At 41.4% G+C, this 72,089-nt stretch overlaps 2 protein-coding genes across 3 annotated transcripts; both read left to right on the top strand.

Annotated features, from left to right (window-relative positions):
- Window positions 1–16,053: 16,053 nt before the first annotated feature.
- Window positions 16,054–17,466, top strand: LOC131234657 (uncharacterized). The gene is made up of 2 exons (XM_058231579.1): window positions 16,054–16,368; window positions 17,152–17,466. The coding sequence occupies exons 1-2, from the start codon at window positions 16,054–16,056 to the stop codon at window positions 17,464–17,466; spliced, it is 630 nt and encodes a 209-aa protein (XP_058087562.1).
- Window positions 17,467–49,529: 32,063 nt separating this feature from the next.
- Window positions 49,530–59,042, top strand: LOC131234489 (BEL1-like homeodomain protein 1). Of its 2 annotated transcripts, XM_058231410.1 has the most exons (7): window positions 49,530–49,754; window positions 49,987–50,033; window positions 50,158–50,222; window positions 50,507–51,529; window positions 54,034–54,407; window positions 56,177–56,237; window positions 57,606–59,042. In XM_058231410.1, exons 4-7 carry the CDS (start codon window positions 50,639–50,641, stop codon window positions 58,527–58,529), a joined length of 2,250 nt encoding a protein of 749 aa, XP_058087393.1. In that variant the 5' UTR covers window positions 49,530–49,754; window positions 49,987–50,033; window positions 50,158–50,222; window positions 50,507–50,638; the 3' UTR covers window positions 58,530–59,042. The 2 variants fall into 2 exon arrangements, with proteins under 2 accessions (XP_058087393.1, XP_058087394.1); XM_058231411.1 differs by lacking the exon at window positions 49,987–50,033.
- The last annotated feature ends 13,047 nt before the right edge of the window (window positions 59,043–72,089 follow it).

Raw genomic sequence — 72,089 nt, 5'->3', positions numbered from 1 at the left:
TGTAGATCTAAAAAAAATATCTAAATCTCTACTATATATAACACAGATAAGCTTTGGGCATTTTTACCCTAGTTAATTTTCCGGTACATGCGTACTTAAATATTTTAAGTGTATAGTAAGATATTTTAATTAAAATTAATAATATTTTATGAATTTGAAAATGTAATTGAATATTGATTGGGAGAGATTCACTCGCAAAAACCATTGAGTGGTTTATATTTTACTGCAATTGTGAACTTTTTACCCTAAATTAAAGCTGATTTTCATTCCCTTTCTCTTTTCCTTTCTCCCCACGTGAGTTGCATGTGCCACACCAATTTGTACTTTTAAGTGTGATGATGAGCTAGACACATCTTCATCTTAAATTACCTAAATGCCCTTAAAACCCGCTTTTAATGTCATTGCACGTAGCATTTTTTTCTACCGTCTCTGTAAATTATATCAAATGGGCAGCAGTTTTGGAGAAATGTGTAGTAAGATAAAATTATCTACCAGAGGAGTTATATGATACTCTGGCGCACACTTGATAGGCAGGCATTAAGAAATTGTACTAAAATTATCTGCGTGCAATTCTATACGTGTGTGCAATGAAGCTCCTGTTCACTCCACACATGTGCCGGCATAGAATGATAGGTCCAAGATCCAATCCAGGCCATTAGATCATCATCACTATATTGATGCCCTAGCCCAGGCGTCAGGCTGACCAAAGTGGACCAGATTCTGTACAGATCTGAAACACTTGGGCTGAAGTTTTCTAAACCATCCACCTATTTCTAGTATTGGGTCCCACCACATTCTGATTTGGATCAGATTTTATTTTTGGAAAAAACATGTACAAGGTATGGATGGATTAGATCTCGCATGTATGCATCATCCTAGCACATGTGTGACGTTTACATGAGCTTTATTGCACAAGCTTCACCGGACTGATGCTGTACCGGAAGTGGGACGCAAGGGGTTGTATCTGTCTATTCACTGATCAGGAACATGGTACCTGTACACTTTCTCCAATGTGGGGAAATGATTTAAGGTGCATGAAATCCACATCGTCCATCATGTACACTAACACCTGTTTGACCTTGATACCAAAAATAGGCTGATTCAAAAGTCAGGTGGGCCACCTAGTGTAAAATTATATATAAAAACTTCTAAATTCACGTGTGCCCACTTGATTTTTGAAACATTGTGATTTTTGGCAAATTGTTTCGTCCAACTGAGGCGTATCAGATGAATAGATTGGATGGCATGTAAAAGCCATTCGGGTCCCTATGCAAAAATAGCGGTGGTTGTAGCCATACTAACTTTTTCCCACGGTGTGGCCCACTTTGACTTTTGCATCATCTTGATGGTTTTGTTCCATGGTGAAGATGGGGCAGCGTAGTATTGTCCTTTTATTTTTCAATTTTGAACCACAATTGAATGTGTGGCTTAATTTAAATCGAACAACTATAACCTAAGCACTAATATACTTAGATACGATGAAATAAACTATATGTGACCAAGATTGAATGAGATCGATCACTTACTCAACCACCGGCACAACATTCTTTAAGATTAGCTGGTTATTACCAGATGGTGGGGTTCGTCCTTTAAAAATGGGTTTCACTTCTGCCTTCCATAGAAAAGGATTTCTTCGATGCAGATGAAACAAAAAGGAAATTCTTAAAGTCTGCGTAGAAAGCAACTATAGAGTACATTTCTTAATACTATAGAGTACATTTCTTAATAGAGAACTTGCTTAATTCTTGAACTGAGCCCAATGTCTGAGTGACTGAGTGTAGACCCAAATTATGATGAAGATTAAAAGCTACTTGATTACAGATGCATACTGCATTAGGAAATGTAAACAATATATAATGTTAAGAAGCACAAAGTAAAAAAAATGATAAAATTGATTTGGTTCGGTTGGTACGAGACACCTTCTAGTGAATTTCCTTACTATGTATGGCCTTAAACCGTATGAAACTCATTCTTCTGCTGAATTTCCTTGTTATTTATAGCCTTAAATTGGCTATATAAATGATTCTCATGTTCTGAGAGTTGCTATAACTGTTTCAGCATTACATGGCCTTCTGAAGACTTATTTTTAAACTTGTTACATGTCCTAATAACCGCTCCAGGCTCCCTTACGGACTTAACCATGTTCCACTCGACCACTCTTGCTTTGTGGATGATGTGGCAACGCTCCATAGACACCTGATGTATACTAGCAAAATTCTCTTCGGATATCTCTATAGATCTTGGATACACCATACAACTCTCAAGAAATTATACGCATCCCTTTCTGATTGGCTCTTATATGAACGGACATAAATAGGATAAAACAATAGTAGTCGAAAAGTCTTTCTAGATTCTTCTCTTTTTTAGATCTTTCTTTTAGTATGTTTGTTCTTCTTGACTGTTCCTCTTATCTTGATCAAGCACTTTTTTTGTCGTTAATCGGTTATTGGATGCATCTCGTTTGTTAGTTACTCACCCGCACTCTACTCGACTACTCTCTGCATCTTTCCGTTTTGGCTGTTCAGTCAAGCTTCTCACCCGTATTCCATTTCATAGCTTCCCTCGGTTGTTGGTCTGCTTCTGGACACCTACCGGCCGCTTTTTCCACTTCTGTACGGCTATCGACCGCATACTTAGTCGACCAAGGTTTTGTATTGGTTGCTATCTTGATCGACCTCATGGATGCATCCTAACCACTTGGTTTGCTTTTGAATTCTTTCAACTACTCAATGTCTTGTTATTCTGTCAGTTGTGATTTCGTAAAAAGTACTCCAAGTATCTTTAAAAATCATCAGCATGCTATATCTTACCCTTACTATAACGCGTGTTCTTTTCAATTAGGTTTTTCAAAAACAGTGAGAAATAGAGTACAACATTGTCCCTCACATCACTTCACCTTTGATACAAAGTGAATGCCATATTAATTCATTGTTTGATGTAATAAATATGATTGCTCAGCCACACAAAAACATCAATTTCAACCATCTTGGTCGAACTTAACCATCTTGATGGAAAAACATCAAAGTTGGCCAACTTTGCCAATATCAGCCATCTTGGTCGAAAAACAGCAAATTCGACATCATTGGTCAAATTTGGCATCTTGGTCGAAAAATAGTAAATTCAACCATTTTGGACTTGGACGAAAATTGACAAATTCAACCGTCTTGGTCAAATTCAGCCATCTTGATCAAGAAAACAGAAAATTCGGCTATCTTGGTCGAACTTGGCCATCATGATCGAAAAACAAAAAAATCATTTGTGACAATGGAGACTGTTAGTTAATCCATTCCAAATAGGGCTTATAGTTGATCGGGGTAACAATATGACAAGAACTTGGCCTGATATTTCCTGAACCATTTGAATAATTTGGTCACGATTCAAACAACATGATTTGGCTATTGGAGGTGGTTCAGGACCTATTTAGTTTTACCTCTCCTAGCAATTAGGTTCATAGGCAAATGCTAGAAAGGTTGTCCTCCTAGTATGCCCTGATTCCGAACTTCAAGGATACATTTTCTGATCTCTCGGTCTGGTCGCCTAATATCGAGGAATAGTGGAGCATTCCACCCATCCTGAATTGGAACATGAAGCATGCTCCGCTGTAGGGGAGATATCAATGGTGGTTGAACCATATTACCAACATAACTTACTTCAACATTATGATGCATTGCCGTAGGTAATCTTTCAGTAATGATCGTCATCAACTGATCTATGGCCTCGGTCTATTTAGCCATCATTTGTTAACATTCTTAGTAGAGCTGGGCATTGGACCGAGTCGAATCGGATTGGGTCCAACTCGACTTAGTTCGAGTTCTGCATGGCCTGACCCGAACTCGGTCCGATCCGAGACCGAGTCCGGGTCATCTGACTCGAAACGATCCTAACCCATGCTGGCCTAAACCGATCCGAGTTTGACTCGGTTAGGAAAACTGAGTCGGATCGAATTGGGCTAGGTTCGGATTGGTCCATTTAGGGTTTGGCGGGTAGAGGGGGTCCAAAACCTTGGAAAGAAGAAGTGGATATCAGAACTCAAAACTCATTGATTCATTCAATGGAAGAAAACAAGAAGAGACTTGAGAGATTCAAAAAATGCAAGTCTCCAAACACTTCTTCTTTTTTCATTTTAGGAATAGAAATGGTACTTTTCTGTATGAAAAATCAAAGGAGATGGGTTACAAATATAAGATTTCTTCTCTTTACCTGTCGGAAGCTATCTTGGAGAGGAAGAGACATGGAGGAAGGGTAGCCACCAACAAAGACGAAGAAAAACAACCGCGAGGTAGAGAGGGGTTTGGGGAATTTAGGGTTCGGCCGGTAGAGAGGGGTAAAATAGGTGAGGGGTAAAAACCTTTAAAAAAGGTAAAATTATATATACATATAATATATATATATATATATATATATATATATATATATATATAGGTAATACGATCAGTCCCGTCCAAATCGGATCGGATCGGTTCCAATCGGATCAGATTTCGGATTGGTGCGGTCCAAATTAACATTGACCCGAACCTAACCGAATTAACAGTTGAATCTGCCTGATCCTGCTCAAACCTGACTAATCCAGGCCATCGGTTCAGCTCGAATCGGGTCGAACCTGGTCAGATCCACCGAATCGGCTCGAATCAGCCTGATCCTGCTCGAACATGTTGGATACTCTCCAACCATTAACTTTTCAAGAGAAATGGTCTGAGAGGTCAATGCCCCTTCCTGGTTAACGGGACTAAGTATCAAATTAGTGTTTAAATTTAATAATTCAAGAGTCGTTTGAATCGGCATGTCCTTGATCGGAGGTGGTGCGGTTGGTGTTAAGGGTTCAGCCCCAGCAATTTGATTGATCCTTCTATTCATATCTTTGACCGATAAGTTCGCAATGTCACACTAGTAAATAAACTAAAAAAAGGGTCTCATCGGGCGTGCCAAAATTATGTTGTCCTTTTTCTTTTCTTTTCAATTTTAATCTCGTGATTTGTGCAAATGTTCCAGAATTGAATGTGTGGCTCAATTCAAATCGAATAATTATGACCCTCAAGCACCAAGATAGGTAGATATGTCGAAATCGACTATATTTGACCAAGATCAAATGAGATTGGTTGCCTATTTAGACATTTGCATAACGTTATTTAAGATTATCATTCGATTATCAGAGGGTGGGGTTCGTTCTCTGAAAATGGGTTACACCTCTACCTTCTGTACGAAAGGACTTCTTCAATACAGATGAAATAAAAAGCAAATTCTTACAGTTGACTGCGAAGAGAAAATATAGAGCACATTTCTAAATAGAGAACTTACTTATTACTCGAACTAAGCCCAGCACGTGAGTGCGTGAAAGTAGACTCGAATTACAGCTAAGATGAACAACTTCTTGACTAGTGTTTTGGATTACATTAAGGAATGTAAATAATGGATAATGCTAAGAAGCACAAAGTAAATAAATGATAGATTCGATTTAGTTTGGTTGGTATGAGACACCTTCTTCTACTGAATTTTCTTGTTATTTATAGCCTTAAATTGACCATCTAGATGATTTTTACGTTTTGACGATTACTACAACCATTTCAATACTACGTGGCCTTTTGAAAACTTCTATACTCGCCACCTGTCCTAATAACCTCTCTAATCTTCTTTACCGATTCAAACATGTTCCATTTAACTACTCTTGTTTTTGCGAATGAGGTGGCACTGCTCAATAGATACCAGCTGTATACCGACAAAATCCTCTTCGAGTATCTCCACAGATCTTGGATGCACCACGTAACTCTTGCAAAATTACACATGCCCTTTTTTAATGGGCTCTTGTTTGAATGGATAAAAATAGGGTAGAACAACAATAGTTGAAAAGCATTTCTAAATTCTTTTCTTTTTTATATTCTTCTTTTAGTACGTTTCTTCTTTTTGACTATTCCTCTTCTCTTGACTAAGCTATATTTTTTTATCTCTAATCGATCATCGGCCACATCTCTTTCGTCGGTTGTTCGCCTGCACTCTACTTGGTTGCTCTTCGTATCTTTCCGTTTTGACCTCTGGACGAAGCTTCTCGATCATATTTCATTTCCTATATTCCCTCGACCGCTTGGTCTACTTTTGGATACATCTCATTTGCTCGATTTTTCTTCTGGACACCTATCAACCACTTTTTTTTTTTCTTTTGTACTGCTATCAACAACTTACTTTATCGACTAAGATTTTATTTTAGTTGTCCTCTCGTTGATTTCCTAGATGCCTTTAGAACACTTGGTTTGCTTTTGAATTCTTTTTAAGTGCTCGTTATTTTGTCCTTCCAGTTTACTATTAAACTCCTTTCAAGTGATCCCATTTTGTCATTTTATCCGTTATGATTTCATAATTTCATTTAGGGTATTATATTTTTACCTTGTTATAGTGCTTGTACTTTCCAATTGAGTTTAATAAAAATGGTTAGAAATATAATACAATACCTGCTGTTGAAACGAGGTATCTCCACACCAAGACCTCAAGTGTTGAAACGAGGTATCTCCACTCAGTCTGCCAGTTGAGCTATGGATCTGGGTGTCATGGGTGCCCACCCACACTTCCCACCTGGTCGACCATCTGAACGTCCACGCCTGGTGTCCTGCCGCAGAATACGGACGTTCTAGCTGCCTGTCAAAGTTATTTCCTTGCATTTTTAATGCTTATACATGTGTGGGGCCCACCGGGTCGTATGAATTTCATCCAACCCGCAGCATTAAGTGACCACACCATCATGATGGGATGGACCAGAAATCAGGCCTAGCAGATCATTAAGAAAGGAGCTCCACCGTTGAAAACAATCCACAACCATCCAAAAACCTTATATTCAAGTGGTGGCCTAGATCATGGTTACATCAGTTTTCAACCATCAAAATTTCACGGTCGTCCTTCCATCAGGGACGGATTGGCCCACGGTGCATTATTTCATTTTATTTTATTCTTTTTCTGTAATGAAAATTATCTTTAATGGCATGCCCCAGCATTTTGACCACTTGAACGTTCCAAAAGTAGATCTGGACCCCACCTTCTGGTAATTTATGTTTGTTGTTACGGTGGGCCATGCACTGAGATGTCTAAACTTGAATAACTTGCCCGTTAGATATATCATTAGACGGAAATGGACAATTGCAACCGACGATCCAAATCTAACAAGATTCAATTAGATGATTAGGATAATTTGATTGAGATCCCTTATTTTGGGTTTCTCCTATCTGCCTTGGCCCACCATATCAATGATTCAAGTCAGAAAAACGTGGACCCACAAGAACCATTGGTACTGAATATTGTGGAAACGGATTGGCTAGTGGTCGGTGCTCTGTGGGCTCTATCATGATGTATATATTTCATCCATGCCGTACATCTATTTTTCTAGATAATTTCATGATACGAGGCCAAAAATGAGGTATATCCAAATCTCAAGTGGATCACATTACAGGAAACAATGTTGATTGAACGTCGACCATTAAAAGCTTTTTGGGGGCTATAAAAGTTTTGGATCAATCTGATCTTTGTTTTTTTCCATTCATCTAGGTCTGTATGACCTAACCAACAGATTGGATGTCAAATGAACAGTACAATGGGCCTTAGGAGGATTTTAATGGTGGATATCCAATCACTATTGTTTTCCTGTGGTGTGGTCCACCTGAGATTTATATCCATCTCATTTTTGGGATCTACCCCTAAAATGATCTTTAAAAATGGATTAACGGCATGGATGAAAAAAATACATTATGATGGGGCCCACGGAGCACCTACCACTAGCCACCGGATTAATGGCAGGGGGAGTAGCCAATCCGTTTCCGAATATCGTATATTCCTCTTGGACATCACGTGCGGTAATCCAAATTCAACACAAGCCGTCATTTGGCCGGTCATGTAAATTTTTCAAAAAGTGTGATTAGATGGTCGGCATCGCCATCCAACGGTCCACGTCATCAACACACACACATGGCACATCATGAGTAATTCCGTGGGGACGCAGCTTCGGTGGATCCAGGGAACCAACCAGCTGCGTGGTTCCGTGACTGCGGGGCCCACTATGATGTATATGTTTTTAATCCACGCTGTCCATCCGTTATGACAGCTCGTTGTAGGGCATGATACGAAAAATGAAATAAATCCAAATCTCGGTTGGAACACACCACAGGAAACAGACGTGATACAAAGCCCACCATTAAAAACTTCCTATGGCCCACTGTAATATTTATTTTCCATCCAACCTTCTGATAAGGTCACAGAGACTTAGATGAAGAGAAACATAAATATCAGTTTGATCTAAAGCTTCTGTGAACCCTGAGAAGTTTTTAACAGTGGCCATTCAATCACCACTCTTTCATTCTGATAATAGTGGTCTACACGATAATTGGATACGCTTGTTTTTTGCGTTGATGTCCTTAAAATAAGTTGGAGAAACGAATAAACGGCATGCATTTAAAAAATGTACATAACAGTCGGTCGTACGGTCATGGATCCACCGACCTGATGGCTCTCCGATCCACCGAATCCGAAGTCCCTTCCGTAGGGATGCAGTGGGCTTTGCTTTCGCTGATGCTCACAGAACGACTTCACATGGCCGTCAGTCAGGTGTGCCACTTGTTTTTGTACATACCCCGAAAATTACAGCTTCAACACCACTGGCAACGGGATCAATTCCTGACATTGATAATAATTATGCTTTTTTGAATTCCGTTGTCAGGAATTGTCCCTCATTGCCATGGGATAAGATTAATGTCATGATTTGTTTGTAATACAGTAGTACATTGAATAAATATCCCTAATATCATTTGAAATTAATGTAAATAGTACACATGTGTTATATTTAAATTGTTCATTTGTTTTGTAATCTTAATTTATGTCATGGGCCAAAAGATGAAGTATCCAAAACTTATGTAGCCTCAAAAAAGTTTTCAACTGTAAGTATTTAATCCACGTTGCTTTCTATGGTAGGGTCCATTTGAGCTTTAGATTTACCTGTTTTTTTGGCCCATGCTTTAAAATAATCTCAAAAAATGAGTGGACAATGTAGATATAGCCCACATATCATGGTGGAACCTACACAACTTGCTAACATTGTGTGAAATTTGCATGAGACCCAATGCAATTTCAATAAATTCTAATTCCAAGCTTTTCCATTCTTCCCAAACATCGAGTGAAATTGGCACCGAACCAGATGATTCTCATCCCACCTAATCCTTTCTAATCCCACCGCCCAAACACGCCCTAAGTCCCGTGTTGTCTACACCACTTGAATTTTGAGTATTTGGAGTGATCTTAAGGAGTCCGATGCAGTGTGAGTAGAGCTGCACAAGAATTGAACCAAGTCGAGGTTGACACACTTTGGATCAGCTTAACCATTAGGTAACCTCAGATCACACTTGGCTCGCCATGGTCCTCGAATTTGATTGGCAAGCTCGAATCGATTAGGTTAGTAGTTCAACCCAATCAAGTCAAATTCAAATCTTTGATATTTTCTCAAGTATATAAAGCGCATTTTCAATTTTTTACAAAATGTAAAAATAATGACAATACCTTCTAAGTATTTTCTTAAATACATCCATAAGTAGCATCAAAATCAAAATATTAGAATAATATTATAATGTAAAGGTTTGTTTTTGTTTCTTTATGATTTTTTAAAAATTTGTTTCTTATTCATTCCTTCCTCACCACCAACCCATCCTGGGGAGAGGATCCTTACTCCTGATCCAGCCGTAGACTCTCAGGAGTTTCAACACCCAGGGTTCTAGTATCCATATGTGGTGAAATCCCACTACGACGTGAGTATGCGGGGGTGTGTGTGTGTGAGTGAAAAAAAAAAACCTTACTGGGAAGAATGTATGCACCCGTACAATACTTCATTGAGTCATTTTATCCAATACACAACAAGCGACATCAATATCATAACATCTGAGTCACTGAGCCAATTTGAAGCGAGATTCCATCTAAGTAGAGCTGGGCTCAAACAAGCTCTGAAAACTGAACTTATTTATATAAAATTTCGTGTCGAGTTGGGTTGGAGTTAAGCTTTTCAGAGTGAGTTGAGCATCCTGACGGGGGCTAACTCATCTCATGTACACCTATTGGTGTGGCCCCATATGTCTTGGAATGGACTTATTTTTAGATAAAGGATGAAAAATGAGGTGGGATACCTGATTGACGTTATGGATTGACCCTCAGTTTATGAAGGTTGTCCAAATGGCCTGATCAAATTTGGATCCACCCTCGAGTGAAATAGATTAAGAAGGGGCCTCACGGCATCCATGGGAACATGGCACTCGTGTGCGAAACTGGGACCATTCATCAGTTCGATCAATGGTTATTTTATCCAGTACTTAAAATTAGTCTGGCCAATTCATCAGGTGGTCTTGATATTGACCATTGGCAATTATCTCTCTCATTATTATAAATTTGTGAGCCATATAATTTGTAAAAATGAATAAATTTTGTGTTAGAGAATTTCTGTAGAGGACTCAACTTGATGAATGGCTGTGATCTAATACAAAGATGCCACGTATTCCAATACAATCCGAGGCTTCTTCTCATTCTTACTCGCGCGAGGCGGATAGTAGAAATTCGTTTCCAAATGTCGTACGAGTCTCCCAGAGATTTACTTTCGGGAGTTGTATTTACTCAGTCAGCGTATGGCGCTTGATACGCATGCACACAGAAAATCTACATGTGAATACATTAACTCAAGTTTTAAAAAAAAAAGTTGTAGGACCCAATTTCCCATGTCACCATCACAACAAAAAAAAAAAAAAAAAAAAAATAGCAATCTTAGCCTCTGGTCCGTGGATAAATGTTCCTTGAAATACGACCATTGGATATATTTCATTCCTAGCCGTCCAAAACATTGTCCACCAATCCGATTTTCAGTTAACCAAAATTTGAATTAAATTTTGTTTAATAATACATATAAACTTATAGACATAAATTGGACAGTTTAATTATATCCCGAGTGCATAATTTCTAAGTGAAAGTGTATAATTTATCAAGGTCCGGCAGAGTATGAATGTTTTTCTCTTCACTTTTACCAACAGCAGCCAACAGCAGCGATTCCCGTATGAGCGTCTATCACAGAAGAGTACAGCTATCCGTACTTCAAGTGCACTTACGAAAGAAAAAGCTTTGATACTCTGTCAGAAGATAGCGGACGATACGCAGGCACTTAAGAAATTGTTTGCGTGGAATGTCAATAAGTCAAATTAAACTTTCTAAATTAGGATTCCGAATTTTGATGTATCATGAACGAATGTTTGACCTTATTTGATTATTTTACTGTCGGAATGGTGAACATTTATCGAGGAAACGGATTGGCTACTCCCCCTGACACCAGCCAATGGCTGGTGGTCGGTGCTATGTGGGCCCCACCATGATGTATTTGTTTCATCCATGGCGTCTATATATTTTTAAAGATCATTTTAAGTTATGAGAAAAAAGATGAGTATATCTCAATCTCAAGTGGACCACATTACAGGAAACAGTTTTGAATGACTATCGACCATTAAAAACATTTTGGGGCCCATAAAAGTTTTGGATCAATCTAATTTTTGCTTTTTCCCTTAATCTGGGCCTTTATGACCTAATCAACAGATTGGATGTCAAATTAAACAATACAGTAGGCCTTGGGAGAATTTTAATGGTGGATATCCAATAACTATTGTTTTCATGTGGTGTGGTCCAAACGAGATTATATCTCTCTCATTTTTGGGGTCAGGTACTAAAATGATATTTTAAAATGGATGAACGGAATGGATGAAACAAATATATCATGGCGGGGCCCATAGAGCACCGACCATCAGCCAAGGGGCTGATGGCAGGGGGAGTACAGAGTAGGTAATCCATTTCCATTTATCGGACGGTCCAAAACAAAAAGATTCAATGGTACTATTTAAGAAAAAAAGTGTTCATGAATAACTGTATAAGATTATTCAAACAATCATATTTCGGATGGTAGTCGGTTTGATTTAAATTATTGCATGCCACATGTCCAATTTTTGAGTGCCTGCGTATCAAGCATGCACTGCCCGAGTATCATGTAGCTACCCCTTATCTTTGCGCCAGCACATGTGCCAACGTGGCAGACAAATTCAAGATCCAAGCCGTCCATGACCGTGCAAATCTTCTCCCCATAACAAGCCGTTCAAATCAAGAGGTGGACCACGATGCTAGAAAAGATAGGTGGCCAAGATGTTTCATCCTTACGTTTATTTCTGAGATTGTGGCCCACTCCATCAGTTGAAACATCTGCTTCTTCGACCATTCCATCATCACTGCGGGACCATCGTGATAGATGGTCCTGATATCGTACTCATATGCCATCTGGGCACATGTGGTCGCGTGTACATGATCTGCGATGTTTATACACGCATGTAACCTTATCTTAATAGAAAAATAAAAATAAAAATGAACCGTTGTCACGTCTCTTTTCTTAACCGTCTATTCTGTGGCCCACTTTACTCAAGAGTGAGGGGTCCACCACACCAAATGGTTTGAATTATAGAACCATGGGCCCACTTGCACTGACTATAATGAACAAAATTCTGAGGCTGCTGTTGAAACTCTTGAACTGTCCATACCTTTTCTCGTGAAAATGGTAGCTGCACTTCATCTGTCATTTTCTTCTGAGAAAACGATAGATTCTACAAAAGGATAGGAGGTGTCAGGCTTCGATCCCAATACGCAGATATTTGTGCAGTAAAATGATATCGGTGGGCCCCACCAAAGTATATAAAGATCACGTTGCGCTCAAGAAGGTTTCAATAGCGAGCGTTTTCATTCCCATCGTTTCATGGGGTGTGGGCACTTGAGTTTTGGATCTCCCTGGCTTTGGGCTCATGTCCTAAAAGGAGCTGATGGATGGACGGAGTGGATATAACCCAAACATTAATGTGGGGCATTAGCTTGGGGTTATAGGGCGTTAGTTGGACACCAATTGCCTCCCCATTTTTAGAACACAGATTGGGGATTGGGTGTGCTTGCACCCCAGTCAGCATTGGCAACCGCAGGCCATTGCTGAAGATAAGACTCGTGTGAAAAACATGTTTGAAAGTTGTTTAGTTGAATATAATCAGAATTCACCGTATCAGTAAAGACAATATCCAATCTGTATCGCTTTCTACAGGCAGAAGCTATGCTAGGCTCACTACTTGGGACATTTACCCAGTGATATAGCATGGACTGAAAAATAAGATCGATCCAAAAAACTGAAGTAGGCCACAACGCATGAAAGAAATAGTGATGATTGAATATCCACGGTTGAGGCCTTCAAAAGGCTAGATTAGTTTTCTATGAAGCTAATATTTGTGTTACAAGCTTATCCTAATTGGAATAATCTTATAAATAATTTGGATGGCACATAACCATGAAGGTGGATTTAAAGAAGGTTGATATGGTTAGAGTTTCCGTTCTTATTGTTTCTTGTCATCCAGCTTACTTGAGTTTTGGATCTACCTTATTTTTGGCATTGTATCCTATCATGAGCTAGAATTGATGGATGGAGTGGATTTTTCCCAAACACTATGACCCCCATGGAGCTTTCGCCTTAAGGAGGGACAATCCTTATGGTTACAAGTGGCCGGTTCCTCTATAAGCGCTTGCAAAATGGAAAGAATCCTCATAGTCATCAGTTTTATATGTGGGTCCACCACATATAAATTCCTAGCATGGTTGGACCAAAAGAAGATAAATTGTAAATTGGCCATAACTTTTGATTTGGGTATCACTATGGGACACACAACATATAAATCTTTATTGTAATGGGCCATCTGGGGTGAACCGACGCTTCTGCCAGTTTTGTCAAACGCACATTTTCAGCTCAAAAACGAAAAATTACTTTGTATAGTGATTCCAATTTTTGTAATATTTCTTTGCTTTTAAAGTTTTAGATTTTTTTTTTCTTTTTCAGAAATAACTTATAATCATGCCAGGACTCTTCTAGCAAAAGTTTATTGGAAATTTTTATTTTTAGAAATTAGGCTTTAGAAGATTTTTACTAGAACTATGATTTTTATTAGAGTTAGAATTTTGCTATTTTTGGTAATTACGAATTATAGTTTTATTTTGTTTTTATTTATTAATGGTATAACAGGGACATATATACATTTGACAATTATCATTCAATTTATTTCAAATTTATTAGAAATTATTTCTACTTTTATTCCTCATGGATTCAAGGAAGCTTTATGAGGAGTCTAGAGCATTCCCTGGATACAGAGTAGATATCCCCTAAGGAAGACGGTAATCGACCTCATCACATCCCTCCCTGCATTAGCATGCCACCATCTTGTAAATGTAAAATAGACTCCCTTAATCAGGTTATATCTAATCAGATATATCATAACTTAGATGGCCCAAAATGCATGAAACAATAGGGGATGGAAGGTACAAAATTAGCCTAAAAGTTCAGATGCACCACATCGTGTCCAATTACCGTATTTGGGAGCAATTTTACATTGTTCTTGTTGAGGTTAAAATCTAGACCACCCTCCACTCAATGTTGCGAACCTTGAACGATCCCTAGTCCTGCATAGAAAGGTGATCAAAGGAGACCCTGGCTTATACAGGGGACCCTCTGATGCCAAAGTCAGACTAGGAAATCTGGGTCTAAGTTGCGTAATGTAGAGAGAGGGTGTGAGATCTTGCATACTTGTTGCAATGGGGTACCCTAGTATTTATACTTGTGGGTCGGGCGGATCGTGTCCGTCAATCTTGGCATGATCTACTTAATCAAGTGGATATTGCAATCGTGGAGATACTCCACAATCTTTGGATCGTGTAGCGCATTGTGTCTTAATCCTGCATATCTCTAGGCGTGATCCTCGACCACGTCCACATTAGGACTGGTTTCCCAGCTTGAACCACGTCCTATCTGAGTCTGAGGCTATGTACTTGTGGTCGAAATTCATAGTCGAGTCGTCGGTGTCGGAGTCTGTTAGGCGTGTTTATTCAGGACTTAGCCCTCGGCCTCTAGGTCGAGGATAAGTCGGTCGATCCAGGACTATAGCTTTTTGGATGAAGACGAGGATGAGGATGAGAGCTCGGCTCAACTAACTTTTTTTAGAAGAGGACGAGGACGGGGATGAGAGCTCGGCTCAACCAACTTTCTTTGGATGAGGACGAGGATGAGGATAAGACCTTAGCTTGGCCAACCTTCTTCGGATGAAGATGAGGACGAGGATGAGACCTTCGCTCGGCTAACCTTCTTTGGATGAAGATGAGGATGAGGACGAGGACGAGGACGAGCCCTCGGCTCAGCCAACCTTCTTCGGATGAAGACTCATAGTCCAAAAGTCCGTTTGAGCCAGACATGATGTTCTCCTTCCGAGGCCCTGTCAATTGGGTTGGATGGCTTGGGGCCAACCCTGTCCAAATTTCCCCATAACAGAAGCCTCCTACTCTCTTAATCCGAGCTCGGACTTAGAGAGTAAATGCCTGGGGAAACGGGGTGACGCCTTCACGTCTCTGCTCATGATGACGACTGGAATGATTGAAATGCAATCACTGTGACGATTGCCCTTCGGGTTACGCATGCAGTACAGCGGCTACGACTCTTCTAATTACGGCCTCTGAACGAAGGACACGTGGCGACGGATACGATTCGTAATCAGCGGAGCAGAGGAAACGATGTCACGAGGTCATAGAGAGGCGAGAGGCCGCCTGTGCCATAAATAGCTTTTAATGTTGATGAGACTCAAACCTGGGAACGTGGACTCAAGCGTATCAATTCCCTCCACGTGTCCCCTGGTGATAGTACCGAGTTGCCTCAGCTTTGGGGACAGCTATCTGTAATGATGACACTGAGCGATGAGAGGGTTACATAAACCCCTCTCGCTATCATTCATATTCTCCTTCTCCTACCTTCTAGCTCTCTCGCTTCCTATTCCCTTGGTCTTTTTTAATCGCCTCTACCGAAAAGTAGCCTTTTCTCACCGGATAAAGGGCTTTCGATAGTCAGAGAAAGGATTTCGCTCAGAGGAAGCTGCCGGAGTAGAGAAATTTTCTGCCGGAGCGAATCGCCTTCAGCATATTGAGTCTTCTAACATTTAGACTTTTTCTTTTACAATGTCAAGCAACTCTGATGAAGTTGAGGAGGTCCAAGGAGCGAAGGTCGACTCCGAACCGGGGACCACCGACTCAGGGCCCGGGGACTCTGAAGGTCCCTTTGAGGCTATACCGCTTAACCCCTCGACCCAGAGAACTGTGGGTCCAAGGACTGAAAGTCGAGGCAGGAGACTGAAGAGGGCAGTTAGAGATCCTGCAGGACAGTCGAAGACAAGTCCATCGGGAGGCAGACCAAAGCCATTGGTCCCTGGGGGCTCGGTTCTGGTCGAGTCCGAGATGGCTCAGATTCGCGAAGACTACCAAATCCCAGACTCGGTGCACATCCGAGCTCTTTCTCTCCCTAATTAAGCTAGTCTTCCTATTGAGGGGGAGATTGTTATATTCACTAGCGCCCTTCAGTGCGGGCTCCAACTTGCCATCCACCCGTTTGTGCGTGAGCTAACTGCACAACTGAAAGTGGCCTGGGGCCAACTGGTCCTGAATGCCTGGCGAATCTTAGTCTCCATATTTCTCATTTGACACCGAGTGAAGAATCAGAGGTTGATGTCGGACAAGTTCTTATACTTGTACATGGCTAAGTACGACAGGAACGAGCCATCCTGGTATTACTTCTCTGTCAGACCCCCATGTATCCCGGGTTTGGTAACCCGATTCCCTACTTCCAATAAAGATTGGAAGAAGAGGTGGTTTTGGGCCTCGAGAGAGTGGGAGGCCCCGATCTCTAAGATGGAAAGACTGCAGGCCCAGGTCCCCTACCAAGTTCACTAACCCAGGTCGAGCACTTTTCATTTTGTCATACTCTATATGTCTAACTTGTCTTTTTTTATGTTCTAACTGGTGCTATGCTTCTACCTGTAGTCTAACCGAAAGGGGCTCCTTATCTCAACCCTCTCGAGCAGAACCAAGTAGTTAGGCCAGGGTACTTGCCAAAGAGCAATGCCCTTAGTTCGAACTCATCAATGGGGAGAACCTAGTGTCGTCTAGTTTTTGCAAACTCCAGCCTTCTCCCTTCACTCTGGGTAAACAGGCTAAGGGTCCTCAGAGACTGTCCGTTGTTCTTTTGTAGATTTCGCTTAGGTTGATTTTATTTCTTTTCAGGTAGGAATGGAAGCAGGCGGCTCGAAAAGAAAGAGGCTGGTGGTACCGTGCCCTTCGATGAGCATGGTCCTCGCTAATGAGCCAAGGACCAAGATGACAGGGAAGAAGAGAAAGGCTTCTGAAGCCGGGCCTGCCTCGGCAGAAGCTGCATCTGCCCCAGCCGAAGCTGTGCCCACTCCAGCCCTAACCCCTGCCCTTGAAGCGCAATCCCCAAAGGCCCCCGTCGGAGCCGAGCTTATCATCATCTCGACTCCGACTCCGGAGGGGCAAGCCTCCGAGGTTCCACCCACACTCCCTGCTGGCCCCCTTGGATAGGGGGAGAAGTCATCGGGGAGACTCCTAATGCTGATGCCTCTGCCCGTTTAGCAGCCTGCCTCACTACTGCCAAGGTCAACTTCTTGGGTGGTAGAATCGACACCCTGGTCGGATACACTACCACGCCCAAAGTTGCGGCTCAAGCCTTTAAGGCTAGTAGAGTTGGACGAGCTGTCGAGCCCACTCCTCTGAAGATCTTCCCTCCTAGCATGGCTTTGCTGAATGGTTGGGCGGCCAAGCATGTGCCATAGTCGAGCATAGCCGACACCCTCTTCCGCAACTACATTAAGTTCATAAACGAATAGGCAATGGTCTGCTACCAATCACTGCCAATGATGGTAGAGGTTAAGGAAAGGTTGAAGGAGATGGACTGACTCGAGGCGAAGAAGGTCGAGCTCGAGGCAGAGAAGGCTGAGCTCGGAAGGCTTCTGAAGGCTTCAGCTACTGAACAGGAGGAGTTGAAGAGGGTTACGACTAAGGGCCAGGCGAGGGAGCTAATGCTCCAGGGTGAGGTTAACCAACTCCAAGCTCACTTGGATGTGGCCGACCCCGAAGTCGTGCACCTGTGAGAGGTTGTCGAGCCCCTGGAGGCCTCCTTTGAACGCATGGAGGGGGAGAGCCCACAACTTGCGGATGACCTCAAGAGGGAGAAGTGTAAGGCTGCCGATGGGCTGAATCAGCAAAGGATAGTCCTGGAGGCTTGGGCTGTTGTGGAGTTAAAGAAGCAGTGAGGGGCACTTAAAACTCAAGCGACCTCACAAGCTGCCGAGGCAGTGGAAGCTTACAAGGAGTCGTCGGAGAGTTGGACAAACTATATCTCTTTGGCCACAACACTGGCTTCGACACCTGCCTTTCTGAGGTCCGAAAGCTCCACCCGGGCATTGACCTCGACCCTCTTGCTGCGGACGAGGCCGAGGACGCTGAACCAGCTGTAGTTGAGGAGCCCGAGGACGCTGAACCAGCTGTAGTTGAGGAGCCCGAGAATGCCCCCTCTGTCATCGAAGCCACCCCTGACGCTCAGCCCCCCATCCCAACGGCCGATCTCTCCGCTCAGAGGGAGTGAGAAACTTTACATTTTTTTTATCTTACCTAGGATGTTTATGGATGATAATTTTTTAGGTGAATGATGATTTTGTGGATGATCTTTTAACCCTTGGTTGAGGGCATAATTTTATATATTGATTATTGCATGATTTGTTAATGTTGAGAGCCGACCCCTTGAGGGGTCAACTCTCCACGAATGGCATGCGACACTTAGTCATTTTATAGATTTTTAACATATGATAAGAAGACCCCTCCTTTAAGGGATTGGTTCACCTGTGGGTTTCATCTCTGCACATGAGAGGTGACCCTTCTATAGTTTTTCGTGGATTAACGAGTCGACCCCTTCTTTAAGGGATCGGTCTGTTAAGTTCACCTCTACTTATGAGAAGTGACTCTTTCATTGTAGATAAACTGAATGGGCAGACCATGCAGAAGGAAAGATGCTTTTATTCAGAACCTTAATAGGCTAGTAGCTCCGAGCCGTACATTTATTAAGAGCCTTAAATGGGCAGTAGTTTTTCATGGATAGTAGATCTTTAAGTGCTCGGCATTCCAGGGGTAAGGGAGCTGACGCCCCTCGAGATCTTACAGGTGGTAGTAGCCTAGCTTCATTGATTTGAACATACGATAAGGCCCTTCCCAATTTGGTCTGAGTGTCTCAGTCCCCGATTCTGCTGTATTTTGGAAGTGCGGTGGAGAACCAGGTCCCCTGGCCGAAATCGCCTCGTTTTGACCATAAAATTGTAGAATCGTGCCACTTGCTGATGTTGAGCTGCGACTTGGAGTCTGGTGACGTCTCTGACCTCGTCGAGCAAGTCAAGGCTTACTGCAATTTTCTCGGCATTTTGGCCCTCCTAGTAGTTTCTGATCCGAGCTGTGGTGAGGCCGATCTCGATTGGGATGATTGTCTCCTAGCCGTAAGATAATGAAAATGGGGTCTTCCTAATAAATGACTGAGCTATAGTCTTGTAGGCCCCAAGGACAAACGGGAGCTCCTCGGCCCAGTTACTTTGACTTTTTCTAACTTTGTTTTAAGGTAGTGCTTGATGACCTTATTCGTGGCTTTTACCTGCCCATTGGACTGTGGGTGATGAGGCAAGGAGTATACATTTGAAATGTCGAGCCCCCTACACATACCTCGGAATCTATCATTATTGAACTGCTTCCCGTTGTCAGAGACAATGGTGTGTGGGACTCCGAACTGACAGATAATATTTCTCCAAATGAAGTCGGTCACCTTTTGCTCTATAATCTTCGCCACAGGCTCAGCCTCGTCCCACTTGGTGAAGTAGTCAACCGCCACGATGGCGAATTTGACCTGTCCCTTTCAAGTGGGCAAAGGCTCGATAATGTCGTCCCCCATTGAGCAAATGGCCAGGCCCGCTCATAGGGGTCATTTCCTCCGCAGGCTGCCTCGACACAGCAGCGAACCTCTGAACTTTGTCCGAACATAGTTCTTGAAGTCTTCTCGAATGGTAGGCCAGAAGTACGCCTGACAGAGTATCTTCAGATCTAAAGCACGACCACCAGAGTGATTTTCGCAGATTTCCTCATGAGTCTCTTGGATCACGTAGTCTACTTCATTGGGTCGGAGACACCTGAAGTAAGGCCGTGAATGCCCCTTCTTGTATAGGATCCCGTCCAAGACTATGTATCGCGCAACTCCGACCTTTAGACATTGGGCCTCTAGTCTGTCTTGGGGGACCTCACCAGATGTGAGGTATTCGTAGATCGGGTCCATTCAACTTGGAGTGGTCTCCACTGGATTGACCGTTTCCTTATTAGCCCGGTCGATGATCGGAGTATCCAAAAATTCCACAGAAATGATTATGGGAATCTTTCCTTCCACGGTTGAGGTTAGCTTTGCAAGGGCGTTGGCCCAAGAGTTCTCTGTCCTTGAGATCTGATTGATGATGCAACTCCAGAACTTTTTTATCAGCTTTCGTGCCTCAGTAAGATAAGCCACCATTCTAGTCTCCTTGGCCTCGTACTCGATGGAAATGTGGTTCACAATGAGTTGAGAATTGCATCGTACCTCGAGAGACTGAACGCCCAGACTAGCTGTCAATCTGAGTCCGGTCAGCAAGGCCTCATACTCTGCTTCGTTATTAGAAGCTTTGAAGCTAAGCCTGATGGCGTATTGGATGGAGGTTAAAACGGGTACGACCAGGACAATCCATGCCCCAACGCGCTTGGAATTGGATGACCCGTCCACATAAAGAATCCATTTGTGCTCTCCGTTTGATTCCACGTCTTGGATAAGCTGGAGAGCTGACGGGGCCATGGGAACTACCTCCACGCCCGCATCTGTTGTCTCTACATTCGGAGTAGTGAACTCTATTATGAAATCGGCCACGACCTAGCCCTTGATTGTAGTTCTCGGATGATATTGGATGTCGAACTCTCTAAGTTCTATCGCCCACTTGGTCAGTCATCCTGACACCTCGGGCTTCTTAATGACTTGCCTGAGGGGGGGAGTCAGTTAAGACAACAATAGTATGTGCCTAGAGTTATGAACGCAGCCTCCGTGCTGAAAAGACTAAGCTGAGTGTTACTTCTCCATACTTGGGTACCTGGTCTCAGCAGGTACCATTGCATTGCTAACATGGTAGACGGGGTGTTGTCTACCCCTTACTTCCTTGATAAGTGCAGAGTTGACGGCTGAGGTAGAGACCGGCAGGTATAGGAATAGGGACTCACCCTCTTACGGCTTGGATAATAGGGGAGGTGAGCCTAGGTACTGTTTCAGTTGATGGAACACTTGTTTGTACTCCAGGGTCCACTCGCCCTTCTTATGACCCTTCAACTGTTGGAAGAAGGGGTAACACTTATCCGTGACTTGGGATTAAACCTACTGAGTGCCACCACCCGACCGGTGAGGCATTGGATTTCCTTTATGGTCCGAGGTGAGCTCATGTCAAGCAGCTCCTTGATCCTTTCGGGATTTGCCTTGATGCCCCTCTGGCTAACTTGAAACCTAAGGAATTTACCAGAGCCGACTCCAAAGGCACACTTAGTGAGGTTCAACTTCATACGGTACTTCTGAAGAATCGAAAAAGTTTCGTCAAGGTCCGCAAAGTGATCAGACACCCTGACGCTCTTCACCAACATGTCATCAACATAAACCTTCATAGCGCGACCGATTTGTTTGGCGAACATCTAGTTCATGAGCCTCTAATATGTTGATCCAGCATTTTTCAGGCCAAAGGGCATGACCCGGTAATAGTAAAGACCTTTATCCGTGACGAAGGTCATCTTCTGTCTGTCTGGAGGATGCATTGCGATCTGATTGTACCCAGAGCACGCATCCAGGAAGGATAGCAGTTCATGTCCGATTGTGCTATCCACCAGCTGATTGATTCGAGGAAGGGGAAACTGTCCTTGGGGTAGAATTTATTCAGGTCTAAGTAGTCTACACAAACCCGCCACTTCCCGTTAGCTTTCTTCATAAGGACCACGTTTGTGATCCAGTCTGGATAATGCACTTCCTCAATGAATCCGATGTTGAGGAGATTTGACACTTCATATGTTATGGCCGAGTACCTTTCGGGATCGAACGTCCTCCTCTTCCGCTTCACCGGTTTGTGATCTAGGTCCACATTCAGCCTGTGGACCATAACCTTGGGAGAGATGCCCAGCAAGTCCTCGTGTGACTAGGTAAAGATGTCTTTGTGCTGCTGTAAAAAGGCCAATATCTGAAACCGCTTCTCAGGATTCAGTGATGATCCGATCTAAACAGTTCTGCTCGAGTCAGCTTCTTTGAGTGGGATGATCACTAAGTCCTCCATGGAGGAGTCTTTTGCAGGAGGTCTAGGGTCGAGGACATTTACGGTGAGGGCCTGCTTCACCGAACCCTTTCTGACTGCCATAGAACAACATCTTCGAGCTTCACGCTGGTCCCCCCAGAGGCACTCGACCCCTCCCTCTACAGGGAACTTCATCATGAGGTGATAAGTGGACATGATTGCCCTCATTACATTAAGGGAAGGTCAGCCCAATATAACATTGTGCACTGACGGCACGTTCACAACGAGGAAGTCGACCAGCAGTGTGACTTGAAGATGCCCTTCCCCTACTATTACGAGGAGGGAGATGGCTCCCTTGGAGATCACCTTATCTCTGGAAAAGCCTGGTAGAGGGTCTTCACAGGTTAGAGGCATGACCTCTCGATCCCCATTCTCTCAAAGACCTCGGAGTAAATGATATCGGCCGAGCTGCCAGTGTCGACCAATATGCGGTAGACTTTGTGGTTATTTATAGTCATCGCCACCACCAGGGCATCATCGTGCGGATGCTGAATTCTGTGTGCATCATCCTCCATGAAAGTCAGGATGCAAGGGCTCACTCGGAGTTCTTTCCTTGACTTTTTGGTCAGATGGACATAATGTTCGGGGTCTAAGCTCCGAGAGTAGACTATGCGAGCCCTATTTGAGTCACCTCCACCAAATGAACTGCCATAGATGGTGCGGATCTTAATAGGCTCTTCCGTAGTCTTGTTTAGCTGCTCTTCTCTCTAAGCTGACTTCTCTTCCTTGGTGTATCATCGCAGATGGCCCTTACAGATGAGGGCCTCAATCTCGTCCTTGAGATCTACACAGCCGCTCGTGTTGTGACCGTGGTTACGATGGAAGCGGCAGTACTTGCGCTTGTCTCGATGTCCTGCATTGGCCTTCATACAAACTAGCCACTGCAGGAGTTTCTGATCCCTGATGTCTAACAGGATCTATTCCAAAGATGTGTTGAGGGGGGTGTAAGAGCAGAACTTGCTTTCAGGCCTCTTGCTCAGTCGGCGATCGCGAGAGGCTCGATCATCTGGCTTCTTGCTGGATGACTGAGGCTCTTCGTTCCTCGGTCTCTTCTCTTTAGATGACTGCTCGGTAACTTAGACATTCTTACGGGAGTTAGAGAACTCCTCGGCATTGGTGTATTTCTTAGCTCGGCGGATGAGCTCAGCCAAAGTAGTCGGTAGATTCTTCCCAATGGGAAGAAGAACTTCCCCTCTCTAAGTCCGCTGAACATGGCAGAAAGTGTCATCTTGTCGTGGTAGTCATCCACTAACAGCGCCTCTTCATTGAAGCAAGCAATGAAGTCCTTCAATGACTCCTTGTTCCCCTGCTTGAGGGTGAACAAATGAGTAGTCAGCTTCTGACTCTACTTACCAAAGTTGAACTGGGTAAGGAATAATCTGCTGAGCTTCGCAAAGGAGCCGATCGAGTTTGGCTTAAGCTACCGATACCAACTCCGAGCAAACCCGGAGAGGGTTATCGAGAAATCCATGCACATCAATGCGTCCGTGGCCGACTGGATCTGCATCCACGAACAATAGGACTCCACATGTTCTGACGGGTCTCCAGACCCAGAGTATTAGATGACTGAAGGCATCTTGAACCTCTGTGGCATCACCTCATCCATGATTTCCTAGGTGAAGGGAGGCTCGGTCTCTTCCATCATCATCTGGAATGCAATCGGGATGGACGCGGACTGCTGATTTTTTTGCATCTTGATTTGGTCGCGGAGTTCCTTAAGTTGAGCCTCCCAAGGATTCTGATTCTCACCTACTGTCTCTTGGGGGATCTCTGCCACTTCAGGCGCTCTACCCTATCTTCTCCTCTCCTGCCGATTGCGGAGGTTAGTGGGGGCTAGAGCCGAAGTTGCGAACACATAGGATGACTCCACATCCCGAGCAGGTTTTGGGATTTGGGTAAACCGGTTCTGGGACACTGCATTCTGCATAGGGTTGGGAGCTCATGCGGACTGTGCCTGGGACCCTCGACCTGGGAACCGACTTGCTGCGGTCGTTCCTCGGGTGGAGGGGTTGCTTCCACCATGTTAAGAGGTGCCTACTGGTTTTGTTGCGCTTTCAATCGGTTGATTTCATTCCTCAGCATCTGGACTTCATTTTGTAACATCTTGTACTTTTCTCCTCGGCTCTTAGTTCATTGGGACGGCCTTATCGAAGCCGATTTGATATGTAACAGTGAAGAAGACTGATGTTGTCCGCAAAGTTCGGGCTCCACTGCTGTAACCTTCTTCTTTCCTCTCACCATTTCTGATAAAACCTTCTAGTTTTTTGTCAGAGTTCCCACAAACGGCGTCAAAAATGTTGAGGTCAAAATCTGGACCACCCTCCACTCAATGCTGCGAACCTTGAACGGTCCCTGGTCCTACACAGAAAGGTGAGCAAAGGAGACCCTGGCTTATACAAGGGACCCTCCGATGCCAAAGTCAGGCTAGGGAATCTGGGTCTAAGTTGTGTAATGTAGAGAGAGGGTACGAGATCTTGCGTACTTGTTGCAATGGGGTCCCCTGGTATTTATACTTGTGGGTCGGCAAATCGTGTCAGTTAATCTCGGCATGATCTACTCAATCAAGCGGATATTGTAATCGTGGAGATACTCTACAATCTTTGGATCGTGTAGCGCATCATGTCTTAATGAAGCGTATCTCCAGGCGTGATCTTCGACCACGTCCACATTAAGACCGGTTTCCCAGCTCGGACCATGTCCTATCTAAGTTCGAGGCTATGTACTTGTGGTCGAAATTCATAGTCGAGTCATCGATGTCAGAGTCTGTTAGGCGTGTTTATTCAGGACTTACCCCTTGGCCTCTAGGTCGAGGATGAGTTGGTCGATCTAGGACCATAGCTTTTTAGATGAAAACGAGGACAACGATGAGAACTTGGCTCGACCAACTTTCTTTAGATGAGGACGAGGACGAGGACGAGACCTTGGCTCGGCTTTTGGATGAGGACGAGGACGAGGACGAGAGCTCGACTCGACCAACTTTCTTTGGATGAGGACGAGGATAAGACATTGGCTCGGCCAACCTTCTTCGGATGAGAATGAGGACAAGGACGAAACCTTGGCTCAGCCAACCTTCTTCGGATGAAGATGAGGACGAGGATGAGACCTTAGCTCAGCCAACCTTCTTTGGATGAAGATGAGGACGAAAACAAGGATGAACCCTTAGCTTAGCCAACCTTCTTTGGATGAAGACTCATAGTCCTGAAGTCGGTTCGCACCAGACATGATGTTCTCCTTTCGAGGCCCTATCAATTGGGTCAGATGGCTCGGGGCCGACCCTGTCCAGATTTTCCCATAACAGTTCTCATTGATGTGATCCATATGAGTTTTAATCAAACTAACCTTAATTTCATAGTTGCAATTAAAAAAATAATTCTCACTTGATGGAGAAAGTGAATTTCACGTGTAAAATATGGTGGACCCCAAAGAACTTGAGTATTCTACATGCCAATTGTAGCTTATTCTACGACTCTTGCCTGTGTAGCCTCCACTATGTAAAGCCTACATCTGATCCATCCATATGGTCTCTCTTTTCGTTTTGTCCAAGTATATGTCACTAAAAATCAGCTAATTAAATTTAAAATAGGAAGAAGAAGAAGAAGAAGAAGGGGAAAAAAGCGGTTACACCATAGGAACAGTTGGGATGGAGATGGCCATCATTAAAACCTTCCAGATGTTGTGTGGGCCCACCATGTTTCTTATACATCCGGTCCATTTAGATGATGTGCCCCATCAAGATGAAAGGATACCAAAGATATGCCATTCAAAACTTAGGTGGGCCATATAATGTGATTTTAAAAGTTACACGCATCCAAACACCCTTTAATCGATCTTAAAACCATCCATCCAAATGATAGATTCCATTATAAGATGAATCATGAACAAAAATTATGTTCGTTTGATTATCTGACTACCAGATTAGTGGATAGTTAAAAACAAAAACTAACTAGCAGTCCTATTTCAACAAACAAGTCTTGTTTCAAGAAACAAGTGTGATGTAGAGTGGGTTGTGGACACTTTCATATCCAAGATGGACCAAAAAAGGCCTGATCGGAGCCAGAAGTGATCATGACCATCAGAACCTTAAAACAGGCATATCTCGCAAACCGCAATGAGTTATTCGTGTCATATATGATTTTGGGTAGGGGAAGCTACTTTAGCCACCTAACCTGGCCCCACGCTGAATTTGTGAGATTCCATCATATCGACAGTCGAACATTCTTTTTAATTTCATTTTTACTATTTATAGTAAGTTTTAGTTCGATCATAACTCTTCATCCTTTGAGCTTTAGGAGTTGTGCTCAACATGAAAAGGGCTTAGAAAATTTAGGAGAATAATGTTCTTAAACCAAATTGGACACTTATTATTTTTGGCTAAAAACCATGAAGTCTAATAGAAATCATGACCGTATATAAATAGTAAGTTTACTATTTATAAGAAGTCACGAATTTTAGGGAGTTTGAGTTGGAGTTTGATTTTGAAACTTCTTCGTAGGTTTGGTATCACTATTTAAAGAGTTCTAAATTCGTTTTAATCATCAATGAATTTATTTTCGAATTTATTAATTTATTTCTATTTTCTATTTCTCCTGGTGTATTCGAGGAATTTCTATGACAAGTCTAGAGAAACTCCGTGGATTTGGAGTAATTATCCCCTTGAGAAAAATGGTGATTGACCTCATCACGTCCATCCCTACGTCAATTGGTATTAGAGTGAGGACTCCCCTCAGATTGATGGCAAATAACGAAGGAATGAACCAAAATCCAATGGATGATGATCCAAGGATTCATTATCTTTTGGAAAGAATTTGAACTTTCCACTGGGAGAATCAGTTGACCATGTAAGGGCTGCAGGCAACCTTTGACTGTCTTACGGATATGTTAATTCTGCCCTGGGCCCAAGGTGATGCTCAGCCACCTGTGGTTGCTATATGACATAATCTAAATTTCTGAAGGGCATTACTAGTGGTGAATCATAGGGCTACCTGAGATGAGTTGAACTCTAGTGATGAGGACATCGATGATGGCTTTTCTTAATGACTAGTTCATGGAGGTGATCGACTAGAATGTACTGAAAGAGAATATCGAGGTAAGGCCGAACTTACTAATTTTAATGGCTTATTACTATAGAAGATTTCCTCAGCTAGCTAGCCGAAGTATAACGATATTTTGAAATAAACATGTTGAAATAGAAAAAGGCGAAATTAGTAGCATTCAAATTAAAGTAAGGTTCTTCTGTATGGTGGGAGTAATTATAACTCTCACGTGCCTGATAGAACACTGTACTCATCCGATCATGGCCATGTATGAGACGCCTTCTTCGATCACAATTTCTCACCAGTAATTACGAGCAAGTATTGTTCTAGTAATACCAAAATTACGGACAGGGGAATCAAACTGTCACAGATTACATCGAAGAATTTCAGCAATTGGTAAGGCAGAATGGCCTGTCAAAAACTGAATCACAGAAAATAACACGATTTATAGGTGAGTTACAATCGACAAATCAGGACCAAGTTCAGATGCACGCAGTCGGGATAGTGGATGAAGCAGTTAAATTGGCAAGTAGGGTAGAAATGCAGCTTGCAAGAGTCCCTACTCGGCCTTATCCTTCAACTCGACCTCCCATAATGAGTCCCATGTACGATTCAGTGTTGGTATAAGGAAAAGAACCAAATGAGGATGTCCTCAACCTCCTGCAATTGCGAACCACGACACAGGAAGCAACCCATCTAAGCCTCAATGTGTAGCACCTACAACAGCGGGTCTGAGTAAGATTTTGAATCCTTATGATCGGCCAAGGCCGAACACTTACTACTATTGTGGTCAACCGGGCCACTTATCAAACACCTGCCATCAATGCCCCATAGCCCACTTTACCATTAATGAAGGGGGCATTGATGTGATGCAGAAGAAGAAGACCTTAGATTTGTTGAAGATGAATAAGTCACAAAGGAAGGTTCTCGAAGAATGGTTGGCTGAGGATCATGGCGAATCCTTGGTCGTGAGGCGATTATTGTACACTCCACGGAAGGAGTTGCATCCACAGAGACACAGTATATTACGTATGTAGTGTACCGTCAATGCCAAGGTCTATGATGTAAGTAGTGAGAACATTATCTCAAAAGTGATTGTGGACAAGTTGCAGCTACCTACGACAAAACATCATTCCCCTTACTCGATTGGCTATATAAAAAAGGTGAATAAGACCAAGATAACTAAAAAATACATTATCTCATTTTCAATTGGTAAAAATTATAAGGATCAAGTACTTTATGACGTAGTCGACATGGAAGCATGTCATATGTTACTAGTCGACTATGGCAGTCGGATCGTGATGTGATTCACCAACGATGAGACAATGTTTACAACTTTGTCAAGGACACTCGAAAGATGGTCCTTGCCTCTATAGTACCAGAGAACCACCCTGAAGCTTTTAAAGTGGAGGGGAGTTCCCTTCTAACCATTTGGGATTTCATGGAAGAATCCAAGGAAGTCGGCAAGGTATACGCAGTAGTGGTAAAGGGCGAGGAATTGGAGCCCTTAAACATTCTCTCAAGTTTAAAGTCAATGATAAATGAATTCAAGGAAATATGGCCCGAAGAGTTACTTGATGGATTACGCCCCATGCGAGATATCCAACATCATATAAACCTCGAACCTATGGCTAGCTTGCCTAACCGCCCTTACTATCAGATGAGTCTGAAAGAGTATGAGATACTTCAGGGGCAGGTGGAGGAATTAATCCGTAAGGATCTTTTAAGAGAGAGCATGAGCCCATGTACCGTGCCAACGTTTTTAACGCCTAAGAAAGATAGGAACTAGTGCATGTGTGTCGACAGCCGATCAATTAATAAGATTAACATCAAATATCAGTTCCCAACATCATAGTTGGATGATATGCTTAATATGCTAGAAGGTACGAATATGTTCTCTAAACTAGATCTGAGAGGCATGTACCATCAGATTTGTATCCGGCCCGGTGATGAGTGAAAAATGTCATTCAAAACCATGGAAGGGTTGCATGAGTGGCTGGTCAGGCCCTTCGGTCTATTGAATGGATCAAGCACTTTTATGTGTCTGATAAATCAAGTATTGAAGTCGTACATTAGCTGGTTTGTGATAGTATGTTTTGATACCATCTTGATATATAGCAAGGATGAGACGGAGCACATAAAACATCTTAGGCAGGTGCTACAGTTCTTGTAAGTTAACAAATTGTACCTCAACTTAAAGAAGTATAGTTTTTTAATGAACAATTTATTGTTCTTATGATTTATTATGACGTCCATGGGCATCTGTGTAGATGATGAAAAGGAGCAAGCCATCAGGGAATGACCGATCTCGATGAATATTCATGAAGTGAGGAGTTTTCATGGGTTGGTGACATTCTATCGTTGATTCCTGTGGAATTTCAACACGATAGTGACACTTATTACAATTTGCATAAAAAAGGAACCGTTTCAGTGGGCTGATGAGGGTGCAAGAGCTTTGATAAAATTAAGCATCGGTTGTCCACAACACCGGTCTTGGTTCTTCCCAGTTTTGACAAGCTGTTTGAGGTTGAGTATGACGCTTCATATGTCGAAGTTGGAAAAGTCTTATCATAGGAGGTTAGGTTAGTAGCTTTTTATAACAAGAAACTCAGCGAAGCCTGAAAGAAGTGGTCAACATATGAGCTTAAGTTGTACGCAGTTGTTCAAGCGTTGCGACATGGACAGCATTATCTAATTAGAGTTTGTTCTTTACACCGACCATCAAGCCTTGATGTTTATTAATAGTCAGGCTAACGTGAAATATGTACATGTTAGATGGGTTACATTTTTGCTGGAATTCACGTTCGTTTTGAAGCACAAGTCAGGTCAGTAAAACAAGGTGACTGATGCACTTAGTCGTCGTGTATCACTATTTGTTACAATGAGTAATGAAGTGGTCAAATTTGACCGTATCAAGGAGCTGTATGTCAAGGACGAGGACTTCAAGGATGCATGGATGGGGAGCCAAGTAGGTCATCCCAGTGACCTACATATGCAAGAAAGTTTCCTCTTAAAAGGGAATTGACTGTGCATCCCCCAAAGTTATTTGAGGGAGCGAATTATTCAAGAGCTACATGAAGGTGGTCTTGGTGGATATAATGGGCGAGACAAGATGCGGGCTCTTGTGGAGGCAATATTAGTGGTCGCAATTTGTACGTGATATAGGTAAAGCAGTGCAGAACTATCATGTTTGTCAAACCTCCAATGGGTAGTCTTAGAATACGAGCCTCTACACTCCGTTACCTATGCCCGATGGCCATTAGGAGGATTTATCGATGGACTTCATGTTTGGTCTCACATAAACGCAACACAACATGAATTCAATGTTCATGGTGGTAGATCGTTTCTCAAAAATGGTACACTTTATCCCATGCAAGAAGACTTTCGATGCAATACACATTGCGAACCTATTCTTTAGAGAAGTCGTGTGGCTACACGGGGTTTCCAAGACCATTACTTTTAACCATGATACGAAGTTCATTAGATAATTTTGGTAGATTTTGTTGAGTTGTTTCGGTACACAACTTCAGTTTAGCAACGCCTACTACCCACAGACTGATGGACAGACAGAAGTTATGAATTGTACGTTGGAAAACCTCCTTCGATGTATTTCGGGTGACAAATCAAAGCAGCGGAATTTATCCTTGTATTAAACAAAATTTGCATTCAATAATATGGTGAACTGCTCGACAGGGAAGTCTTCACTCTAGATTGTTTATGGTCGAGTGCCTTGCCATACACTTGACTTGGTCTCTTTGCCCAATCTCTCAGGCATGAGTATTGTAACAGAACATATAATGGCGAACTGAATCGTGGGCATTCATGCGGATGTGCAAGCTAAGTTGCATACTTCGAATGACAAGTACAAGGAGTAAACATCAGTGACAAAAAGTGTTCGAGGTGGGTGACCATATTACGGTCCATCTACACAAGGAGAGATTTCCAACTAGGCCTACAATAAGTTAAAGAATAAGAAGATTAGACCAATACCGATCATTTGCAAGATCAATAACAATGTTGACGTTGTTGAACTTCCGGATGATATAGAGATCTCATGTACTTTCAATGTCACAGACCTAACCGAGTATCAACCAAAGCAAGATGAGAACTCAAGGAAGAGTTCTTTTGAAGTGGAGGGGATTGATGTAGAGCGGGTTGCTGACACTTTCATGTCCAAGATAGACCAAAAAAGGCCCGATCGGAGGTGAAAGTGATCATGACTATCAAACAGGCATATTTTGCAAATCGGAATGAGTTATTTTACCATATTTGATTTTGGGGCAAGAGAAGCTACTTTAGCCACCCAACCCGGCTATGCTGGGTTGGCCATGCCGATTGGAGGCAGAAGTGATCATGACCATCAGAACCTTAAAACCATCATATCTCGCAAACTAGAATGAGTTATTCGACGTTTATATGATTTTGGGTAGGAGAAAGTACTTTATCCACCCAACCTGGCTATGCCGGGTTACCCACATTGAATTTGTGAGATTCAATCAGATTGACGGTCGAAAATCCTTTTTTAATTTCATTTTTACTATTTATAGTAATTTTTAGTTCGATCATAACTCTTCATCCTTTGAGCTTTACGAGTCGTGCCCAACATGAAAAGGGCTTAGAAAATTTAGGAGAATAACGTGGTTAGGCCAAATTGGATACTTACTATTTTTGGCTGAAAACCATGTAGCCTAGTAGAAATTATAACCTTCTATAAATAGTAAGCTTACTATTTATAGTAGGTCACGAATTTTAGGAAGTTTGATTTTCAAACTTCTTGGTAGGTTTGGTATCACTATTTAAAGTGTCGTAAATTCATTTTTATCATTAATTAATTTATTTTTGAATTTATTAAAATTTATTTTTAATTTTTATTTCTCCCCGTGAATTTGATGAATCTCCGTGAGTACAGAGAAACTCTAGATTGGAGTAAATATCCCATTGAGTAAGATGGTGATCGACATCATCACGTTAAAAGTGTCTTCAAATCGGAGGTTAAGATTGTTCAATCAAATCTGGTTTTGGGACGGTGACTTTAGTGATAGTGGGCCCCAAAATTTAAACTTAATTCGAGTTACCGTGACACGCATACAATTCCTGAGTGCCTGCGCATCATGTTCTGACAGAGTATCTAACCTTCAACGGTGGGCACTTGGGACCAACATGAAACGATGGTAAGTCCTATGCTCCTGTCGCTGACAGGAAATTCAATCTAAACCGTCTAAATCGTGCATGTCATCATGAGATACCAAAATGATCCAGCATTGGGTTAGTGATGTCCAAGTCTATGCTCCATTCATGGTGGGGCTGACAGTTTGGACGGTCTCGATTGACATACATAGATGTATATGATGGATAAGTTTTGGATCATGTTTTATAAATGCTAGAAAATGTACTCGGATTCTTGCCTTTTTTTTGTTACAGATCGTCTTAACTATGAAAGACTTCTAAAAAGTATTGAACGTCCACAACCACCCACATTGACCACTTGACTTTGCAGTACACTTCCAATGATATTTTCATTTTCAAAATGAAAAGGATGGACAGTTAAATCAATATGGATGGGTGAAAGAAGGATATTTACCATATGATCAATTTTCTCTCTCTCTCTCTCTCCCTCTCAAGAAAGAGAAGTGTAACTTTAGAATCCTAAGCAGTCTATGATGGCCCCAACAAATAGATGGTTGAAATTATAAGGGACTTTTTTTTTTTTTTTTACCAATTACCGTAAAAATGTACAATGATTACAAATTAATTGACTCCTGACAACATCTGTAGTTAATAGCCAATTTCATATTTGGATTATCGATGGTAAAATTAAAATTGTGATATTTTTAAATTACTTTGACATAGAATAATCACCAAAATATATTGGACTCATGGTTTGGTTTCTAGATTTTTATGATAATAACATTAAAAGGTGCAATGATAATAAATTCCTTTACCAGTCATGCATCTGTTGACCGACGATTCCTACATTTGGTTTGGTGGTGATAAAATTGTAAAATGAGCAGGCTTGAGAGTAATTTATTTATGGTAAATTTCTCGTTGGAAAGAGAGAGAAAGAGTTATGGTTTTTATAAAACTCTTTGATTGGTTACACATTTACAACCGGAGATTCAATCATAATAACTTGTGTTCAAATTTTAATACAAAAATTCACCTGGGATTCTATTAATACAAATTATTCAATTTGTGCCTAGTTTTTATAAATGAACTTGACTGTCCATCTTTAAGGCTATTAATCTTCCTGCCGTTGCTAATGAAATATTTGGACTAAATGGACCGTCGTGGGCTTGAAATATGAAGTAATTGCAAATGTATATGACATATATAATGGATGAGTTTGGATCATGTTTTATAAATGCTGGAAAATGTACGAATACAGTTTTGCCTTTGGTTTATTACAAATTTTCTCAACTATAGAAGATTTTATAAGTGTTTGGACGTCCACAACCACCCACATTGACTACTTACTTTATAGTACAGTTCGACTGAAATTTTCCATTGGGATGGGTGAAAAAAAAGGATATTTACCGTATGGTCTATCTTTCTCTCTCAAGAAAGAGAATTATAGCTTTAGAACCATGAGGAATCTATGATAAGCCCACATAAATATATGGATGGAATTATAAGAGTAATTTATTTTTGGTAAAACTATGTCTTTTTCCCTAAAGTTATTTGATAGTTTAGGTTTTGCTGTTTTTTATAATCATTTTTATTAATTGTTTTATTTAAATTTAAATGTCAAAATTTTATTTTTTATTTTAATTTGAATTGTTGGATATTTCTAACTGTTATCATGTGCACTTTGATGTGATCATTACATCATACTGTTTTCATTATGAGCAATGGGTCCATAACATATGACCCATCGACTACTCGGATCTGTATAAAGGGTTAGGTTTTATTGTTTTCATAATCATTTTTTTTATTAATTATTTTATTTAAATTCCAATGTCAAAAATTTAATTTTTATTTTAATTTGAATTGTTGAAGGTTTATATCTGTTTTCATGTGCACTTTGATGGGGTTCATTAAATCAGACCATTTTCATTATGAGAAACGGGTCTATAATGCATAGACCATCGGCTGGCCTGATCTGAACCCTTTATAGGGTCTTGATAGGTTAGATATTTCTATTTTTATATAAAAAAATTTATTAATTATTTTATTTAAGTTCAAAATTTAAAAACTTAATTTTATTTTAATTTGATTTGTTGGATGTTTATAACTGTTGGGGGCCGTTGCACAAAACCTTAAGATTTAGCCTCCCAAATGCACCAGAATTATGGGATAATAAAGCAATGAAATAAATCAAAGCACAAATCACATGACACGAGATTTTTACGTGGAAAATCCTCAAAGAGGTAAAAACCGTGGGACCTCGTCCAGATCAACAATTCACTATGAAGTAGAACGTTACAACCTTCTTCACTCACACAGGAATGGATAAACAATAAGAGAATAAATGAATAACAAAGAGATATCACTGATCACGAGGACGTAGAAGCGCTGAGATGTCGAATGCCCAGTAGATTACCTCAACGAGCATAACCTCCCTTCCACAAGCTTCCTCTCTTTCTCTTTCTCTCTCTCTCTCACCTTTGATAGCCCTAAAGCCTTTAGCATACCCTTGCAAAGCTTTAGAAAACCCTCTTATATTACTTCTGCATTGCTTAGAAAGGCCCTAGGCACCCCTATTTATAGTTTAAGAAACTCCCTTTCGTAACCATTGCGAAAGGGCCTCAGATTTCCGCAGTCCACATAAGATCCGGACTCAAATCTGCGTAACCTCAACTGGTAGAGTAGAGTCCTCGACTAGTCGAGATTATTCACTCGACTGGTAGAGCCGGGCCCTCGACTGGTCGAGCACTGTTCACTGAGCTCACTGGACTTTGAGTCGAGTGACCCTCGACTAGTCGAGCACTGTTCACTCGACCGGTCTAGCAGTGCTCTCTACTGGTCGAGCAGCGTGGTGATTCCACTGTTTGTAGCATCTGAACCGCACCACATCTCCTCTGACCTAAGGAGGAAAACCCCATCAAATCTCTCCCTTTCTGACTCAGGAGGAATTCACCTTCTTCAAGCTAGCCTAGTTTCTACAAACCTCAAACTTACCCTTGAGCAAAGCCTTGGTCATCATGTCTGACCCATTATCGTCTGTGTGAACCTTCTCAATTTGTAACACATTCTGTTCCAAAGTATCACTGATCGAGTGATACCGAATCTTTATGTGCTTCGACTTGGAGTGCTGACTTAGATTCTTGCTCAAGTATATAGCATTTTGACTATCGCAATAGACTGCGTGCTGCTCCTGCTTCAAGCTAAGTTCCTGTAGGAACCTCTTCATCCAAAGCATATATTTACATGCCTCTGTAGCTACATGCCTCATCGACAATGCTACGACCTTCTGTAGCTTGCTCTGCCAAGAAACCGCTCCCCCTGCAAACGTGAACATGAACCCCAATGTAGATTTCCTGGAGTTTATGTTACCTGCCATATCTACATTTGTGTAGCCCTCTGACACAGGTTTTCCGTCACCATAACATAAGCTCAACCTGGATGAGCTTCTTAGATACCGCAGTACCCACTTCACTGCTGCCCAATGCTCTTTGCCAGGATTGGCAACATACCAACTGACAACACCAACTGCCTATGCTATGTCTGGGCATGTACACATCATAACATATGTCAAACTTCCTACTGCCGACGCATAGGGTATCTTTTGCATCTCATCCACCTCTACCTTCGTTTTGGGACACTGCCTGTCGCTCAATCTGAAGTGACCATCCAGTGGAGTACTGACTAGCTTCGCTGCATTCATATTGAATCGCTCTAAGACTTTCTCAATATACCACTCTTGTAACAACCAAAGCTTCCTGCTACTTCTATCATGAGTTATCTTCATTCCTAAGATCTGTTTAGTCGGGCCTAAGTCTTTCATCGCAAATGACTTGCCCAACTCCTGTTTCAGCCTATCAATCTTCTTAATGTCTTTTCCCATGATGAGCATGTCATCAACATATAACAACAGAACTAAGAAATCACTATCTGAGAACTTGCGCGTGAACACACAATGGTCCGACTTCGTTCTGTCATACACATGCTTCAACATAAACGAGTCGAACTTCTTATACCATTGCCGTGGAGTTTGTTTCAGCCCATGCAAGCTCTTCCTCAGCCTACATACCATATGCTCTTTGCCCTTGACTTCAAACCTCTCTGCTTAGTTCATGTAGATCTCTTCTTCCAAGTCACCATGGAAAAAGAAAGTTTTAACATCTAACTGCTCTATTTCCAGATTCATGCTAGTCGCTAATCCAAGCAACACCCATATAGATGTCATCTTCACCACTGGTGAGAATATCTTCTCGAAGTCTATGTCTTTCCTCTGACCAAACCCTTTCACCATAAGTTTAGCCTTTAACCTTGTCTGTGAATTCTTCTACTCAACCTTCTTTTCGAACACCCACTTGTTGCTCAAAGCTTTCTTGCACTTAGGCAATTTCACCATATTATATGTGTAGTTCTTATGCAAGGATTCCATCTCTTCTTGCATAGCTTTCAACCACTTTCCATTATACTCATCAGCTAGGGTCTCAGAATAATCTTTTGGCTCTCTCCCATCAGTGAGTATAATGTACTTATGCAGCGAGTACCTCTTGGACGGCTGTCTGTCTCTAGATGACCTCATCACATGTGGCTCAACAGGTGGATCAAGTGGGGGCTGCTCCCTTGGTCCATCTTCTAAAGGAACTCCCTCGTCCTCTACACCTTGTTGTACTCCCCCATCATCAGGCACCACGGGAGGAATAATCGGATCCATGTCCTCTAGGTCACCTGAACTAAGCTGATTCTTCTCGGGCTTACTAATGTCTTCTATACACTGATCTTCAAAGAAAACCACATCTCTGCTCTTGACGACCTTCCTTTCGGTCGGATCCCATAATCTGTAACTGAATTTTTCATCACCGTACCCAAGAATACACACTACTTGATCTTCATATCGAGCTTGGACCTCTCATCTGTTGGTACGTGAACAGATGCCCTGTATCCAAACACCCTGAGATGACTGTACGACGGATCCTGTCCAGTCCACACCTTCTCAGGTACTTCTCCATTCAACAGGGCTAATGGAGACTTATTTATCAAATACACCACCATGTACATTGCTTCTCCTCAGAATATCTTGGGCAACTTCGCATGGGATAACATGCATCTGATTCATTTAATAATGGTGCGATTCATTCGCTCAGCTATACCATTATGCTGAGGGGTCTTGGGAATCGTCTGTTCATGCCATATACCCAGGGACTTACAATACTCATGGAAGTCACCAATGTATTTACCACCATTGTCAGTATGGATGCACTTCAATGATCTATCTGTCTCTCTCACGACCATAACATGAAACAATTTAAACACACCAAAGACCTCATCCTTGAATTTCAAAGCATAAACTCAAACCCTCCTAAATGCATCATCTATAAAAGTGATAAAATACAATGCCCCACCCAAGATTTTTGTCCTCATAGGACCACAAACATTAGAATAAACCAAATTTAATACATGCACTTTATTAATATGAGAAACAGATTTAATAAATGAAACTCTATGCTATTCCCCTGATAAACAATCAATACAGATTTTGAGAGGTATACCTGTCACATCTGAAAGGAGCCGCTTCCTCGCTAGTAGCTGAAGCCCTTTTTCACTCATGTGGCCTAGATGCCTGTGCCACATGTCAATAGCTGAATCTTTCACTATGTCAACCCACCTTTGCATACACTGACACTTGCCTTGTAAAGGGTGCAATACTTCTTTCCTCTAGCTGTGATCAAGGAACCCTTGCTGAGCTTCCAGCGCCCACCAACAAACCAGTTTTCATAGCCATCATCATTCAGCCTTCTTGTTGAAATCAAGTTGAGGCGAAGGTCTGAGATATGCCTCACATCCCTGAGAACTAATGTGCAACCCACATCGGTCTTCACACAAATATCACCGACCCTTATGATCTTCGATATGCCAGAATTTTCCATCTTCACGGTCCCATAGTCACCTGACTTGTAGCTTGTGAAGAAGTCCTTACGTGGAGTCGCATGAAAAGAGGCTTCCAAGTCTATCACCCAGTCGGTATCCTGACTCGTAGCCGTAAGACAAACATCATAATCTACTAAAAGAATAACTACAACGTCGCTATTTGAAGCGACCACAGTGAAATCTTATTCATCTTCCTTCTCATTTCCTTTTCCTTTCTTATTGTTCTTATTCTTACGACATTCATACTTATAGTGGCCCTTCTTGTCACAATTCTAGCATTCAATATCCTTCCTGGTACTCGACTTGCCTCTTGATTTATCTCGGGCTTTCCCGCTCTTCCTGTTCTTCCCTCTCCGCGTTCCTGTGCAACAACGGCCTCTTACTGAGTAGACCCCTGAGACTTCTTCCTTGTCTCCTCATTGAAGAGACAACTGGTTACCTGTTCCATGGACATCTTTTCATCTGGCGCAGAGTTACTTAGAGACACTACCAATGTCTCCCAACTATCAGGCAATGAGCTAAGCAATACCAAAGTCTGTAATTCATCATCGAGGACCATTTTCATAGCGGAGAGCTGGTTCAATATATTGCTGACCTCATTCATATGCTCGGCCACAGAACCACCATCTTTGAACTTGAGATTCACAAGTCGTCGTATTAAGAAAATCTTATTGTCGGTTGTCTTCCTCTCATACAACCCTTGTAATTTCAGCCATAGGCTAACGGTTGAAGTCTCCGTAGACACATGGTGGAACACAGAATCATCTAGCCATTATCTAATAAACCCCATCGCCTTCCGGTCCAACTTCTTCCAATCATCATCAGAATATCCTTTGATTTTGCTGATATGCCTTGAATTGGAGAATACAAGTCCTTACAATAAAGCAAGTCCTCTATCTTAGCCTTCTATATGGTCCAGTTAGAACCATTGAGGCTGATCATCCTTGATGAGCCACCTTCCATAATTCAGAACCGATATTACTCCATTCAATAAACCAATATCTCTGATACCACTTTATTAGGAGCCGTTGCACAAAACCTTAGGATCTAGCCTCCCAAATGCACCAGAATTATGAGATAATAAAGCAATGAAATAAATCAAAGCACAAACCACATGACACAAGAGATTTTTACGTAGAAAACCCTCAAAGAGGTAAAAATCACAAGACCTCGTCCAGATCAATAATCCACTATGAAGTAGAATGTTAAAACCTTCTTCACTCACATAGGAGTGGATAAACAATAAGAGAATAAAAGAAAAATAGAGAGATCTCACCGATCACAAGGACGTAGAAGCGCTGAGATGTCGAGTGCACAGTAGATCACCTCTACGAGCATAACCTCCCTTCCACAAGCTTCCTCTCTCTCTCTCTCTCTCTCTCACACACACACACACACACACACACCTTTGATAGCCCTAAACCCTATAGCAAACCCTTGCAAAGCTTTAGGAAATCCTCTTGCATTAACTCTTGCATTGCCTAGAAAGGCCCTAGGCACCCCTATTTATAGTTTAGGAAACTCCCTTTCGCACCTCTTGTGAAAGGACCTCAGATTTTCGCAGTCCGCGCAAGATCCAGACTCAAATCTGCGTAACCTCGACTGGTCGAGCAGAGTCCTTGACTGGTCGACACTGTTCACTCGACTGGTCGAGCCAGGCCCTCGACTGGTCGAGCACTATTCACTCGACCGGTCGAGTAATGCTCTCGACTGGTCAAGCAGTGTGGTGATTCCACTGTTTGTGGCATCCGAACCGCACCACATCCCCTCTAACCTGAGGAGGAAAACCCCATCAATAACTATTTTCATGTGCACTTTGATATGGCCCATTAAATCAGATTGTTTTTCTTGTGAGAAATGAGTCCATTATGCATGGTCCATCAGCTCGCCTGATTTGGACACTTTATAGGAATCTTAATAGGTTAGGTTTTGCCATTTTTTATAATAATTCTTTATCAATTATTTTATTTAAATTTATTTTTATTTTTTACTTTAATTAGAATTCTTGGATGTTTCTAACTCTTTTCATGTATGCACTTTGATGTGGCCCATTAAATCAGATCATTTTCATTGTGAGAAATGGGCCCATAATATGTGGCCCATCAAAGGCTTTTGGTAACGGTTAAAAAGACATGACCGTTTCATGGTTATGACCCTTATGCAAAATACCACTCCCTGGGTATATATAAGGAACTTGCTTGGTTTGTTTGGATTGAGAAAATTACTACTATAGACCCTACCTTTTATCCAACGCCTTTTATGAAGAATCCAAAACTTACCTTCCCAACTTAGACTTTGCAAGTACGGACAGAGCATTTGAGGGCAAAAATACCCTTGCTTTTAAAGTGATTTTTTGTTTCTATAGACATATGGCTACGAATTATAACCATAGCCATCGGTAGTGTAAGCAGGGGTATTTTCATCCTCAAATGCTTTGTCCATACGTTTAAGGTCTAAGTTGGGAAGGTAAGTTTTGGATCCTTCATAAAAGACGTTGGTTAAAAGATGGGGTCTATAGTGGTAATTTTCTCATTTGGATTCACTCTCACAATTGGTGCTCACCGGTGTCATTGCATGCGAAAATATATGTTCTCTTTTATTTTTCTTTAGGTGTACAAAGTTTCCTTTCTCATGTTTGGGTGTTGGGTTCATCCCTAGCCTACGCATGATTGAGAAAGAACCATGTTGAGCATTGTATCCTGGAGGTAATGCGCCATTGATCCTACCACACTAGTCGTACTAACTTACGGACGCAAACCATCTAAAATAAAATGACCGAGTCCGCGTCTTGCCACAATAGAAAATTTAGACTATTCTTCATCCTAGCTCTTTGATATTTGCGTGTGAAATTCTTTTTTTGTCTTTTTTTTTTTGTAATTCGAGTTTATTTTCAATGATTTTAAAATATGTTGAATGGATGTCTTCAATCTTGTTGAAATAGGGGACTTGAAGCGATTGATAACCTTGCTCGATTGATCGAGCCTCTCCTGAATTAGACAGATTACTCACTGAACAGTTTGGACCATGTTCGATCAATTGAACTATAGGGCTCGATCGATCGACAATATTTAAAAAAATACCTTTAACTCTTTGGACGTTTCTAGCACAGTTCGATCACTCGAACTAGTGCCTGCTCGATCCATAGAAGGGAATCTATGGATATAACACCAACCTCATGATCAGGGCCATAGATGGACGGTTGGGATGGGATACATACACCGTACGTCCACTATAGGAGCTATTGCTATGTGAGGTATTCCAGCCAATCCACATCCACCATCCATGGATTGGACGGTGTGGATGCAACACATGATATCAAGGTGGGCCCCACACACTGTCATGGTGGGGTAAACATCCAATGGATGGACGGTAGGGATATAACATATACCTCATGTCCAGACCCACCATCCAGAGGTCTGGACGGTGTGGATCTGAAGCACATACATCATGGGAGTCCCCCACGTGGGACCCATGGATGGACAGAATGGTTGAAACCCATACATCAGAGGTGGGTCCACACGTGTGGCCCACCTCATCTTCAAAAATGAAGCTGATATTTCTATCTTCCCTTCATCAGGGGGTGTCCAAAACGGATGGCCAGGGTGGACCGATCCGCTAAGCATCGGCAAGGTGGGTCGCACAGGTGGCCGGCATGGATATAGATTACACACATCACGTGGGGTCCACAACACAAGGGAAAGAGAGAGATAGAGAAAAAGAGAGAGATGGAGATAGAATCGATCGGCGTGCGATGGAAGGCTCCGCCACTATGAGTCATCCCTTCCATGCATTACAACACATACATCAAGTGGGTCCTAATATATGTGGGCCCACCGATAGAAATCAATGATGGAATGCTAATATCACTCACCTATATCACTCCTTCTTTAGCTCCTTGGACTCCTTGGCTCCTAAGGTAGCTCTTTAAGGGTGGATGATGAAGGTTGAATGGGTAGGATGAGAGATTGGGTGATAGGGAGTGGGCCTTCTCTTAAGTTCTTCTCTCCTTAGAATTTTTTTCTCTCATGGAAGCTTGGGATAGAATGAGATGAAGAGAGAGGGTGACGGGATGAAAAGGATGAAATGAATGAATGTTGTAAGAAAATGACATGGAGGGTATGGGCTTAATAGAATTTTGGATGAGAGAGGGATGGGTGGAGAGAGAGAGAGAGAGAGAGAGAGAGAGAGTGTTGACTTTGGGTAAGGCTTGTGTAAGAGAGGGATGGGTTGTGTACTTGACTTATGATTAATTGATTGATGTGATAGGTTGTAAAGATTCTCTTGAAATTTGCAACGCATAGCGTTTTCCTTAAAATAAACATGGGCTCACAACTCCTGGCCTAAGTATCACATCGGCGTGCAAGACGCAGTGCTGGGACTGCGGTGACGTCGCTGTCACTAGGGTATAAGTTTCGAGTCGAGCCGATTCAGGTTGACAAGGTGTGACTCAGGATCATGCGCAAATGCTATTTACGCGTTGCGGGTTGTCGGAATTCGATCAGGAGGACCGCGGAATCCTAAGGAACGGTACAGACTATGATACTAGCCTTACACAGGGGATGATCCATTTTATATTCTCATTAGGTTAAGATCATATAAAGATTATGCGGTTGTTTTGGGTCAAGGGTTAGAGGTCACCAAGGCACCCATTTTACCTATTCTTGATGCTTCATGTTCCGTCTTTCCTTGTGTCTTCGGTCTTCACTTTCAAAAGACTCAACCGACTACTTGACACAACGACTCATGTGATTGACAAACCAGGGTGTAAAAATGAGTGCACTAATAGAGGTCACAATAATTCAAGAGAGAGAGAGAGAGAGATATCTTGTTCAACTTATAGAGTTCAGAGTTGAGTTGGGTAAGTTTGTGTCCAACACCCATTGCTGGATGTGGGTTGAGAAGAAAAAATAAATATGAAGAGAGAAGGTGGATAGAGACAAAGGGAAGAACATGAGAGAGAGAGAGAGAGTTGACTCACAAAGTTAGTCTAGTTCTAGCCGACCTGAGGTTCGAGTTGATATTAGCATAAGGTGAGCTATCCTCCACTCTGGGTTTGATTTCCCTCATTTCAGTTCATCTCTTTAATTCAAGTTCGAATTGTTTTAAGTTTCTTGTTTTATTTTATATTGTATGTTATTCACGATCCTCGACAAGGGATCTCACTCAGTCTCTGTATGCCTTCGTAATTTAATTATAACATATTTTATTGTTTCAGGTGTAGCCCTTTTGCCTTAGGCCTAAACCTCTTTACTTTGAATTTTACCCCCTTTTAGTTGGGAATAGCCTATTTCTTTCCTTTACTGAGAGGTTTTTCCTTGAATTTGCTTGCTTAATTCCTCAAGTTGATGTGTTTCTTATGTCGATCAGTTTTGTTGGTGATAGTCTTTTTGTTATATCCCTTGAATCTTGATCTATAATACTACATTTTATTGAAATCTATTTCCTTGAATTGGTTGAAGTATATTGAAATCATGTTGTTCTTGAAGCTAAATTGCTTGCATCTTGAATTTATCTTATTTTCATTGGTAAGATATTCGAGCAGGTGTTCCCTTATCTACATGGTAAGGATGATTTGTTTCAGTGAGATATTCGAGTGAGGGTTCCCTTGCCTATATGGTAAGGATGATTTGTTTAGGTGGGATATTCAAGCAGTGTTTTCTTGACCTACATGGCAATGATGATTTATTTTATTAACATATTCGAACAGGAGTTCCCATGTTTACATTGGTAAGAATAATTTATTTTGGTGGTAGTGGGGGTTCCCTTGACCAACTTGGTAAGGATGATTTGTTTCGGTGGAATATTCGAACGGGGTTCCTTTGACCTACATAGCAAGGACGACTGCATATTTCGGTGGGATATTCGAGTAGAAGTTCTCATGAGGTACATCTCAATGATGATTTGCATTGTATGCATTGATGGGATATTTGAGTCGGGGTTCCTTTGATTATATTTCTTGGATAACTCATGCATCATTATATCATATTTATTACAAATTTAGTGAATTGTATATCTTGGCATTGCATCTTATATTGTGATGAATTCGTTCCTTCCTAGCTATCATCATGTTTGTTCAAAATTATAGTACATATGATCTCACTAGGCTTCTAGCACACCAAATTTCATAACTCTTATAAGTTTACTAGATGAAAGAAGAGTAGCAGAGGAAGAAGGCTTATATCGTGACTTTCGTTATATTATAGTTTTTAGTTTATTATCTTTTATTTACTTGAAAATTTGTAACAAATTTTAACTAGAGAAATTATAAGGATGTTTAGTTGTAATAAAGCTTTTGGATTGTAAATTCTGGAGAATTACTTCAAACTTTAAATTTGAAATATCATGGTTTAAATTATTTAATAAAGATTTGGTTTGGATGTATGATGAATTGAATGTGAATGTTATGAATAAATGCATGAAATATTAGTTCATACCTTAGAATTCGAGTTATGAATTTTGGGATGTGATAGTTATAATTTAAATAGTTATTGAGAGGTAAAATTTTCAACCATCCCTTATTAAAGGGTTGCATTTTTAAAAAAAAAAAAATCACAATGTGACCGTGACAGTAATGCTAATTTTTTTTCATATCCTCCCGTAACTAAAGCTCCTTACACATATGAAGACCAATCTAATGGGTAAATTTGTCCAAAGTTGGTATACAATAGAGATAGGGAGTTTAAAAGGAAAGGAAAAAAGAAACTGACTGCATATCATCCCCATTGTAGCCTTTAATTTGTGTTGGAATTGGGGAGCTCAATTGATCGAACTTTGGCTCGATTGATCAAGTGAATTCTGAATTTTCTAGTTAAGTCTTTGGACAATTTTGAGCATATGCTTGAGTGATCGAATATTAGGGCTTGATTGATCGAGCATATTCAAAAAACACATGCTTTCTCTCTGGACATTTTTTGGCATGTTTGATTGATCGAACATGTATCGTTGATCGATCGAAGATTCATTGATCAATCTCGATCGACTGAAGGTACAATCAATAATTTTGTACTAGTGTATATTTCATTTCTTAATTCAATTATAAATCTATATAAAGATTGTGATCATAGGAATTAACTAAGTCACATACAATGGTCGTTTTGAACGTGAGAGTGGTTATGGTTTGGAAGAGAAATTTTGGATTTTTGCATTTGTAAATTGATTTTATCTCTTATAATTCATTTTTATAGTGTATTGTTTGTCGTTTCATATCATAGTTTTTTTCTCGTAAAGAACTTTTTTACGTAAGATTATGCATTCTCCGTGATTATTTTGTTTGTGTTTATATATCTTCCACATCTCTGATGTAGAGCAGGTCGCGGACAGTTTCATGGCCAAGATGGATCGGAAAAGGCCCGGTCGATGACAGAAGTGATTCAGACCATCGGACCTTATATCAGGCGTATCTCACAATCCGAAATGAGTTATCGGGCGTAAAATATATGATTTTGGGGTAGAACGAGCTACTTTAGCCAACTAACCCCTCTATGCTGGGTTGCCAAGCTGGATTTGCGAACTACCACCAGATCGACGATCGTTTCCCTATTTTAATTTCGTTTTTACTATAAACATTAAGTTTTAGTTTGACTATAACTCTTCATCCGTCGGGCTTTAGGAGTTGCGTTCAACTTGAAAAGAGCTTAGAATAATTAGAGAACGGTTTGGTGAAGCCAAATAGGACACTTACTATTTTTGGCCGAAAACCTTGCGCACTAGTAGACATCACGATCGTCTATAAATAGTAAGTAAGTCACGAATTCTAGGAGTTTTAGTTGTGGTTTGCTTCTGATTTCTCTCCCATTGCTTGGTATCCCTATTTAAAGGGTTGTGAACTCGTTTATTAGAATTCATTAAATCAATTTTGAATTTATTAGAATTTATCTCTATTTTCTGCTTTCTTTACTCGTGGAGTCGAGAAGTCTCTGTGAGGAGTCCAGAAAAGCTCCGTGGATTTGGAGTAGTTATCCTCTTGAGAAAGACGGTGATCGACCTCATCACGTTCAGCCCTGCGTCAATCTCCCAACAATTAAATGGTTTAGAAATGAGCCCTCAACGGTTGTAACCATCTACAGAGACTTCAGATCTTTTTTCCATTATTTCTATAAACCATCTATAGTATCCCATCAAACATCAAACAAACAGCAGTTTTATATACTGAAAACTTTCACATGAGCCTTGCTGCAATCGCCCATGGCACACATGTCAGAATTCTCTGCCATTCACCGAATCGTGTACCTGAGAAAATGTCCTCAACCAGAATTAATGTTGTCTCGCGTCACCCAGGAAAAAACTTGTATGAGAAACATGGACGGTTGGAAAAAAAAAAAAAACCGTCAACAGTCGAGATTAAACTTACATGCATGGCCTACTCGATGAGTGCACTATCGTTTTGTATACATGGCACATCTACATCGGCCCTACCTAATGAATGGCCTATATCTGACATGGGTACCAACTTGCATTCTAACCAGGCCTGGCATAGCCGCCATGCCGGGCCCACATTTTATCAAAATCCTACTCCTTTGGGAAGCGGATTGGCTGGTGTACCACACACCAGCTATATAGCTGGTGTAGATACGTGTGGTGCGGAGACGAATGCCAACGCTCCCCGAGCTCCGAGTTGTACGAACAGTTCAAAGGAGATCAAAGTTACATCGGCCCCATAATGATGTATTTATTACATTCACACCGTTTCATCTATTTTTTGAGATCATTTTAGAGCATTGGACAAAAAATAAATCATATACAAAGTTCAAATAGACCACACCAAAAATGGCAGTGAGGATAATGATCTTCACCGCTAAAATATTTTTAGGGCCTACCATAATGTTTATTTTCCATCCAATCTGTTAATGAGGTAAGAAAATACATAGATAAAGAGGAAAAACAAATATCATATTGATCTGAAACTTCTATAACCCCCAAAAGGATTTCAATGGTAGTTGTTTAATTCCCCACTGATTTTTTCAGTGTGGTTAATTGATCTTTATGTCTTATTTTTTAGCTCAAGCCTTAAGAAGAACTCGCCAAATGGACAAACAGTTTAGATATAACACATACCTTTATGGTGGGCTTCACAGAACTTACTGAAGTCAATGCAACAGATGTATAGCTGGTGTGTGGTGCAACGGCCAATTCGCTTCACTACTTTCATATGTTAAGTAACATACGGGCTATACGGGCTAGGCTGCTAGTTACGTAGGGACTATACAAAAAGGGGGAATGCGTGTGGTGCGTGTTTGGTTGCCTCTTAAAAAATGCAATAATCTTACTTTAGTTAATCATAATTATGTATTAAAGATCAAATTCTTTTAACAGTGACTAAACTTAAAGAAAGGTTTCACACACAATCAAATGTAAATGAAAAACATGTAATGGCCATTTGTGGGGGCCCACCGTGATCTGTATATGACATCCAATCCATCAGCATGGTATGAAAACAACCCACAACCCCATAAAAACCTTGAAATTCACGTGGTGGTCTAACTTATCGTTGAAATGGTATGATTTTTGGGGCATCTCATTTTCATAATGAGAAAATCATATTGGGTTGGGTGGGTGCCATAGATAGACCAGGGTGGGCCCGTCTCTCCAACTAGTTGTATTTACAACTAACTAATTGTGGGTGAGACCTTGTAACCGACAAATTAATATAAAAACTATGATCTCTGATGCATAATCCTGATTAAATAAAATAAGATGAAATTCATTTTTTAAGTGGCAACCAAACAGGCCCTTATCAGCTCAACAGTCAGACGGCCGTTACAGGTTCACCTCTTTTCCAAGTTAGTGTTATGGAGGTGGTTGGTCGGGTCTTGTAGCTTTCAATTGCTTTATCTTGGCTCTCCAGCATCCAACCACAAAATAATGAAGAAAGGAAAAGAAATATAAAAAAGGGATAGAGAAATGGTCCACTGCTATTATAGTGGTACAAGTTGTAATAGTGCTCTTGGTTGTACTGCGACACTGGTACACTCCAATCAGTCGATCTAGATGGTCTATTAGGTTTAGTATCATTTATAATAGGCTATGGTTGGAAAATAGAACTGATTGGACTACCCAATTCAATTATAAATTGGGTTTCTTGTCATAGTCGTCCATTTTCCAACCCCTGGATGAGATGGTTAGGACACTTTAAAGAAAGTGACTCTTTTGTCGTGGACCCCAACAATCAGATGAATCAAATTGTTGGTTAGGCATTTCTTCTGTGAACAAGTTAGACCTTCCATTCATCAGAGAACTGATTAGACGGTTAGGATTGTTCAAAAGTCTAGCTCAATGAAAAGAGTGTCTATGTTAGAGGATGCAGTTGGGAGCACTGTATCATTTCTCATAAAATAAAGAGAAAAATTGCGATACTCCGACAGAGTGTGGTCAATCATATGCAGGCACTAAAAAATTGTATATGATGGCATAAAATCATATCATATTAAACTGTCCAAAGTATACTTCTCAATTCCGATGAATCATGAACCAAAATTACTAATTATATGATTATCTGACTATCGGATTCATAAACATTCATTCAAAAGATAAAATTGAAAAACACCCAATGATGCAATTTCAACAAACAAGCGTCCACCAACTAAAGATTATGATTATTCAACCAATCTAATTTTAAGACCATTTGACTTTGGGGTGACAATGGGTTCCACAGTTTAGCTTGTTTAAATCATGTCTATTTGGGTGCTTGTGTATCAAGTAGCAGACATATCCGGACTATCAAGCTCTTTTCTTGGAATTCTTTTGGAAGAATAATTTTTAGTAGATAAGATAGCAACGTATGGCGTTTGTATGGCATCCAACTCGTCTAGTAAGTTAGTCCTCCGATGAACATGAGATGTTCTAAAAATGAGGTCTATTCAACTATCAGGTGGGCCATATCATAAAAACGATGAACAACCATTCAAAAACTTCTATTTTATATGGGTCCCATCTAATGGTTGGAGTGACCTGATTTTTGGGGTATCCGATTGTAGTTGTGGGGTAGTAGGGTAGAAGCGTGTGATGGCAAGGAAACAGTAGGATTGGGTCCACACACCGACAAGTGATGTACAACTAGTTGTGTGTTAGCATTACACTAGTGAAATAAAGACAAAAAGATATTCGAGAGAGAGAGAGAGAAGCAGGGGCATCCCCTTCCCAAATTTCCTCTTATTTTTATTAAAGAAGGAGACGTTTCCTCGTTTTTCAGCTGTTTCTATCTTCTGACACCCAAAGGAGAGAGTTTTTTTCTTCTTTTTTTAAACAGCCATCTCTCCCTTTCTCTCTCTTACATCTCTTCTCTGATAGGAAGGAACGTGCCTGCATCTAATGATGAGGAAAGGAGGGTCAAATCACTGAAACTTCATTTCTTTTGATTCATTCGCAGGTACTTCTCAAATCCAACCTCCCCTTATGGAATATGAGAGATGGTGTGTAAAAGGATAACAAACCATCACAGACCCTCTCTCTCTCTCTCTCTCTCTCTCTCTCTCTCTCTCGAGAAAATATAAAAGAAAAAGAAAAGAGATGGGGTCGTTTTGGATAATGGTAATGAAAGATGGGTATCTTTTTCTGTAAGTCCTTTTAACCCTCTTCTCTTTTATTTCTTTCCTTTTCAGACAGACAGAGAGAGAAAGAGAGAGTTTCAGGGATTGAGTCTGACAAGGTAGGACTCTGAGAGATGAAAGCATCGATAGTCTTCTCATGTCTCATGTATTTTAGCCATAATTGTATAGTTTCTCAGCTCCTCTTTCAAGATCTCAGTTGGGTTTCTTCCTCTATCTCTTCAGTAAAAACCTCTGTCCATGCCATCAGATGATATCGCACGTGCAACTATATCCGCATCATCTCTCAGGTAATAATCAACTAAGAAAGTATATAAGCTTCATGGCTTTCAATACATCTCTCTTTCTTCTTCTTCTTCTTCCTTGTTCTAAAAAAGAAAAAAATCCACATGGATAAATGGGGATTTTTATGGAATTATAGTGTTTTCAGGTCTAATAGATTGTGATTTTTCTTGGGTGTTTTACGGATTCATCGTCGAGCTTCTTCTTCCTCTTCTTCTTCTTCTTCTTCTAACTTGAATTTTCTTACAGGAGCTCTCTTCTTCTTCTTCTTCTAACTTGAATTTTCTTACAGGAGCTCTGTAACAAGGCGGGCCGGTGCGTTGTAAATCTACCGATTCGTCTTGCCAGTAATTCGATACTGGAATGGGCTGAAACTGCAAATTGGAATTTGTAACAAGAAAGAGATAAACGGATCAGAAAATCCATGGCTACTTACTACCATGGCGGTTCGGAAATTCAATCCGACGGACTACAGACCCTGTATCTGATGAATCCAGGGTATATCGGGTACTCCGATCCGCAGACGCCGGCAAACATGGTCTTTCTAAATTCTGCTGGAAATCCATTGAACGGTGGGAACCTCTCCCACCCTCAACAGCAGAGCCAGCACTTTGTCGGGATCCCGCTCCAGGGGCCGCCATCAGCACCTCCCACATCTCAGGATCCTGGCCGTTCATCCATCCACAACCCCCAGCACGACATGCCTGGTGTCCACGGGTTCATGCCCCGCCTCCACTACAATCTCTGGGCAGCCTCTGTCGATCCTGCCCACCAGATCCCGCCTCCCGACATGACGCCGCAGCTGGGCCTCCGCCGCTCCATGGGCCCAGCTACGACACACTCCGCCCAGCAAGGACTGTCACTCAGCCTCTCGCCGCAGCAGCCAGCGTACGCCGCTGCGGCGTACCGGTCAGAACCCGATATGCCTGCAGCACCAGTCCCACCACCAGCAATATCCCCTACGAGCGGTGATGATATGCGAATCTCGGGCGGCTTGTCTTCGTCGGCAGCATCGGCGGTCTCGAACGGAATTCCCGGCTTGCAGAGTGTGCTGATGGGATCCAAGTACTTGAAGGCGGCGCAGCAGCTACTTGATGAAGTGGTCAGCGTCGGGAAGGGAATCAAAGGCGAGACGAACAAGGCGAGTAAAGGTCAGATGAAGGCTGGTAAGGATCCGAAGACGGTAGCGGCAGCGATGGATGCTTCTGGTGGAGGTGGTGAGACAAGCGTCAAACGCTCTGCCGCCGAACTCACCACCGCTGAAAGGCAAGAACTTCAAATGAAGAAGGCAAAGCTGGTTGGAATGCTCGACGAGGTACGTTCGGATAGATTGATCTTCGCTGTTTTCTATAGAATTTTTTAAAATTATAAACTCCAATTTCAAGAATTTCATTTAAAATTTTGAGAATTTTAATTTTGGGTTTTGAAGAGAAGAAGAAGAAGAGACTGTTATGGTTGCTTGCTCATCTCTTGCATCTCCAGACAACAGATGCTAACCATCTTGGATGATCAGAACCGTTGGTTCGATTGGCCATCACGTGGCTGGAAGATAGGTTGAAAATTACAGCAACCATCATCCTATCACTTGCGAATTTCAATTGTCTGATGATCAGAGTGGTTGGTTTGATGGGCCATCATGTGGATGGAGTTTAACCTGAAAACTACAGCTATCACCCTATCGATCACGAATTTCACCGGTTGGATGATCAGAACCGTTGGTTCGATGGGCCATCACGTGGACGAAACTTAGCCGGAAAACTAAAAAGGCATCATGTCGCCCGTGTAATCTAAGCAATTAGTTCGTTTTGCCTCTGTTGCGACTAAGGATCGAGCGTCTGTCGCAAACCTCTGGTTCCCACATGCTGAGATCGCACGATTATTTGAACCGTCCATATTCTTGATAGTAGAGTATACAAAAGCTGCCGTTCTATCAACAACCTTTGATTTTTAGAGTTGAATGGTAGCCAGTGAAAATCTAAATTCATCTACAGCTGATGACGGCCACATTCACCTATTCGCATAAGTTTCAAAGGGTTTCCCTTTTTCCATGCTATTCGCAAAATGGACGGTTCCGATCTTAGGGATACCCAGCTTGTGGGCCCTAGTTGCTGAGACATACGCTGGATACTCAGTCGCGACAGGGGCAATACGAATTCGTAGGAAAATTTAGCTTTTTTATGTTAGAAAATTACCGCGCTTGCTTTGGATACCATCAATGAGTTAGGCAGAGATGGCCCACAAGGTAAACGGCTCTGATCACTGTGGATCTTTGCCACGTAGATGGACGAGCAACCACTCTAGCTGTCGTCGTTCGCTTGCCAGCAAAGCTATAAATTAAGTAAAACATGCTGACCGATGCTGCCCGCTAATATCTGAGAGGAATTGCCCATGTACAGCGACTGTACGTGAACTTTCACACACATCCGTTTCGATTCCGACCATTTGTCACATGTGTAGGCTATCCGATCCGTGAAAAAGGTGGACCCAACCATGATGACTTATTGATATGAAAATCAACTCCATTAACTGATTAGGTAGGCGACAACAGAATATCCATTCATACCATTGGTGGTTCAATGATTTTAATTTACTATCCTAATCGACTAGTAAATTCGTCTGATTTTTTAAATATTTAATCATCATGGCATGGACCATCTTATTCCCCAATTAGATTTCCTAAATAGTGGTACGTTGGTGTGAAAGAAACGGCTGGATGGATACTTCGCATACAGTAGCTGTATGTGATCATCGCTCAATAGCAAATATCTAACCAAGTAATGAATCTCCGCACCGATGTCATACTTGTAGGTGATCCTGACCGTTCATCTATTGCTTTACGATTTACACGCCATAGACCACAAAGCACACCAATCATATGATCCTAGCCATAGACTGGAAGATCTATGAGGTCCATCTGTTGGGTGTTAGGATTACCCAATTGATTAGTGGTCTGGATCATGAACATGTGTACTTTTAATACTTCAATTCAACCATTTGGTTATTGAATCGATATTAGTATTTTATTATCTCCGTTTGGTAGGGTTTAACTCATGTTTCCAGTCAAGATTTTGCACTAGTAGATGATTGCAATTTCAAAAATGGTGTTGTTCCGGCGATTTTGATGTTTAATCTATCTCTAGAATCGAAATTTATAAGAAGGGTTTCGATGGAATGTGGGGCCCACCTTAAATCACCATGCAAGGCTTCATTCCCACCGTTGGATGAAACATGTGTAAGTGATCCGGGCCATTCACAAGGTACTGTGCAATGTGAGCTTGCGTTGGACCAGATAATGATATAGGTCTGCCGATCAGGCAAATTATTCTTACATGAGCAGAAAATAAAAAGGGGGCGGTCTGAAAAGTCCAAAGATACGAAATTCAACGTACATTTATACTGTACTAATCAATTGTACACGTGCCAATGTGTGTCACCATCATACCTACCTCGCTCACGAGCATCAACCACGGTCTTTGTGTGTGCACCATGAATCATGTTGTTCTTCATTATTCACATGGTTTTTATTTTATTTTTATTTTTATTTTTTTTTATGATGAAGAAAACTATCAAAGGCAGGAAGGTTCGGTGAGCAAAAAAATATTATGAACATGTAGCTCACCTGATGAACTTACTATCATGTATCCAAATTGGCGAAATTCATTACACTCCTACCATCCAATGATAGACACAATCCCTATAATTTAGTAATTGTTACTAAAAATATGTGAATTCATTTTTAAGTGGCTCCAAAACATTTCTTTAGAAGTTTATTGAAATGATTCATTTATTCGTTTTAATTGCTGTGGTGGGTAAATGAAGGTGGAGCAAAGATACAGGCAGTACCACCACCAGATGCAGATTGTTGTCTCGTTGTTTGAAGCTGCGGCTGGATTTGGGTCGGCCAAGACATACACTGCTCTTGCCTTGCAGACAATCTCGAAACAGTTTCGATGCTTGAGAGACGCGATTGCAGGGCAGATTCGAGCAACGAGCAAGAACTTGGGAGAAGAAGAGTGCTTGGGTGGGAAGGGAGAAGGGTCGAGAATGAGGTTGGTGGACCATCACTTGAGGCAGCAAAGGGCTCTTCAGCAGCTGGGAATGATCCAACACAATGCCTGGAGACCCCAAAGAGGCCTTCCTGAGAGATCTGTATCCGTTCTTCGCGCATGGCTATTCGAACACTTTCTGCACCCGTGAGTACCCTTCTTTATTTTTATTTTTTGTAGGGTGTGTTTGGTTGCACCCAATTTCATGAATTGTGAAATATCATGATATTTTGTGCAACCAAACACACCCATAGGCATTTGCCCAATGAAGCTAAAGAAACTCCCCCTTAATTTAATCTGTCTTAATTCAGTTCTTGATTTAAGGCCCAGATAAATGACCCATTGCATCTTAGATGATGATTTGAACTATCAATGTTCTAGATTCTATGCTACATGGGCCATCATAAGAAATATTTATATGATTATGCATGAAGATGCATTTAGAACATTGAAAAGTAATTTTTTTATTTTTAATTTTTGAATCGGTCACATTCACCATCTAAGGATCAAAGGTTCACATGAAGCATTGCGTTCATCATCAATAATTCATGAAAACCGGCCCCTATGGTATTCTGCTAGGGGGGCAGCATATTCTATCAAAACCCTTTGATAGACTGCGGGGCTCACTTCGCAGATATCATGTAGGGCTTGCTTATATGTTAGTACATATGCCGGCAGTCCAGGTCATTCATTAGGTAGTACACACTTTACATGCGTATGGACAGAAACGAAATGATATTAGACCACACATCAAGCAAATTGAACTTGTGTAAGATAAAAAGTGACGTTCCAAGGAAAATTTTAAAAAATAATTATAAAAAAGAGTCGAGAACCACACTATCATAGTTTGTATTAAATGCAGTCGTGCTGGTAACTTCAATGATGATGATGATGATGATATGAATCATTCACAGATGGCATTTAATGCAGTCATGCTGACAAGTTCAGTAACTATCACATGAACCCATCACAATGCAAGAAAATAAAAAATTCTTAAAAAAAACACAAAAACGAAAAAAGTCCAATACCTCACTTTTTTGAATATGGCATTTTTGGTAAGTTTGCCCATCCACACTACCTAATGAATGGCTCTGGGCTAGCCAACATGCATGTTACCCAACGTTGGGAACTAGCCCAAGCATGGTAGTTGCGATGGCCCATTTTCTATTAAAACACTAATCATCTTCTCTCTAAAGATCGATGTCCTTTCATTTTTCATTTGACTTAAATTTAGAATAGAAAAATCTATAAAATGCATCAATGTCTTTCATCAGTTCTTAACCTTTCTAATTTATAATAGATTGTGGAACCCATCTCCCGCTGTGAGTTGAAGTTGTGGGGAATTTATGAAGATTGTCTTATGTTGCGGGGGCTTTTAGAAGCCCGATTTGGACCATCTACAAAGTTAGCCTGGTTATCTTTGTTTCCCGTGGAGGGATCTGAACTTAGATGTCTAAGGTGTAATTTGACATTATATGTACAGTTAACAGTAGGCTTATCACCTGATGGACAGAGAGGATTTCACATGTACGCTATGACAGTCCTATAGGACTTGGGTGTTTTACCTGCTACCTAAAATAGGTGTTATGGACAATTCCAGTCCTATGTGAAATATTCTCATTATTCAGAGAAACTTTTCCTGTCCATGCGAAATGAATGGTTTGAATAAAATGTCCCAATAATCAACATGGATGGCCCACTCACTAGAGCCCAATCAGGATCAGATGATCCCATCCATTCCATCCTATTGATGGGTAAAATCTGGTGTTTACATAAAAAGAGAGCTTAGTATTTGAAGGTAGCATTGGTGGTAAATAAATGCTTATGTTTCTAAAATCCGTTAGATTCAATTTTCAGTAATCTCCAATCTTCCAAATGTTTTTATTTCACTTTTTTAATAACTTGGGCTTGTGCAGGTACCCAAAGGATTCAGACAAACATATGCTGGCAAAGCAAACGGGGCTTACTAGGAGCCAGGTACAATCATGCTCTTGAAGTTTGCTACAATAAATTCGTGCCTATGCATTGCTATAAAATACATTAGGACTATAGTTTCGGGATAGCCATGTTTCAATCATCCAAATCGTTTTTTTTTTTTTATAAAAATCAAATGACCTTTTTTGTTGATGTGGAAAGCTTAAAAATACACTCATATCGCAAGATTTCAATCCTTTGATCATTTAACTGCTATCCATTTCATTGTACAGATAGTTTATAATGCCAAATATGACCTTGTTGGAATATGCAATCTCAATAGAAATTTATGAAAACACTGTCATATGCAATCTCATTAGGAATTTATGAAAACACCCAAGAAACCAAGTTAAGAATCCTAGGTGGGCTGAGGACAATAGCAAAAATAAAAAAATACAAAAGGTAGTAGTTGGAGTCAATGCATTTAAGAAGTCTTTGGGACGTCTTCTAGACAAATCTAAAAAACTAGCAAGTGGTAAGTATGCGTTGAAAGAGTCATGTGTGTCTAGCAAGGCTTTCGTGCTCTGAAGCGTGTGTAAATATAGTGTAGCGCCTCTTAAAGTGTGGTGACGATAGGAAGCCTTCTAAATTTTATGATGATATGATACGGAACGGATTGACTACTCCCCCTGCCACCTGTCAATGGCTGCTGGTCGGTGCTCTGTGGGCTCCACCATGATGTATTTGTTTCATCCATGCCGTCCATCTATTTTTCTAGATCATTTAAGGGTATAAGATAAAAAATTAGTTATATGACAATCTCAAGTAGACCACGTTACAGGAAACAGTGTTGAATGAACGTAGACCATTAAAAACTTTTTGGGGGCCATAAAAGTTTTGGATCATGCTGATATTTGTTTTTTCCCTTCATCTAGGTCTGTATGACCTAATCAACAGATTGGATGTCAAATAAACAGTGCAGTGGGCCTTAGGAGGATTTTAATGGTGGATATCCAATCACTATTGTTTTCCTGTGGTGTGGTCCACCTGAGATATATATTCCTCTCATTTTCGGAGCCAAATTTAAAATGATCTTTAAAAATGGATGAACAGCATGGATGAAACACATCCATCATTGTGGGGCCTACAGAGTACCGACCACCAGCCACCGGGCTAGTCGCAGGGGAGTAGCCAATCCATATGATACACGTATCATGATATTCTTGTGCCCATTTCAAGCTTCCATCAAAGGAGTAATATCAAGTAATCTCCCATAAGATCTGAGACCCAACTGCTATAGTCTCCCAATGTATCTTGCAACAATATGCCAATAGATGAATTTTTCTTCTCTTATTTATTCTCTTGCACCTCATTTTTCTTAAATAATCAATCAACTGACAGATTTTTCTCTTCTCCAAACAAAAATCATAGGTCTCCAATTGGTTTATAAATGCTAGAGTTCGACTCTGGAAGCCGATGGTCGAAGAAATGTATCTAGAAGAAACCAAAGAACTTGAACAGAATGGCTCCGATGAGAAAACAAGTAAGAGTGAAATCAATGAAGAGCCAGCATTGAATTCTGCTGATCCTTCTCAACGTCGGCAGAATAGCCCTACTTCATCCGAACACATTAACAACGTCAAAACCAAAATGGATAAAGGTGGTGATCCAAACGGTCCTCTTGCTCCAAACTCTACTTCTCCGAATCATCCTCCAACGTCGAACATGGTCATGGGAAATGGTCGCTCCCAAGCTTGCTTCTCGCTCATTGGATCGCCAGACACACAAGCTAGTTTCCATGATAAGGAAGGGAATGTAGAAGGGAACCGAAAGAAGGCAAGGAACAATGAATTGCAATGCTCAGACAGCTTGACATCGATGAGTGCAGATACAGACATGAAATCTGATGACACCAACAACAGGGAATTCTATCTGAAGTTTGCGAATGAGCGGCAAAGCCGCGATGGATACTCTTTAATAACAGGTGGTGCACCGAACAATGGCGGCGGAGGAGGAGGCAGTGGTGGTGGCTTTGGAGCTTTTCAGATAGGAGAGTCGGGGAGATTCGACCCAGAGCAATTCGCGCCTAGGTTCTCTTCTGGCAACAATGGGTTTTCTCTCACTCTTGGACTCCCACACTGTGAGAATCTCTCTTTGTCAGGGACACAACCAACCTACCTTTCCAACCAAAACATACAGCTTGGAAGGAGGCTGGAGATGAGTGGCGAGGCTAATGATTTTTGCAGCTTGAACGCTCCGTCGGCAGCTCACTCAGCAGCCAATGCCTATGAAAGCATCAACATTCAAAACAGGAAGCGGTTTGCAGCTCAGCTGTTGCCGGACTTTGTAGCTTGACTTCACCATTGCCACCACTGGTTCTATACTTCCACCTATCTTTTTCCATGACTTTGAGGAGGTGACAAAGAATCCCAAGACCAGTTCTTTATTCAAAGTCATTTTGGATTAAAGAGAAGAAGAAGAAGAAGAGAAGAAGTAGAAAAGAAGGAGAAGGAGATGGAGATGGAGATGGAGAAGGAGAAGAAGAAGAAGAAGAAGAGAGGAAGATTTAATATTTCATGGCTATCTCCTTGTCTTTAAGGAGATGCAAAGCCTAGTGTAGAAATAGAAAAAGTTACCAACTACAGTTTATTATCATACCGTAGGGTGCAGCTGTTTGTATTTGAATACAATTAGAAGTTGGAGTTGTTGAAGGTGAGGAGTGTATATTATTTTTATGTACCTTTTGGGAGACAGATATCAAGCAAAGACATACATACAAATGGGTTGTGGGGATTAAGGCATTTGTAGAATATATAAATCAGTGTATGCATGTATGGATATATACATACACATGCAATTTGGTGATTAGTTTAGAGAGTATTTGCAGATATGTCATTCATGGTTTTCTTGTGGGTCTTTTTTCATGCACTCAATTGCAAGCATTGCATGCATGTGGGTGTGTTTGTATGATTGTGTTTGTAATCATGCATGTACGTACGTGTGTGTGCACACATACAGGGAGAGGGAAATGCTCACACACTACTTAGTTATAAATATAAGTAGTTTGCATGTGGGCCACCATGGTGTTTGTATAACATCAAACTGTCAAACAAAGTCATCTATTGTGAAAAATGAGATGCCCAAAAATCAGGAGATCCAACTGATGGGTGGGCCAAACCATACAAGATAATGAACAACCACCTAAAAACTTCCCAATCAGCGTGGCTGGGGTTTATCTAATTGTTGGTCTAGTCTGATTTTTGGGGTGTCTTATTTTAATGATGAAGAAGCCAATTTTGCAGCGTGGGTTGGATGTCATATAAACACCACCATGGGCCCACATGCCAACGGGTTGAATTTAATGATAGTTCGGTTCTATGGGGCCGTTTCCTTTACAAGTAGTTGTAGAATAAGCTTATTCCACAGGTGATTCACATGTTTACACTTATGTGGGGTCTGCTATCTTGTGTATTCCGTTCAGCACACACTAGGTTGGATGCCATACATAGATACACAGTTGGGCCCAACCCTTATGTAGATGAACCATTCCTTATGATTTTATTTTATTTTATTTTATTTTTTACACACACCCTCTTAACTCACACACACGATATGAGTACTCAAACCCATGACCTAATATTGAAACCCACTAGGTATACCACAGAGCCGTTCCATGCTATAGGAAGCGGATTGGCTGGTGTACCATACACTGATCTGGCTGGGGTGGGTACGTGACACAGGGTGAACGTGATGAGGTAAATCACTGTCTCACTCAAGGGGATAACTAGAGGTGGGCATCGGTCTGGATCGGAGCGGTTTGGGTTCAACCCGATCAGATCCGAAATAGCAATGGTTTGACCCGAACTCGATCAGATTCGGAATAAAATCCGGGTCACCTGATCCGAACAGATCCGACACATCATTCGCCTGACCTGAACCGAGTCTAACTCGGTCAGAAAAACCGAGTCGGATCGAGTTGGGTACGATTCGGATATGTGTGAATTTAATTTAACGTTTCATATAATGTGGTCCACTTCAACCTTTAATATAAGCTATTTTGTTGCTCAAGGCGTAAATTGGTATGTCAAAATGGATGAACGGCTTAGATAAAAAATATACATCAAGGTGGGCCCCACATGGCTCTGAAAGAGCTTTCACGTACATATTCCGGTTTTCACTGGACGTTATTTTACGTGAACAGCAAGAAATTGCAATACTTACTTTTCACGCAAGCACATGCACTGATTTTGTATCTATATTAGTGAGTTATGTTGGTTTAATTATGGGTTAAATGTTATATCCAAACCGTCCATCCATTTGGTGACCTCGTATTAAGGCTTGAGATGAAAAATAAGACAGATTCAACCATCAAGTGGACCACACGAGATATTTAACGATGAAAATCATTCTCTGTTGCTATTTGTGGTGTGGTCCAAATGATCTTTGGATATTATTCATTTTTTGGATAATGCTCTACAATTATATCTAAAAATACATGAACGATTTACATATAATAAATACATCACTGTGGGGCCCATATAACTTTGATATCCTTTGAACCGTTCATACAACTCGGAACTCGAGGAGCGTCAATCTCGTCTTCGCACGTCCCTGGCCAGCTAGCACGCTGCAGAAGCGGATAACGTACCATGTAACTCGGTACGCTATGTGTACTGAGTAAACTCTGTGGGGTCCACCGTGATTTGTATATTTTATCTACTCCATCCATCCATTTTAATAGATAAGTTTATGGTTTCATCCCAAAAATGAGATATATCCAAATCTCAAGTGGGCCTCACCACGTGAAATAGTGCGAATTGAAATTCTACTGTCGAAAATTTCTTAGGGCCCACAGAAGTTTTGGATCAAGCTGATATTTGTTTTCCACCTTCATCCATGTCTGTGTAATCTTATGAACGGTTGACAAATAAAAATCACCGTGGCCCTAGTAAGGTTTCAACAGTAGAAGTCACTGTGGGGCCATGGAACTTTGATATCCTTTGAACCGTTCGTATAACTCGGAGCTCGAGGAGCTCTAGTGCTCGTCTCCGCATGACACGTACCTACTACAATAGCTATATAGCTGGAGTGGATGTCAGCGGACTGACAGACATCATGGTGGGAAATGGATTGGCTACTCCCCCTAGCACCAGCCCAATGGGTCCCACCATGATATATGTGTTTCATCCATTCCGTTCATCCATTTTAACTGATCATTTTAGCGCTTGATCCCAAAAATGAAAAGGATATAAATGTAAAGTAGACTACACCACAGGAAAAGAATGGTGATGGGATATCCACCATTAAAATCCTCCTAAGGCCTGCTGTACTATTTATTTGATATCCAATCTGGTGATTAGGTCATACACACCTAGATGAAGGGAAAAAACAAAGTTCAGTGTGGTAAAAAACTTTATGGCCTTTAAAAAGTTTTTAATAGTCGACGTTCATTCAACACCGTTTCATGTAACGTGGTCCATTTGAAATTGGGATATATCTCAATTTTGGTCTCGTATGATAAAATGATCTAGAAAAATAGATAGACGGCGTGGATGAAACACATATATCATGGTGGGGCTCATAAAGCACTGACCACCAACCATTGGCGGGTGGGAGGTGAGTAGCCAATCTGCCCGCTACCATGGTGTCGCTGAGAACTCTGTTCTGTAGGGTAAAATAATAGTCCAACAAGTAAAAGCTATATATATATATATATATATATATATACACGGTCCGGATCTGTTCGGTCTGAATCGGATCTAACCGGATTGAATTTCGAATCGGGTCGGTTCGGAACAGGGCCTATCCAGATTCGACCCGAAACTATTTCGGATCTGGATTATGCTACCCGATCCTGAGCGATCCTGACCATCGGTTCTGTTCGAATCAGGTCGGATCGGGTCTGATCGGGTCGGATCCACCGAATCGGGTATAAAATGCCCAGCTCTTGGGATAACTACTCCGAATTCACAGAGCTTCTCTAGACTCATCACATAAATACCTCGAATCCATGAGGAAAAGAAAAAAATAGAAATAATTTCTAAAAATTCATAAATTGATTGAAAATTGAAATAAACGAGTTTAAAACCCTTTAAATAGGGATAATCCTTGGAAGAAGTTTCGGAATTAAACTACAACTCCTAGAAATCATGACTTACTATAAATAGTAAACTTACTATTTATAGATGATTGAGATTCCTACTGGACATCACGGTTTTTTATCAAAAATAGTATCCTATTTGGCTTAACCATGTTATTCTCTTAACTTTTCTAAGCACCTTTCCTGTTGGAAGAAACTTCTAAAACTCAAAAGACAAAAGAATTATAATCAAACTAAAACTTACTATAAATAGTAAAAATGAAAATTCAACCATCAATGTAATGGAATCTCACAAATTCGGCATGCGCTACCCAGCATAGAAGAGTAGGGTGGCTAAACTAGCTCGTCCTACCCCAAAATCATATATGGCACATCAGATAACTCATTCTGATTTACAAGATACGCCCATTTTAAGGTTATGACGGTCCAGATCACTTCTGCCTCTGATCGGACCTTTTCTGGTCCATCTTGGCCATGTAATTGTCCACGACCCACTCTACATCAGTATGTGTCATGGGAAGACGAGTGCTGCAGCTCTTCAGCTCCTTGAGCTCCGAGTTTTACAATGATTCAAAAGAGATCAAAGTTACATGGCCACCAAAATGATGTATTTATTATATCCACACTGTTCATCCATTTTACAAGATCATTTTAGAGCATGACCTCAAAAATGATTCATATCCAAAGTTTTAAGTGGACCACAACACATCTAGCAGTGGGGACAATAATTCTCAATGTTAAAACATTCGTAGATCCCTCTATAACATTTATTTTCCATCCAATTTGTTCATAAGGTCACACAAACCTAAATTAGGAGGAAAAACAAATATCATATTGATCCAAAGTTGCGATGGCTCCAAAAGGGTTTCAATGGTAGATGTTCAAATCCTCACGGCAATTTGCAATGTGGTCCACTTGATATTTGGATGTCTTATTTTTTTGGCTCAAGCCTTATGATGAGCTCTCCTAGTTAAAAAATAAATAAAATAAACACAGGATATAGCACATATCTCATGATGGGACTATAAAAAAAAAAATTTTAAGGAGAATCTTTTATTCATAGCGCACAAAATTACATCGCAATCCATTCGGGCAGGGAACAGAGAAAAAAGATCTGCCCAGCCTATCATAAACTATACAGAACCAAAAAAACAGCAACCATGCAAGAGGGCCTCGAACCCCAGGAAGGAAAGGGGCAAAGTTAAGACTGAGGAGAGGAGTTGTGGTCACGGATGGCACCTAGCCCGGTTTTGTCCAAAAGGACTTGGCCTCTGATGAAACGGGGAAGGGAGGAGATATCCGAGAAAAAGCTGTTAGACTGCTGCTTGCTTCCAATCTTTGCAAGGCTATCCACAGGCCCATTAGCTTCACGAAGGACGTGGGATATAGAGAAGGAGCCCCTGTCGATGAGGGATCTAATCCTGGACAGCCAATATGTCCATTTCCAGGAAGGGACAGAATTCTTCTGCAAGCACTGGACCGCCCAACTAGAGTCAGATTCCAAGATGATGTAATGATGTCCAAGGTCTAAACAGAACTTAATTCCGTCATGAATGGCTCGCAATTCAGCATAGTTATTGGAGCCAGCCCCATAGCCGATGGCAAAGGCGAAAATGAAGTTGTCAAAGTGATTGCGACAAATCCCACCACCTCCCGCCGGGCCGGCATTGGACAAGGCGGAACCGTCAAGGTTTAGTTTGAGAAAGCCTTCTCCCGACCTGATCCACCTGACCATAACGAAGTGGTAAGAGGGCCGAGGGGCTCGGCTTTGACCAAGGATCACAGGGTAGGCCTGAGAGGGAAGGACAGCATCTCCCAAAAATTGGGGGAAGAGGGAGTTTAGCCACCATCTGACCTTAGAGAAAATCCCCGCCACGGAGGTCAACTTGTTATCAAACTTCGCCACATTCATGGCTTTCCAGATCTCCCAAAGAATGAAAGTAGGGGTAATCTGAAAGCACAAAGCGTTTAGATTACGGGGTAAGGGCCGGAACCACCACCAATGAATCCGCTCTAGGATAGAGGAGTGGTGAAACAGAGGAATCCTGAACATTGCAGCTACACTCCTCCACGGGTAGCTAGCCAGTGCACCATCCAAAAATAGGTGAGAGGGGGATTCAATATTTGGACCGGAAGAGGAGCTACCGGTGCAGCAGCTGCACATAGACACCAACTGAACGGCTCTTCTTTGGATGAGACTATCAATGGGAAGCGCACTCCCCAGCAATTTCCAAATAAACAAAGATATCTTCGGGGGGATTGAAGCATGCCAAACGATCTTAGACCAGGGACGCATATTATCACTATGTCTGATAAGGTTCCAAACGGTCTTAACTGCGAACCTTCTCGAAGGGTCGAAAGGCCATAGAAGCCGGTCAACTCTGTCCGAAGTGCAGAATCCCCCTAGAGAGATGTGATGGGAAAGCCACGCCGAGATAGGAGAAGGAAGATTCTGCTTGAGGCCGCTAGCGCCGATGAAAACTACCAGATAGTTGTTGGATGAGTCTGGGATACTGAGGGACAGAAAGGAGTCCAAGGGGCCCAAACCGAACCAGTTGTTGTGCCACATGTTACACACCCCACGCCTAATCAAAACCTGAGCATGTTGGTCAAGAATAGGGAAGAGGCGCACCAGCGATTTCCAGAGAGGAGAAGCGAGGCGCAGCCCACCTGGCAAGGGCGCAATAGGTCCTCTCTACAAGTACTTTGAGTGCATGAAGGAACCCCAGAGGCTATTTTCTTTGTCCTGCTTAACGCCCCATGCCAGCTTAAGGTGGAGGGAGCGCAGAATTTCTACCAGCTTCCTGATGCCGAGACCTCCGTCAGGGACTATAGAACTTAGTTACATGAACACACCAGCCAGATTGATGGTGTGCGGTACACCTGCCAATCCACTTCCCTTATGATATCACGCTGGAAACCATGCTTTCAGTGCTCAATGGCATGGGCTTATCTATTTACCTGTGGCATTTTAAAATTATGGAACGTGGAGGAGCTAAAATGCTCCAACTATTTATAACATTTTGGTATTTTCACGCATGTACTATTATTTTAAATAGGCATTCACAAGAAAGTCAATGCAACGGTGAGATGCTGCAGGAAGACCTAAATGCAGAAGGGACTTTTGATAGACGCATGTCCAAGTGCGTGTAACTGTTTACTTGCAATATCAAGAAATAGTTCGAAAGAGACAGTGTCACGCATGCATGCATACATGTACGGGTGACCGCCCCCAAGTGGTAACTTTGTTTGCTTGCTTTTATAGCCAGCGGTTATTGACATGGCGACTTACTGGGTTCGTGTTTGATTTGCCACTTGCCTGAGTCAGGGTTGAATCGCAGTAACTCGAATGAAAATGTGGCATGAGGTTGAAATTGTTTCGTGGAGTGATGTAAGACGTGCAACAGTTGCATTCTTAATACGGCTTGCTCAAAAGAAGTTTTAGCGAAAGTGAAAGTCGTTAGAATCGGTCCAGTTCATATGTTGGCCATATCACAGCAATGTCTCCATATTTATTTAAAGAAATTCATTTCAAGTACCGAGAAATTGTCATTCCAAATGTCAACTATTATGCTCAAATTTGGTCGCTTCTCACCTCCTGTGAGCAGTCAATTACCTGCAATTTAATGGAGAATAAGAGAGTACATTGGGAGCGTCAGCTAAAACCTGGTATCCTCCAATATCTAAGTCAGATGTATGGACTCACAGTAGGTGTAGTAGAATCGGTATATTTGTGTGTACCTTATTCAATGGTGGGGGGCCTATTTATAAGATCTTTTGATCACTTGCGTGTTTTAGTTGGATATGCTGGAGGGCCCATATTGGAGTCAAACTCTAATTTTAAGAATATATCTAACTTTACCTTGATCGATGTGATTTTCGGCTATAACCTTGCCGGATCGATCCTATCTTTATATGTTGTAAGATTCTCTCCAAATATTTTTATTTCGATGTCGGTACCCGACGTTGAGGTCGGTACCTAAAGTCAGTACTCGAAGTACCTGAGGTCGAGGTCATCTTTTGAGGTCTGTGAACGAGGCCGACCTCCAAAGTCATTGGTTGGCACCTGAGGTTGGGTTGATACTCCGCCCTTCTCTGGGGAGTTTCTTATGATCCCTCTATTTTATTCATGGTCATAGGGTCAGTCCAATTTCACTTATATTAGTTGACCCTACTTCCGAGCGCTATCTCAAATGGCTCAGGAAGTAAGTGGTTTTGGATTATCATGACCTAGACCTGTCATGCGAACAAGAGGCTTCAAGTGTGTGGGAGGTGGAGAGGTCGGCTCACTTGGTGTGCATTAGGGGCGCACATCGAACCGGTAGAACCGTGGATCCAGACCGGAACTGACGAAATGGTCCAGTTTGGTCCGGTTCTAGAGTGCACTGGTTCCAGTTCTGGTTCCAAAAATGAAAGAACTGATTACATCAGTTCAGTTCTCAGTTTGGGGGTATGTAGAACCCAACTGAACTATGAACCGAACCGTAGATCCGAATCGCGGAATCGAACCGTGGAACAGAACCAGGAACCAAACCAGGAACCAAACTATTTCAAAAAATAAAATAAAATACCCTAAGTCCCTGTTACAGCTGCCCATCTCTGTCGTCGATCCTCTCTCTCTCTCTACTCTTCTCTCGCTGCTCCTCTCTCTCTCTCTCTCGCAATTGGGCTGGATTATAAAAAGCCCAAAACCGTGGAACCAATCCAGAACCAAACCAATTTTAACAGTCTGGTTCCGGTTCTGTTCTAGGGTGCTAACAGTCTGATTCCCGTTAAGAATGGTTCGGTTCCAGTTTCACCCGAAAACCATACCGAACTGACCCATGTGCATCCCTAGTGTACACCTCCTCATTTTACCACTTGGTATTTACTATGGGGGTTAAGGACGGGCCTGCTGCAGTGATCGAGGAGGATATTACGACAGTATCTCCGTATGAGGAGTCGTGCACAATGTGGCGAGCGTCGTTTTGCCTTTATGTGTGGGTGGTCATGTACGATGACTTAATAGATACAATACTCTAGCATGTAGGTTTTTACGTCGTGTAGCTTGTAGACAAAATATTAAGAACATGGAACCTTTTCCTTTCAACTAAGGCAGGTTCCTCATGGTCGAATGTGTAAGTCACGAGCATAGTAGGGAAAATAGTAGGAACGAGAAAGAGCACATTCATCCCTTTAACTAAGAGAGGTCACTTATAGTCGAGTATGTAGATAAAAATGATAGATAAAATAGTAGAAATAAAGGGGAGAACATTCTTCCCTTTGACTGAGGGAGGTTTCTCATAGTCGACTATGAGTAGCTTCTATCGAGGCAATAGTCGAGCACTGTCATTTCACATGTCAGGATTCACGTGGGTAGTAGATCTTTATATGCTCGGCATTCGATGGGTGAGGTAAGAGCTTACCCTCTACGTCTTTTAGTCGATACGTCCCTCATAATGCCTCAATGTCTTTTAGTCAATACATCCCTCAGTACCTGAGGTCGAGGTCAAGGTTGGCTGATGAGCCTTATTACCAAGTTTGATTGACTAGTTTAGCTCGGTCGTCAGGTTTTTTTGCTCAACCCAGCTTCCCTAAGTTCCTACTCCATCTTGGTGTTTAAGGGAGTGTATCAATGGAAGCGACTTTTCGGACATCGGTTGGTACGCTGGCCTCGGTTTTGGTCATCCTTCTTCTTTGTTTTAGCATTAGTAGCAGAGGGTTCCCCTTTTTCCTTTCGTTTCCTATCCTTAACCAAGTTATTTTCTGCTCAAGTAGATCTTCGTGAACTAAAGAGCTCCTCTATGTTGGAATATTTTTTATCTTTGTTAAGTAGGTCTGCGAAGGTAGTTGGGAGGTTATTACCAATAGAGAAGAGAAACTTTTCTTACTTAAGGTCATCTACCATGGTAGCCAGAGCTATTTGGTTGGAGTAACCATCAACCTGAACAACTTCAACATTGAAGCGGATGTTGTATTCTCTTAGCAGCTCGTCCTACCTCTAAGTGATCATAAGGAGGTGGGTTGATGGCTTCCTCCTATCATTTCCACTGATGAACTGGGTGATGAAAGGCTTGCTGAGTTAATTGAAGGAATTGATGGATTTTGACTCTAGGTGTCTGTACCATTTCTGTGCAGCTCTTGACAAAGTTAAGGAGAATGCTCGGCACATTATGGAGTCGGATGCACCGTGAAGCTCTATTCAGGCCCTAAAATACTTGAGGTGCTCGATCAGGTCCCCGGACCCAGAGTAGGGAGAAATATGTGGCATTCGAAATCAGGAAGGGAGCTGAGCCCCCATGATGTCGTCGGTGAACGGTGGTTCAACTTCCTCAAGCATGACTTCCATAGAGGTCAGTCCCTGGGCTCGACATGCTTGTCGAATGACATCGAGCTGGCCCCGTTTCTCCTCGAGTTCTGCCTCCCATTGGACCTTGCTCTCTGCGACATCTTCGGGGGCCTTCCCACGCGTCCTCTTTTCTAAGGTGTGGCGTGGGTTAGAGTCTGCCAACACAGTCATTCATGTTGTATGTGTGAAGGCCTGACCATGCTGCTCTAGTCATTGCTTTATTACGTATGAGTCATGAGGTGCCTAGGGAGGTTGAGATAACTTGATTTCCGCAGCATTTGCCTCCCAACCATGAAGCAAAAGTAGCTGCGGAAATTAAATTATCTCGACCTCCCCAGGCACCTCATGACTCATACATAATAAAGCAACAACCAAAGCATCACGGTCCGGCCTCCATTCATTGTTTGCCAACCGCCCGAGGAGAATCCTCGCTTTGATACCAATTGACGCAGGGATAAACGTGATGAGGTCGAGCACCATCTCCCTCAAGAGGATAGCTGTTCTGAATCCACAGAACTTCTCTGGACTCCTCACAGAGGCTTCTCAAATCCACAAGAAAGAAAGCAAGAAAAATTGAAAATAAATTCTACAAAATTCGAAGTTGATTAATGAATGAAATAAACGAGTTCACAACCCTTTAAATAGGGATACCAAGCAATGGGAGAGATATCAAAAGCAAACTACAACTAAAACTCCTATAATTCGCAACTTACTATTTATAGACAGTCATGATGTCTACTAATGCGTAAGGTTTTTTACCAAAAATAATGAGCATTCTATTTGGCCTCACTAAGTTGTTCTCCTAAATATTCTAAGCTCTTTTCATGTTGGACGCAACTCTTAAAGCCCAACGGATGAAGAGTTATAATGAAACTAAAACTTGCTATTTATAGTAAAAAGGGAATTAAAACAAGGAAACGACTGTCGGTTCAGGGGTATTTCACAAATCCAGCTTGCGCAACCCATTCTACCCCAAAATCATATATTTTATGCCTGATAACTATAAGTGCTATGGTTATTTGCTCCTTTGATTATCAAATTTTGTTGTGCCAAAACCACAATCTGTGTCTTGTGTAGCACATTGATATATATGTTCAAGGCAATGCATCTCATGCTCAAGGACAATGCTTCAAGTCAAGTACAATGATCTACTTCAAGAAATGCAAGAACAAGTACACTATTCTCTTCTCTAAAGCTTCTAAAGATGTCTGAAGTACAACTCAAGAACTACAAGTTCAAGCTTTCAAGCTTCATCAAGCGTCGAGATCTAAAGCTTCATGATCTTCAAAGATCATCCATCATCTGAAGAAAAGAATGTTCAATGTTCATACTTCATGTCTCAGGTATGAATGACCTTAGATTGACCTTAGGGTAGGTCATTTCGGATACAAAAGTCAATTGTTTATGTTATATGTGTTTCGATCTGTTCTTAGACTAGTCCTAGACTCTGTTCGACTAGTCCTAGAACTGGCTCGACCAGTCCAAGAAATTCTACGACCAGTCTTAAGTTGTTGTAAATTTTCAAAATTTTTTGGTTGAGCTATGACCAGTCCTGGAGTCTGCTTGACCGGTCGTGTCAATAGTGCCGACTCGTTCACGACCAGTCCTTCAGCTACGACTCAAACTCTAGCAATGAATTTTGGTTTCTCACAACCAGTCGTGGGCAGGTCACGACTAGTCGTGGAATGGTTTTATCCGATCACATTCAAAATTTGAAAATGTTGTTGGTCCTACGACCAGTCGTAGTGTCCACAGGACCAGTCGTAGATGCGATTTCTGTAACTATAAATAGAGCACGAATTTCAGAGTTTTATATCCAATGAAAGTAAAATCAAGGCATCACTCTACGAGATAAGTGTGTGTTCTTTTTAAGCTACATTGTGCATATTTAATATTCTCTTTTATTAGCTTTTTATATTTGATTTTATTTCTACATTCTAATCTGATTTGAAAGAGGAATTGTGATATTCTACTTCTTAGAATCAAAATCAAATAGAGCTACCCCAACTTGATTTAATTTAAAATCAATTAGAACCTAGAACCATTTCAACGTGAGTATTGGATATTAAACTTCTCTATTCGAACTTCTACTCCGATTTGGTTCTTCCGGGCTGCTATAAAAAGAGAAATTCAAGCATTTTACATCTGTGTAAATCTTCTATGCTTTTGGTTTCTTTGAGATTAAGCCAGAAAAATCTCTAAGTATTGATTATCTGAGGAGAGCCAAAAAACTCAGAATGTGGAGTTTTTGAATTGTGTAAGCCCATTAGAAAGACACAATTGTGAGGATTTTAGGTGAACCTGAGAAAAACCTATTTTCATAGTGAACACTAATATCCCCTTTGTGAGGATTTTAGGAGTGGAGTAGCAAGCTGTGTGGCTGTTGTTTAATAGTTGGTGAACACACAGGTGAACTACTATAATTCTTTGTGTCTTGTGATTTGAATGTTTGTTTATTTGCTATATCTTTTATCCTTCAAAGTTGTGGGATATATGTGTGGATGTGAATGTTGTAATATTTACATTTCAAGCATTGTGGGGAATGTTGTAATAGTTTAGACTTCTATTCCTGCTATTTACTTTTTATTCCTCTTTAGTTTGAGATATTGATACTTAAACTGTTCTAGTAAGGTTGTCCTGCCATAAACCCTTGGTTTTTATGGTGCAAGGTTGTCCTTAGAACAACGTTTGTATCAACCTCTCAAGACTTGAATTTTGAGGTTGCTTTACATTTCTGTACTGTGATTTGTTTAAAGTGCTATCTTTCCTTTATTCATTTAAATTCCGCTGTGAAAGATTTAATATGGCATAGTCCTATTCACCCCCCCCCCCCAAAGACATATAGCTTAGCCTTTTCAAGTAGTATCAAAGCCTAATAGCTCATTCTAATTATTATATTTTTTGGATTTATTTCCTGAGCTAATCGATCTAAGCTATTTATAAGATGTCAAATTTTGATAGCCTTTCAGTCACTAGGCCTGCTCCATTTGATGGCTCCAATTATGCCTATTAGAAAGCCAGGATGAGAATTTTCTCAAAATCCATGGATGAAAGTGTGTGGCAAGCCACAGTGACTGAATGGACCTCTCCTACCATTGAAGTAATTGATATCGATGGATCCAAATTTATGAAAATCTCACCTTATTTTTCTTGGACCACTCTTCAGAAAAGTGAAAGTAGTGCCAATGCAAAAGCACTAAATGCAATCACTTGCGCACTATCACCGGATGAATTCAAAAGAATGATATCCTATGATACTGCAAAGTAAGCCTGAGATATTTTAGAAATGACACACGAGGGTACGTCAATTGTCAAGAAATCTAAAGTTCAAATCCTCACAACCAAATTTGAGAAAATACATATGGAGGAAAATGAAATGTTCATGGACTTTTATACTAGATTAAATGACATAGTGAACTCTATGTGGGGTCTTGGTAACAAAATCCCAAAAAGTAAAGTGTGTGCAAAGATACTACATTCACTTCCT

The sequence above is a fragment of the Magnolia sinica genome, chromosome 19 (genome assembly GCF_029962835.1).
Source record: "Magnolia sinica isolate HGM2019 chromosome 19, MsV1, whole genome shotgun sequence".
Taxonomy (NCBI): domain Eukaryota; kingdom Viridiplantae; phylum Streptophyta; class Magnoliopsida; order Magnoliales; family Magnoliaceae; genus Magnolia; species Magnolia sinica.
Note: the sequence above shows the minus strand (reverse complement) of the source record. Positions and strands in the feature narration are given on the sequence as shown.

What these genes read in the sequence shown, in the direction of transcription:
- LOC131234489 (XM_058231411.1), top strand. Translation starts at nt 50,639, where the DNA reads ATGGCTACTTACTACCATGGCGGTTCGGAAATTCAATCCGACGGACTA. An exon ending in TGGTTGGAATGCTCGACGAG is followed by an intron (nt 51,530 to 54,033) that starts GTACGTTCGGAT and finishes GGGTAAATGAAG; the next exon opens with GTGGAGCAAAGATACAGGCA. An exon ending in CGGGGCTTACTAGGAGCCAG is followed by an intron (nt 56,238 to 57,605) that starts GTACAATCATGC and finishes CAAAAATCATAG; the next exon opens with GTCTCCAATTGGTTTATAAA.
- LOC131234657 (XM_058231579.1), top strand. Translation starts at nt 16,054, where the DNA reads ATGTCAAGCAACTCTGATGAAGTTGAGGAGGTCCAAGGAGCGAAGGTC. An exon ending in ACTACCAAATCCCAGACTCG is followed by an intron (nt 16,369 to 17,151) that starts GTGCACATCCGA and finishes ATTTCTTTTCAG; the next exon opens with GTAGGAATGGAAGCAGGCGG.